Here is a 72,089-nt window from a genome sequence, read left to right as displayed (position 1 = left end):
ATAAGTAGCGATGCCCTAGGTAACACGATAGTTACCCTTGATGAGAATATTTATTGGCTAGATCTTAGTGTGGAGACTCGGTTCTCTTTGACAGATTAGCAATTATGTTGGAGGGCGCGTTACGCCTGAATTGTTGGAAATTGTCGAGCGTTGGTCTCGAATTATGTGGTGATATAATATATCTGCTTGCTCTGGGATTTTCTGAGTGCAGGGATATAATTGTTGATAAGATATAGTTGTGATATAATATATCTGCTTGCTCTGGGATTTTCTGAGTGCAGGGATATAATTGTTGATAAGAATTAGTTGCGATATAATATATCTGCTTGTTCTGGGATTTTCTGAGTGCAGGATTTTTATCTAGATATGAATTAATTTATCCTTGGTTATCAGGCATGACCATAAGTTTGCCAAGACGCTTTAGCGTTCTTGAAATTGATTGTGTAGGGTCCGGATGGGTCCGGATCCCTCTTTCTCTATCTGCTTTGTTTGAAAGTTGATCCTGCTAAGCGTTTTCGCTTACCTAGTTGTTTCATGTTGTAGGTAAGAGCAAAGGCAAAGTAGAGCAGTGAGCGCTGGAGTCTTCCTTGCAAATGTACATGTGGACCGACCTTTTGGGAAGCCTTTTTATTTTTGGAAATGTTGTGTAATTTTCCTAAACTAGGCTCACTCTAATCTTTATAAAACATGTTTGTAACTAAATGTTAAGTATGGTCATACGACTTTTCAAAAAGTTTTTTTTTCTATGGGTTTTTGAGACATTTTGTTAAATGAAAACATTTATAATTCCGCATTATCGAGTCTTGAAAATCCGGGTCGTAACACAACCCTTATTTCAACTTCTGAGAATCTGGCACACGACTATCCATTCAGACAAACTTTAGGTTTCTAAGTTACATCAGTCAAGGGTATGACAATCCCCGAAGATGCTCAAAGTAAAAGCAAAGGTGTCTTACCAATTCCTAGTGCTTCAAACCCCGAAGGCGTTCTTTACAAAATTCCTTATTATTTCTATCTTAATTTACTCATATGCAATCCCATCACTTCCCATAATGCGACTTGAACATACTCTGAAGAAATCGAAACTTATCTCTTCCGGAACCTTACTTGTAATCCTATTTCCTTAGCCTTGGTAATATTAATGAAGTTTTTATTCGCGTTCCGCTTCCAACTAGAAGTAGTCCAAAACATTCTCTATTGATTCAAATACGACTTGTCCAAATCATCTATGTACTCTCTTCTTGTTGGATTTACGTGGGCCGCTGGAGCATTATTCAGTTCAAGAGCCTTCACTAAAGATCCATCACAGCATACTTGATATTAGAGGTAATTATTGAAATGTCTCTTTCCTTGATCCTCAACTGATAATAACCAGATTGAGGGTCAATTCCTGAGGGCATTGTCCTACCCTGCAACCAGATAGATGAATCTTTCATTCTTGGCAGTGGATACCTATTCTTAACAATTACTTTACTTGGCTATCCATATGCGATACACATTCTCGCAGACTTGGTCTTCTCCTTAACAAATGGCATTACATATCCCATGGTGAGATGCTCCATCTAATCGCCCTTAAGTTAAAGAACTTCTTTGACTAAACCTTTTAATTCTTTCTGCTCAACTAGCATCATTCTTCATGATGTCTCTAGTGCGAGTTCTATTCTTGCCTTAATGTCGTAGCACACTCAATTTCCTAGTTGCGACAGCAATCCTAGCGAATCCTTATGTAACGACCCAAAATCACTAATATGGCTTAAGGGCCCTGATTAGTGTGCCGGGAAGGCATAATTGACTTATGAGTGAATTTATTGACTTAATGCATGCTTGTATGATTATATCAATATAAATGTAGTTAAATACTATATCTGTGAGAACCACATTATCATGTGGGTAGATTTGTAGTGAGTGACTTGAGGCGATCCTAAGAAGCTAGATAGCGGAAAAAGTCACAACGGGGCTTAGTATTTGACTTTGGATAAGTCAAGGGTATTTTAGGTATCGAGTAGTTATTTAGACTATCGGGTTATGGAAATAAATATATGGAGATATATTTGAGGATAGAATGCTTAGGCGGGAATGGGGAAAATTACCGTTTTGCCCTCGGGGACGTTTCCAGTACCCCGAGTCTCAGGATTGACTTAATAAACTAGGATTAGACTAAGTTGATGGAAAGCAGTAGAACAAAAACATAAACCGACCTATTCAGCTATTCTCTTCCTTCTCTCTTCTCTTTCAAGAAACCACAGAAAATCTAAGGGAAAATTCAACTGGAAATTTCTATGATTGAGCTGAAATCATGAAGGTTTAGCTTAGTACTCAGCTAAGGGACACCCAACCAAGATCAAGGTAAGAATTGAGTTTGTTTTTGGGAGTTAAAATTCTGAGTTTTGGCTGAATATTGAGGTGTTTATGGTTTTAATGTTTAAGGATTGAATTAAGCTGAGAAGCTTGGATTTTAGCTCAAGAATTTGTCAAGGAAGTGGTTCAGCAGAAGAGGTAAGCTTCAATTCATAATTTAGAGGTTTAAATTCTAGTTTTGCATGACTGGTTTTGGTGTTTTGAGCTGTTGGGTTTCAGAAATCAAAATTGGAATTTTAGTAGGTTTTTAGGCTGGATTTCTGTTGGGTTATGTTGTTAGAGTCATGTTAAAAGTCTTGTGATTAATGGGTTTTGAATTAGGGAGCTTTGGGATGGTTTTGGATGAGATTTAGATGCTAGAAATGGTGAATTTTCTGGGCACAAAGGGAAGGGTCGCGGCTTTGTTCTAGAGCGCTGCGGCCCTAGGATGCAAAGGAGCCAAGGAGGCTCGGCCAAAGGGAAGTGTCGCGGCGCCCAAGGGCCGGGCCGTGGCGCGTGTCTGCTCTCTGGGAGGGGGCTTGGCTCTGTTTTAGGGGCGGGCCACGGCTAGGCTTTAAGGGCCACAGCCCTTAGGTTCATTCTTGATCATTTGGCGATTTTAAGCACGGGAATCTAGTCTAGGGTGCTCAGGATCGATTTTGCCACCGTGCTTGGTGGAATTCAATGTCCCGGAAGCTAGTTTTGTACCCGGAAACCTTTGTTTGAATATTAATGGAATCCATTACATTGGTTGTGACTAGGTGATTAAGCTAGGGCTCGGGAAACGAATCGTGCTCGAGGGACGTCGCTCGTAATCAGTGAACGTAGAAATTAAAGGTAAGAAAACTGCACCCGGTTGTGTACTTGTAACGGGACTAAGGGTTCCCTAATATGTATGCTTGAAAGGATGGTATTATGCCATGTAAATAGTGAACCAACGGCCTAAGAATGCGAAGGGTTACACTAGCGCACAGGATGCGGTTTGGCCACTGGTAGCCGAGGACAGCTTATTATGCACTGAGCTCGGTTTAAGCGGGTCGTAGTCAGTGGGATAAACAAAGGGTGCGGCCTAAGTTGTCGGCCCTGACTATTATGTGACCTAATTATTAATTGTGATTAGTTGCAATATTGGTTATGTTTAAGTGCTGAGTGGTTAATGTAGAGTATTAAGTGTTTGAACATGCTTAAAGAGATTATTACCTGTTATTGTTGTTTGTGTTGCATATTATGTTTTCTTGCTGGGCATTGCCTCACGGGTGCTACGTGGTGCAGGTAAAGGCAAGGGCAAACTTGACCAGCCCTGACTTGGAGAGCTTTGTGAGCTGATTGTACATGACCAGCTGCTCAGCCACCACGATTGGGGTTTAGACAGGGACGTGAGAACCAGAATTGTCTATTTTGCCTTAGTATGGTTGATGGTTGTCTGTATTTTGGTGATTCTGTAAACCAACTTTTAAACTTTGTTTGTTTTTGGGATCCCAGGTATTAAACTGTTTAATTATATAAAGTGTAACATTTAAGACCAAAACCTTTTTAACCCTAGTTCATTCATGTTTAGTGACACGTTTTTAAATTAATGACTTGATTAGCAAGTCCTGCACCTTTATAAGTTCACAGTGTAGCAGTCTTGGCTATCCAAGGCGTTACACCTTATATACCTATCTGAAACCTCACTGACCGATCCAATTTTCCTCTGGTCTAACAGATATAATCCCCGGTGGTACCTACCACAATAGCTAGGCATCTCGTGAACGCAACCGGGTCCTTTCCTTTTAACCCAGAAGTCACCATCCTCTCTTATAGTCCATGGTTGTCCCTTATTTGGAAAACTAATCCATACTTAGGATCATACCAAGATCCTCATATAATCATCTCAATTAATTATTATTGCTAACTTTCTACCCATAATACTCTAACCCATTTCCTGAAAATTACCAACTTTCCCTAACAGACACAAGATCTCAAGCCTCATAGCGTAATAACCATACGGTATGTACCACATATCAATGTGTCCATTAAGAGATATGTAGTAGCAGACTCAATCAGTACAATATAAAAGAATGAGAACTAGAAAGCCAACCATCATCTCCGAGGGACTAGCCTCGATATCTGACTGGATTAAGGCGGACACTCGAGTCGGAGTCGGGCTATCCACACTCCTTGGTGCTCCCCTCTTCGATCTCAGGCAATCCCTCTTGAAGTGCCCAATTATTCCACATAGAAGACATTCCTTTTCTCGGCATCCTCCCAGATGGCATCTCCTACACTTGGCGCACACTGGATAACTTCTCCAAAGCTCGTTGCCGCCCTGGCGGCTGCCCTGAGTACTATGACCCCTCTTGTCAGGACCAAGAGTAGTAGAACTATCAGGGGTCTTTCTTTGCTGGTTAGGGCCTCCACACCTACCTGAACAGGGGTACCATTGTCTAAGCTTCCTGACTTACGACACTCCCGCTCCATATCTCATCTCCTACGTCCTCTGTAGCAAGGGCCCTCCCTACTGCCTGAGCGTAGGTAAAATTCTCATGTACTGGAGTGATCCTAACTCTCTTGGCTACCCTTGAGTTCAATCCTTGAATGAATCGTTCCTTCTGGGCCACATCCATTGGTACCAAATCAAAAGCAAATTTGGCCATCCCATCAAATTTCTTTGACATACTATGTCACTGTCTTACTACCTTGAGCCAAATTCTTAAACTCATTGGTCTTCGCAATTCGACCTGTGTCACGGTAGTACCTCTCATTAAACAATTTTCTGAATTCCTCCCAACCCATCATAACAACATTCCGGTTCTGGGATACAACTTCCCACCACGTTCGAGCATCCTCCTACACCATGTACGTGGCATAAGCCACTCTATCATTGCCTACCACTCCCATATAGTCAAGGATGAATCTATTCATGCCCATCCACTGTTTAGCTCTAAACGGATCCAAGCCTCCCTCGAAAACTGGAGGATAATGCTTCTGGAATCTTTCATACAGTAATTCCCATCTATTCCCACGCTTAAGATGAACCGAAATTGGTGGCATTATTGTTAAAACATACGAAGCAACGTTCCCTGATGGAAACCGATGTCTTAACCACCTAATCTCCTCCTCTTGCTTTTGCAATCTTGCTTGCATGCCAGCAAACATCTGCTGCCAATCCTAGGGGCAGATGCTAGCCCCGACTATCATTCGCAACCCTGGTATTAATAATGCATGGTGCAGTTAACTGCCTTGGATACATAGCTTCAGAATCTGTCTGCAGTCAATGACTTAACCTATCAGGCATGATGATCATATCTGAAACTACTCCACGAGCAGGGCCAAACAACACAATAGCCACAGACAATATGCATACCAAGAAACAAGTCTAAGACATTCATGAATCAATTATCAAGCTTTACTCCAACAAGATACATTTATATATATGTCATACTCTCTGTATCAACAACAGATAACGCGATTCAAATAAGCAATTAAACAAATATTTCATTTAATACCAACCAACCCCGAGTCGAGCTTGTCTTTGGCAACGAGCGTACATGTCCGCTTAATCTCTAGGAACCATAAACCTGGCTCTGATACCAAGTTGTAACGCCCTACTACCCAAGAGTCGTTACCACATGATTTTAAAATGTTCAATTAACTCGCTAATCGAGCTTTTAGCCCCAAAAGTGTGATTAAGTTAAAATAAAGATTCATTTAATAAAAATTTCATAAAAAGGTTTAAAAATTTATTAAAATTATAGAAAAGTTACATGAGATCCCAAAATGTTGTTTAAGACATATTTACAACTCAAAAGTCTTTATATAGTCGACCTAGGTGACAAAATTGGTCATTTACACAGCGTTCCTCAAAACTACCCCACTCGTGGTGGCCAGGTAGGCCAAACATGTACGCACCGCTCCATGTTCTCCAACTCATGGTTGATTGACATTTTCCTTGCCCTTACCTACATCATAGAGCATCTGTGAGCTGAGGCCCAGCAAGAAATCTTCACAACACAACATATAATAATTTATTTCAATAAATGCATAACTAATCAAACACAACAGACAAACTACAAGTTTCTACTAAAATTCACAACAACGGCCTAAGCTGGTCAAGGTGCGTTACCAAGCACCAAGTTCACAATCTTAACCGAGTGGGTGAGTACGGCACCCTTAGATGGCCTTGCCCAGGCGACCTGCATTCAAAATGCTTGACGTCGATCCCGACCTTTGCCACTCCCAACCTTTTCCATTCCCAGTCTTTCCCGCTCCCGACCTTTGTCGATCCCAACCTTTGCCGATCCCGGCCATTTTCGTTCCGTAACAAACACATGTATGACATAATAGTTACAAAAAATTACACATAAATCTAGGCACAATATAAGCACATATAATCGGGTCATGCCCTGCTCTATGGGCACAGACAGTTTTTTTACCTTAAGTCCCGAGCTGACAGCACAGGGCGATCCCGAGCACGATCCCTAATCTCGAGCCTTAGCAGTAAAACCTAGTCACAACGTAATAACGAATAACTATTAAAAGCTAAACCAATTAGAAGCTTCGAAATAATATACTAGCCTCCTAGACCTCGAATTCTACTAAACCGGGTAGCAGAATCCTTCCCAAGCCTTTAGATTTGAGTTCCCGAGCTTAAAACCCTTAATTGGCCAGTATTCTCTATTTGAGATGCGACCCTCCTCAGAGGCGCTACGGCCCTCTACAAGTTAGAGAGCTCGAGGCTCTCACTTGGGGGACACAGGCCGTGGCGCGCCCCAACCTGTGTTGTGGCGCCTGGGCGATTCAACAAACCCCCTAGGCCTTCTGGGTTCATGCGAGCCGCAGCGCGACCCTGTGAACCCAAAAAGATAGCGATTTTAGAAGTCGGAAACCTCTCCCAAACCATTCCAAACTCATTTTTTTACTCCAAATAGACCACCCAAATCATTCTAGCAATTCAGACACACGATAAATAACAACCTATAGCTCCAAAAATATTCCTAAACATCAAAATTCAAAACTCACCAAGAACACTTAAATGACTCAAGGTTAGACCTCCATACCTCTGAATCTCAGCAGAATTCGAATCCCTCCTTAGTTGCTGGTACTCCTAGCTGCCTCCAATCCTCAATCATAACCTCAAATCTAACTCAGATCATCACTACATCAAAAGCTCCCAGATTCCCCACATTTCCAACCTTTGAGAGGAAACTTAGAAGGAGAGAGAAAGAGAGAGAGAGAAACATGAGAGAGAGTTCTGAGAGGTTATAAGGTATTAAATCTATCCCCTAGCCAAATGACTATTGTACCCCTGCCTTACAAATCTCCCCTCAAATGCCCTCAAGGGCGAAACGATCTTTTGCCACATTTCTCGCTAATCCTCAAATCGCACTTTAAATCCTCGATTAATCCCGACATACCCAATTAGTCACCAAATAACTACCCATTATCAGATAAATCTCGAATACTCACTAGGTTTCCCAAAATGCCCCTAGGCTCACCCTAAGCCAGGTATTTGACCCTATTGTGACTATTTCGCTAATCCGCTCACTAGGATCGTCTTGAACCACACATCTCAATTATATACTCATAACACTGGGTCTCACTCACAACACATACATAATGCAAATATACTCTCAACGGGTCAAAAATTACAAATATGCCCCAATTTGCAGAAATGGGCCCACATGCATATTTAATATACATAAACATGCATATCTAGTCACATTACCACACAAATCATTTATACCGCATAATCACACATATATTAAACTAATTTCACATATAAACCCGATTATGCCCTCCTGGCACAATAACCAACGTACTCAGTCTTAATAGCAAATTTGGGACGTTATAAAAACTGCACGTGAAGGGTTCCAAACTTTAAATTGTGGTGCAGTGTGGGCAGTTTGTGCTGTGTGAGCAGTTTGATGAACACCCCTTATGGGGAGGGTGCACATTTTGTTATTTATACCCATGAATATTATTTAGGATATTAAAAAAATTATATATATACATATTAATAATTATTTTATGATTCTTTTTATTGAGTAGGCCAGATAGAACATTAGAGAGATGGAAATTATATTTTTCCTATCTTGTTTGGTATGAAGAAAGGAAAGAAAATAATATGAAAGTGAAATAACAATTTAATAATTTTGAAAAATTCTCTAGTGCAACCCTTAAAAAATGATGAACTGTTGAATCTTATTAAGTTTTAGCACATGAAGAAGTTATAACTCCAATATTTTTATATGATAGAGTTCGTTATATTTATTTAGGAAATATTTCAAAATTTTCGGGAAATTCTGAATTATTTAGTGTTTACCCAAAAAACGGCTCCTGATGACGTGGCAGGCACGTGACAACTTTAAGTGGATAAATCCTGTTCAACCATCGACCAGAAAGTTATTGATTCATCAAATATCACGCTTAGGCGCGACCAGTCTGGTCGTATACGTTCATTTATTTCCTTTTGGATATGCATTCTTGTAATATTTGCATTAATTGTATTTTCTTTTATTACCTTGATATGCAAGTCCTAACTGTAATAAAGGCCCATCGGCCCATGTAACCTTCTTGAGCCTATAAATAAGAAGGAGAGGACTCAAAGAATGGACTTTTTTAGGGACTTTTGAACTTGGGATCTTTGTACTCTGAGAGAAAAACATAGTGTGATTATTCAATGAAGTTGTAATCTTCCCAAGGTTTGTGAACCTCATGAACCCTAGTTCATTGATCATAGTGTTGGGATTCAATATCAATAAGAACACTAAGTGGATGTAGTTCATTACCATCCAACTGGGGCCGAACCACTATAAATCATTTGTGTCGTTAACTTTCCATTGAATTGTGCTTTTTGTTTTCATCTCATTTTCTATCGTTTATCTGACTCTGTGTCGTTGACCAATTTGAGGGTCAACATTTAGGGTATCGAAATTAGATTCTAACACTATGCTGCACACATGTACAAAAAAAAAAGCACGTGTGCAATATATTGTTTGAACTCTAACTTCGACGCTCCTAAATAATTTAGAATTTTTTGAAATTTTGCAAGATGTCCTAAATAACTACAATAAACATTGTCAATAAAAAAGTTTGAGTTATAACTTCTCCATTGCGAAAGAATTATCCAATAATTTTATATGATATATATTGAATTAAAAATAAGAATAAATAAGTAACTTAATTTAGATATATATTGTAAAAGATTTCTCTCCACTTTTCTCTCTAATTTGAAAGGAAAACAATATTTGTAAAACTCACTAATTTTTTTTTCTATCCATTTTTCTCATTCATTCCCTATTTTTTCCAACCAAACAAATTTCTAATCTTCCTCTACTTTTCACTCCAAACTTTTCCTTCACTTTCCTCTTCCATCATCATAGTAAAGTCTTCTAAACACCTCCCCTATAGATTGTGTCACATGGATGGGACCAATCAAATATTCTTGGTAATGATTTAATATTATTATTATTTTGATAAGGTTTGCTTTGGATTTTAGAGCCTTGACTATAATTAAAAAACATATATCAATTGTAGTTATTTTGTAGGAAAAAGTAGCTCAGCTGTGGGAAAAAGTTGTTTAATGTTTGGTAAATTATAGATTTTAAAGTACTGTGAAATAGAAAAGTTGTATCAGAATGTCATATTTATTTTATTTTATTTAAACTTAAATATATTACAAAAATAGTATATTATATAATATATATTAGGATAAATACCATTTTGGACCCTGTATTTTGCAAAAGTTACCGATCAGGCCCCATGTTTTGTTAAATGACAATTTGGACCCTGTGTTTTGCAAAATTGAACAAAAGAGTACCCTGGACAAGATTTCGGTCAAACTTTTTTTAAATATGACAAAAATGCCCTCATATATTTATTAATTAATGAATTATAAAAAATATATATATTTTAAAATAAAATATAAATTAAATTGTTTTTAAATAAAAATAATTAAAAAAACTATTTTAAATAAGAAAAATTAGCATAAATTTTTTTCTAAAATTTAACAAAAAACATTCAGATTTAATTAAAAATATTAAACATTATTTAATCCTAATCTATCAGTCTTAATTTTCACTAAACATAATTTAAAATAAACAAATAAAACTAAAGAATCAAAACTTAATCAACCTAAACCCTAGTCTCAATCTATCAACATCCATCTTCTTCTTTAAAAAGCCTCCATCATCATCAGCATCTTCTTTTTGCTAAAACAAGAAATCAAATGAAGACCCATGGTCATGAGGCTGAAATGTTTTCTTCTTCAGATTGCCTCCTCCATGCCTCCTTCATTTGGTTTTTTTTTTTTTTTTGTTAAATAAAGCTTAAACTATGTAAAAGATTGGGGTTGTTGTCGAGGACCTACTGGAGTAAGGGGAGAAGTGTTGAGGACATGCTGGAGCAAGGGGAGAAGGTCGGGGTTGTACCAGATCTGGGCGATGAAGTCACGGTGAAGTCCCTTTTCTTCTTCTTCTCCCTTTCTTCCCATTTAGTTGCTCTCCTTCTTGCTTTCTTTTTTGAAGGTGAAGTCATGAAGAACTCTGATGGTCCACCGACGTTGTCAAAATTATGGGTATTTGATTTTGTGCAACTTGGTATATTGCTTCGCTTTGTTGTGTGACTGGCTATATAAATTTGCGGGTCTTTATTCATGGGTATATGGTTCTATTATTTTCTGGGTTTTTGATTTTATGAAGTTGGGTATATTGCTTCGCTTTGTGGTGCGACTAGGTATATAGATTTGTGGGTTATATTCATGGGTATATGGTGCTATTACTTATTGATATAATAAATAATAAATGGTTCTTCACTTGTTTCCCTAGCATGTCTTCTTCTTTTGGTGCTTCAACGAATACATGAGATTTTGAATTATTTGGTGAAGAGGTGCTGAGGTATGTCATTGTTCTCTTTCTACAACAGCAAATGGGGTGTTGTCGAAGATGCTAGGGTCGAGACCGGTGGTTGGGTCTTGGGGTTAGGGCTGGTGGTTGAAACTGAAAGGGAACCAGATCTGAAGATGTTGAAGAAGAACATCAAGAAGAAGAAGAAGAGGATGAGGGAGAAGCAAAGATTTTAAAAAAAAATTCTAATTTCATTTTAGGAAAAGTTTTTATTAATATTAAGTTTGTTGGTTTAATTTTGGTATTTAATTTTTAATTTTATGTATACTGTTTTGATTATTTTTGTTAATTTTTAGAAAACTATTTATGTTCATTTTTTTTATTTAAATAGTTTTTTAATTATTTTTTATTTAAAAACAATTTAATTTATTTTTTATTTTAAAATATATTTTTCATTATATATTTAATTCATTAATTAATAAAATATGAAGGTATTTTGGTCATATTAAAAAAATAATTTGACCAAAATCTGGTCCAATGTACTTTTTTGTTCTATTTTGCAATACACAAGGTCCAAATTGTCATTTAACAAAATATAGAATCTAATTGGTAATTTTTACAAAATACATGGTCTAAAATGATATTTAGCATATATATTATTGTATATATATTTTATAATTAGTCCATATAACTAAAATTCGAATTATAGTGATGAAGTATTATAAAGCTAGACCAAGGCTATGCAGAGAAAAGAGCCCTAAATCCATACAACAATCTTAAAAAAAAAAAAAAAAAATCCACGTGTCAAAGTTGAATACGTGGCATGAAAATGTATCAATATTCCTATATGGTATTCTAGTCTTGGCCGCACTAGATAAAACTCGCCCTTGGAAGACGTGGACGAGAGTAGAAAACACGCGGTTGACGCGTCTTCGTCTTGTTGACCGCTTCCCACTCTTCTCTCTCTATCCGCCCTTTTATCGATAATTCTTATTACAAAGAACCCAATATTAGGTCTGAAATTCGGGCATTAGGTCTCAAATTCCTGTCCGAATTTCAACTTTGGGGAACTTTTTCTTCGATTTCTTGGATCATGGCGACCAACAACGATACCGACAACAATGGCGTTGACGAGTTGAGTCCATTTCTCGCCAAGCAAGTCGATGGAGCTGACGAGAAAAATACCGGAAAACCCTCGAAGGATTCTTCGCCGGAGAAGACTCCGGCACCGGGATATGTCAATTGCGGCGCCGAATATGGCTGGACCGCTGATGGATTGCCTTTAGGGCACGGCAGTGTCGTTGGTGAGCCAATTCGCCGGAATCAGTGGGATTCTAGCCTCTTCGCTTGTCTCGGGCGCAACGATGAATTCTGTAGCAGCGATCTTGAAGTTTGTAAGTTATTTACATTGGTAGAAATAGTAATCTGACCCTAAATTGCAAAAAGATTGTAGTTTTTGGAACAATTTTTTTAATTTTGCTGTCTTCAATTTTTCATTTCGGGGGTAAGTAAGGACCATTTGGGTGTGGAAATTATGATTCAATTGTGATTAGATACCTATTTTGATGGTTACTTTCAATTGGGTTGGTGTTAGTTGTATATAATAATGTTAAAATTCGTTGCTTTTCCTAGTAGAAATATGCTCTGTCTATAAATATATATTGAAATAAGTATAGTGGGTTTGGAATGGAACCATTGGATGTGGATATGATGCTTATCAATGTTTTCTCAAGTTAATGATTGTGATTGAATGATTTCTCATTTTGATCCTGATATGATACTTTCAATTGGGTTGGTGTTAGTTTTATACGATAAATGTTAAAATGCGTTGCTTTTCTTGATAAAAATGCACTATCTATCTATAAATGTTGATCTTTATACTGGTATAAGGAAGGAACAGTGAGACTGGAACATTTATTGAATCTGCATTTTTTTGCGTGGATATGATTGCTTGTCAATGTTTTCTCAAGTTGATGATTGTGATTGATTGGCTTCTAATTCTGGATAGGTCTTCTTGGAAGTGTGGCTCCTTGTGTGTTGTATGGAGCCAATGTTGAGAGACTTGGGTCCAGTCCTGGTACTTTTGCGAATCACTGTTTACCTTACTCTGGTCTATATCTTCTTGGAAATTTCTTTTTTGGTGGGAACTTTCTTGCTCCCTGGTTTTCATACCCCAGCCGTTCTGCAATCCGCAGGAAGTTTAACCTAGAGGCAAGTTATTTCTTTTTCTCACTTGAAACTATGTCCATTTAACTAGAGAATTTTAATCATTTGATGGATTTTGGCTGAATTATACTCGATTGACAAAATGTGCATCTTTGATTGTCCTTCTGATTAGTAACATAAAGCACTTCTATGAAATCATTGTTTACAAATATTGACATACAGCTTTATAATAGGTGTTTGAATCTGCTTCCTTGTTTCTGGTTTATTATGCGCCCCAAGTGTGCTAGCTATATAGAAAAACTGAAGGATGATGAATTTTGAGCTAAATTTAGAGTTTTTTATCATCGATTGCTTATAAGTTGTGAATACGTGTTGGTCTTCTTGAATGATGCTCCACTGTCTTGGCAGCACTTCTAAATCTCTTCTTACTTTATGAGCTTGATTTGATGTGTTTTTATGAGTGAAGATAAACATATCATAAAAAAATGAGAATGCCAAAGGAAAGTATATAACCCAAAAGGAGACAGAATAAGCTTCTGATTTACTTTTTTCTTTACTGATTTTTGGTAATGAGCAGGGTAGCTGTGAAGCACTCGATAGGTCCTGCGGGTGCTGTGGAAGCTTTGTGGAAGATGAGTTGCAGCGCGAACAGTGTGAGACTGCTTGTGACTTTGCTACTCACATCTTCTGCCACACGTGTGCCCTTTGTCAGGAAGGTCGTGAGCTCCGTCGCCGGCTTCCTCATCCTGGTTTCAATGCTCAACCAGTTTTGGTTATGATTCCCCCTACAGAGCAAACTATGGGCCGTGGAGCTTAAAAGCAACTGCCGTGACATGGATGATTGTGGTCTACCTACTATTGTGATATTATCATATGATACCTAAAATTGTTTTACTAGGTTCTTTTTGTTTAAACTTATCTAAGCAAAAATATACATGAAAATGTAGACTTGTGCACATGTTGTGTTTATTTCAATACTTTTATTTTAAAAATAATATATTTGTACGATTATTCCTGGTTTTGAAATAGAGTTGCAGAGTGTTCATATTATGATCAATTGTTCGTATAGGGAAAGGGGGAGTAGTACTTGATACTTGCCCCCACGTTGGGTGTCAAGCTAAAGATGATGTGTTTATTTTACCTAAAAGCTTAATCTAACTTTAGGGAGGGAAGAAAAGAAATTGGTGGGATTTCCTTCTTTAAACAATAAATTTGAAGAATTTTTAAACACTGTTTGGTAGAAAGGAAAGAAAACAAGAGATTTTTTTTTCCTATTTTGTTTGTAAAAAAAAAAGGGTAAGAAAATAATCTTGTATTAAATTTACTATTTTATTCATATATTTTTTTAATCATTAGTTAATTAGGTTAATTTAGTAATTTTGTTTTCTCAAACATTTGTAGAAGAATAATTTTTTTTGTTGGGTAGATAACGAAATTTTTTTGTTTTAACAGTTTTTTATTTTTTAATGTTAATTTTAACGGAATATTCTTATATTTAATATTAGTTTGTAAACACTTAAACTTAAATAAAATAAAATAAATTAAAATTTTATATTTTTTATATATTTTATAATGATAATTATTTAAAAATAATAAATAATTAAACAAATTAAAATATGATATTTTTCATATATTTTACAATAATAATTATTTTAAAATAATAAATAATTAAACAAATTAAAATATAATATTTTTGAGATATTTTACAATAATAATTATTTAAAAATAATAAAATCATGTTTTTTATACCTTAAATAAAATTTAATTAAACTTAAACTCACTTATTAGAATAATATCATAATAAACATATAATATAATCTACTGTGAATTAGCAACAAATTACTTTTTTTTTTAAAACTAGCAAGAAACTTAAATTTAAATTCTATTTATAATATTTAATATTACATTAAACATATAATATATAATCTCTTGTTGTCACTCCAAATTCAAAAACTAGAAAAAACATAAACTTAAACAAAAATAAATAAATTATTTAATTACAATAAGATATTTATTTCAAAATTTATATGACATTAATGTAAATTTAATTAAAATAATTAATAAATTGTATAAATAAAACTTGTTGACGCCGTTTTTCGTCAACTTAAATAGTAGAGTAATTAAACAATAAAATATTAGAGCAAATGAATAAAGAGGAAAACAACAGAGTTTATACGTGGTTCGGCAGTTAACTCTGCCTAGTCCACGAGTCTATATTATTTAGACTTGGGAGTTTTCTCGAAAATTTTCAGAGATAAGTTGCCTAGAGTGTTCTCTCCAGAAATCAGAAAAAATGTCATTTACATATGGTGTTTCCTTATCTATTTATAAGGAATGTTGTAGAATTCATTCCCACATATTTCGGGAAGATATTTTGTAAATCAATTAACATAATGCCATTAAATGCATTATCTCCTACATACACGGAAACGTTCCATGAAGATCGGGAATGGATAATAGATTAAATGATATCCCTTAAATATTGGGAGTGTACAACAATAAATATGTTCACACGTAATGGGTTATCCCAGATGATTCATCAAATCTTCGAGATCAACAATTGGCATTGAGTCTGTAGAGACTATGAGTCAATCACGAGCTCGCCACCCAACTTCACGCTATGCTCGGGACAAGTAGATGTCGACGAAGCTACTACATCCGAGCTTGTACTTCCCGAGCTCGAGCTATCTCGCCTGAAGGCAATCTGTGAAAAATGTATTTAAGTGTCATGTCGTTGCGAGCTCAGAACATATTGTTAGGAAAATATGTATTTTGCCTCAATGGAAATAATAATAAATTACAACTCTATACAATATATTACAAATAAATAATGATTGATTAAAAAGAGTTACAACTCTATAACTGAAAATTACAAATAAACAAAGAAAATGAAGAAGATGATGAAGAAGAAGAGAATAGTAAAATGCAACTCTAAGCAAAAGGTTACAAATAAAGTAAAGTGTTTGAAACAAAAGAAAAGAAAAGATTACAACTCTTGAACAAGAAATACAAGTAAATAGAGAAAAACAATATAAAGATGAAAAGCAATAGAATGAAAGAAAGGAACAAGAAACAAAAGATAAACAACTCTCACTCACACTACCAAAGTGAAGAGTGTTGGGGATCACCAACTTGAACAAGGTTTGAAACCTTTGTCCAAAAGCTTATTACCCCCTAACTCAAGTACTAAGGGATCTCTCACAGATTATAGGAAATGATTTATGGAATTATCAAGCCTCAAGGTGTTTCTAGCCAAGTGCTCTAATGGATAGAAATGTTGTGTCTTACAAGTGAGTTATAGGCTCCTATTTATAGAGTTTAGAGACATCATTTGAATTTAAAATTCCACCAACCCCCATGGTTGTTACCAATGTTTAATTGGATTAATATGGAATTAAAAATGAGATTTGGGAGTTATTTGGGTTTTTTGAGCCGTTCAACAAAGATTGAAAAAACTGAAGAAAAAAAATGGTCAGTTTTTAGCCTGTGGCCGCGGCCAGACACATTAGTGGCCACGGCCACTAGCCTCTATCCCACAGGCCGCGGCCACCAACATTCAGTGGCCACAGCCACCGACCATTTTTAGCACTAAAAAATGTGCTGTTTTTCCAAACGGTTCCAAACCCTCCCAAATGATTTTGTAACTCCCAAAACACATTATTGTGGTTAAAATCATATCTCTAACAGTCATATCACATATGGCTTTATGAAATTCATCTCAATATTGTGTAACAACAAATTTACACAATAAAGGGTAATATTTGGAAGTTACAAATTCGTAACACCAAATATGTTACATTATTTGGATATATCTCATATATCTAAATATTGTAACTCTCTATTATATGTTACAATATGTGACTCTTTGTCACATTTATTTAATCTAAAACATTATATTATAATATAATATAATATTACATTATATTATAAAATAATATAACATTCCCCCACTAGATTAAATAGTTATCTATTGTAACACTTATTTAATCAATCATTATATTTTAAAATATAACATATCCTCCACTTGATTAAATAAGAACTCTCTCTTATAGGAGTCATTGCATTAGTGCATAAAGCAAAGTGTTTTTCAAGTTGAACTTTACTATAGTGTAATTATCACAAAATTTGTCGAAAATTTGGTTGCACTAGGCATTGAACCATCTTTTCATGATAACAAATCGGCGATAACACACACAGATTTGCGATGTTCACTTGAGACCTCTATGTCTCGCTTTGCACCGTTAATGGCCATGTGCACTTACAATTCATGGACGTTCTTGAGAATACTCTCAATTCTCATGAGAGGCGGCACCACCCCTAGGTCCATATAGGTAGAATTCTTACAGTATTTTGTTACCAAAAATACTTGTCTTTACAAGACTAAATTCTATTAAAAAACCTATCGATTTTAACCCTTCACTTGGTAACACACAAGTACTCAATATCTCAGATGGGACTTGTTTTGAGTACAACTAATATTCACTTGATTGACTTGTTATTACCTATTGAACCTAACACTAGTTGAATAACTAGTGTTAAGATAGGTTACCATCAATCGTGAATCTCTTTAGGGATTTTAAGTCCCATCCCTCAAGATGATGCAGCCACTAAATCCCTCGTTAGTGGCTTAGTTAAAGAATCCACCAGATTTTCACTTGTTCTCACATAGGATATTGAGATGATTCTTCTTTGAATCAATTCTCTTACATATCCATGTCTTAGACTAATATGTCTATACTTCCCATTATACATTTCGTTGTATGCTCTAGCCAATGTCGCTTGGCTATCACAATGTATCGATATAGTAGATACATTCTTTTTTATTAGGGGAATCTCTATCAACATATCCCTTGACCATTCGGCCTCTTTACCGGTAGCAGCTAGAGCTATGAACTCTGCTTCCATAGTGGAATGAGATATACAGGTTTGTTTCTTGGAACCCCAAGAAATTTCACCTCCACCAAGTGTAAATACCCAACCAGTTGTGGACAAGTTGTCCCCAAGATTGGATATCCAACTTGCATCTGTATATCCTTCTAATATCGAAGGAAATTTGGAGTAGTTAAGGCTTAGTCCTTTGGTTTTCTTGAGATAACCTAGGACTCTTCCAATTGCCTTCCAGTGATCCACACTTGGATTACTTGTAAACCTACTAAGTTTACTTACCGCAAATGCTATATCGGGTCTAGTACACTGGGCAGCGTACATTAGACTCCCTATAGCACTAGCATACTCCAATTGAGCCACCACTCTTCCTTCATTCTTCTCTAGTTTTACACTATGATGGAATGGAGTATTGGCATCTTTAACCTTGAGATGGTTAAATTTGTTCAATACTTTCCCAACATAGTGGGCTTGCCCTAACACAAAACCCCTACTATGTTTCTTTACTTTGATACCAAGTATGGTATCAACTTCTCCAAGATCTTTCATCTTGAAGGTTGATGATATAAACCTCTTCGTTTCTTCTATCCCCTTCATGTTATTACTTAGAATAAGCATGTCATCCACATATAAGCAAACAATGATCACATATCCCTTACAAGTTTTGGAATACAAACACTTGTCTCCATTGTTATGTCTAAACCCATTAGACATGATGGCTTGCTCAAATTTCTCATGCCATTGCTTAGGAGCTTGTTTCAATCCATATAAGGATTTTACAAGTCTACAAACTTTATGTTCATACAAGTTGTGTATAGAAGCTAAAGCAAACAAAATTCTTATAGAAGTTGTTCTTGCAATAGGCGCATAGGTATTGAAATAATCGATACCCTCTTTTTGCCTAAACCCTTTAGCTACTAATCTAGCTTTAAATGTTTGGATAGTGCCGTCAGTGTGGTATTTTCTCCTAAATACCCACTTACACCCAATTAGCTTAGACCCCGGTGGGAGGTCTACCAATTCTCAAGTGTTATTGGAAAGAATGGAATCCATCTCATCATTGATGGCTTCTTTCCAAAATGCATTATCTCTCGATTGCATAGCTTCTCTATAAGTCTTAGGATCATCCTCAATGAGAAGTACAATAGGAATTTTCCTAATGACTTCCTCTCTATTTCCTTCTACCATGTAGAATGAAATTCGTTGAGAATCTATCTCATCCACTACTAGAATTTTATGATTTTTAAGCCTTTGACTTCTTCTAGGTTCAAAGGGTTGCTTTACATCCTTTTGAGAATTCTCCTCTTGAGAATCAACTTTGGATGTAGAAGCTTGAGAATTTTTCTCATATAACAAATTCTCCTTTAGAGATGTTGAAGCTTGAGAATTGTTGTCACATATCCATCATATCCATGAAAGCTGCTGGGGCATTGGTTAATCCAAAGGACATAACCAGAAATTCATAATGCCCGTACCTTGTCCGAAAAGCTGTCTTCGGTATGTCCACCTCTTTAATTCTCAACTGATGATAGCCTGACCGAAGATCGATCTTTGAAAACACCGTACTCCCCTGAAGCTGATCAAATAGATCATCAATCCTAGGCAGTGAATACTTATTCTTAATGGTCAGCTTATTCAACTCCCTGTAATCAATGCACATCCTAAGTGACCCATCCTTCTTCTTAACAAATAGCACTGGAGCCCCCATGGTGAGAAACTCGGTCTAATGAACCCCAAATCTAGTAGCTCTTGTAACTGAATCTTCAATTCTTTTAACTCTGCCGGAGCCATTCTATAGGGTGCCCTGGAAACTGGCTCCACCCCCGGTGCCAACTCTATGACGAACTCAATCTCTCGCTGTGGCGGTAACCCCGGCAAGTCCGCTGGAAATAAGTCTAGAAACTCACATACCAATCTGGTTTCATTCGGTCCCACTGTCACCACCTTAGAGGTATCTACAACACTCGCTAGGAATCCTATGCAACCTTCCTGCATCAGGTCTCTAGCCTTCAGTGCTGAGATCATAGGCACTCGCGGCCCATTCACTATCCCCACAAATACAAAAGGTACCTCGCCTTCTGGTTCAAAAATCACCATCCGCCGCTTGCAATCAATCGTTGCTCCATACCTCGTTAACCAATCCATCCCTAATATCATATCAAAGTCATCCATGTCTAATTCAACCAAATCAATAAACAATTCTCTACCATCTATCTATACTGGTAATGCTCTAACCCGCCTCCTAGAGACTACCAGTTCCCCTGTAGGCAACAAAGTCTGGAAACCCCTAGCATACACAATACTAGGTCTACAAAGCTGGTCTATCAACCTAGCAAATACAAACGAGTGGGTAGCCCCTGAATCAATCAATGCAGTATACAAGGAACCAGCGCTAGAGATCTGACCTGTCACAACTAAGGGACTAGCCTCTGCCTCAGTCTGAGTCAAAGCGAATACCATGGCAGGAGCGAGACCGTCTCCTTGCTTTGGCTCTTCTTTCTTAGCTTGTGGGCAGTGTTTCTTCAGATGGTTGGCACTCCCACAGATAAAACATGCTCTAATCCGGCACTCACCCTGATGTCGTCGCTTGCACCAAGGACACACTGGAAAACTCCTCCAGTTGTCACCTCCGCCCTGACGGCCACCAATAAAACCTCGTACCCTCCTATCAGAACCAGGAGGAGCAAATGAATCTGGAACCCTACTTTTCTGCTCACTGGGGCCACTGCCCCGACTAGACCCAACAAAAGGAGGCACCGTCCTCCTGGCATCGCGCCTAACAGCGCTGTCCTTCCATATCTGATCCTCAACCCTCTTCGCAGTAAGGGCCTTATCCACTGCTTGAGCATAAGTAGTAGTCTCTGGAATCAACGTGATATTCACATCACGGGCAATCATCACATTCAACCCCCGTATAAATCTATCTCTCCTGGCCGCATCCGTCGGCACTAAGTCTGGCGCAAACTTCGCCAGTCTGTCAAATCTCAGGGCATACTCAGTAACTGACAACCTGTTCTGAGTCAGGTTGATAAACTCATCAACCTTCGCAACTCGAACTGCTACGTTGTAGTATTTCTCATTAAAGATACTCTTAAATTCCTCCCATGTCATGACTGTAACCTTCCTCCGCTGACTCACTACATCCCACCAGATGCGGGCATCCTCTCTAAGCATGTAGCTAGCACAAGCCACCCTTTCATTTCCTTCAACCTTCATAAAGTCTAAGATCAAGGAAATCATATTCATCCACTGCTCTGCCCGTAGTGGGTCCGATCCACCCTCAAAGGTAAGAGGTTGCTGCTTTCTGAATCTTTCATACAAGGGTTCCCACCTGTTCTCAATCACAGGCTGAACCGGCACTGGCGCCACATTCTTCTGAATTAGTAACCCTGTGACCTGTGAAGGGGCCTGTTGCCTCATCTGACGAAGTTCTTCTTCTGTTCTCTGCAATCTAGCCTCCATTTCAGCTAATATCTGTTGCCAGTTCTGTGGGGCAGGTGGAGGGTCCTGACCCTGATTGTCATCCTCAGCCCGACTACCGCGGAGTCTGGATGATTGCCGAGGCATTACAACTATATGCCTGCAATCAATGACACCGCTCATCAGGCATGATAACAAGATCCAATTCCACCTCTCAATCTCAACAACCAACCAAGATCAACAATCCAAATAACATACAAATAGCATATAGCACACAACGGGCCTTGCCCTAACATCATGCATATGTTGTTTCATTCATCATGCTCTTTATAAACTAAGTAGGCAGACAAGGCATTCAAACACATATTCAAGTATATTAATCAACCATACCAATCAACCCTGAGTCGAGCTTTTCAATGGCAGCGTGCGTACATGTTCGGTCAATCTCCAAAACCAATAAACCTTGGCTCGCTCTGATACCAAGTTGTAACGCCCTACTACCTTAGAGTCATTACTAAGTGAGTTTAAAATGTGCAATTAACTCGCTAAGCGAGGTTTTTAGAACAAAGTGTGATTAAGAAAAAAGTCAAGGCTGTAATATTTGAAAGTACTCTATTCCATTAAAAGTTCCAAGAGTTAAACATTCGGGATCCCAAAACAAGGTTTGTAAAATATTTACAATTCAAAATAGGTTTTCAGATGACTAATTATCAAAAACATAGTTTAATACAGCCATTTCTCAAAATGCCCCCAACCAAAGCAGTCGGGCAGGCCAAGCATGTACGCGCCGCCCCCACGCTCTCCGTACTCATGGCTGGCTGACTTTCTCCTTGCCTTTACCTGCAACACAGAGCACCCGTGAGCCGAATCCCAGCAAGAAAACCCACACAGCACATAACAAACGCATAACATATAACCATTATGTCAGATAATCCACAGATAAACAGATAGTCTATAAGATTTAAACACATATACGGCCAAGCCGTCCCAGAAGCGTTACCAATGCCTGGGTTCTCGGTCCACACCGTAAGGATATCCCATGTATCCATTGGGGTCTCACCCTAACCATAAGAACTCCATGTGCTAAGTGATATTCCCAGCCCCACTGCCGTTCTCGGCCTTCGTCGTTCTCGGCCCTTCGCCGTTCCCGGCTCCTTTGCCGTTCATTCTGCTATAACCACATATAGCATTCTCAAACAACAATCAGACATATAATAATTCATTTAAAGCTACACCCTAACAATAATACAATCTAGGGCCGTGCCCTGCAACAACACTATGGGCCCATGCCCTGCTCTACGGGTGTTACAGTTTTCTTACCTGTATCCCGAGCTTTCCGATGCACCAAGGTCACAAGTACAGTCCTTTATCCCGAGCCTCTCCGAAATCCTAGTCACAACACATATAAATTTTTTTTAATACTAACCAATCCCAAAATCACTTCCCGGAACCAATCCCGTACTCTTGGGACCTCTAATTCCCTAAAACAATGTATTGGAACCATCCCCCGAGCCCCCGGGCAAAAGCCCTAAAAATGAAAAATTTGACTGTCAAAAATAGCCTAGGGCCGCGGTGCCCAAAAGCATTTCCCTGATCCTGATGCAAGCCTGCGCCGCGGCACCAAAGAACAGGGCCGCGACGCCCCTACGCGAACTCAGATTTCTGGGTTTTCTCCTGCATTTTTCCCGAGCCAAAATAGCTCCAATTCAACCCAAACAAGTACCTAAACCCCAACATCAATTTAAAACCCCAAATGAACCCTTTAACAACCTATAAACATCATAAACAAGCTCAATCACACTCAAAATCCATACTTGAGTTTCAAATTTCAGAAACTTAAATCATGGCTTCTAGAACATAACCCAGAGCTTGAAAACTATACACCATGCCTCTAAAATCTTAAACCACATCAGGTACGAAAATTTAAACATGTTAAAACTCTTACCTCAGTCAAGAACTCAGCTTGAATTCTCCTCAATCCTAGCTTCAAGTCACCTTCCTTTTGATTATCCAAACTGAATTTTCAAATAAAACCAGCCATCCTATCTTTAAATTTCCACCCTTAATCTCTGAAAATCAACCTTAAACTCAAGCAAAAACATAGCATAATCCTTACCTCTGAGTAGTCCTAGCTTAAATTTGACCTTGGTTGTCTCCAATCCCTCTTGAATTTCCTCCTAGGTCTCAAGTTTCAGCCCTCCTTCTTGCTTCCCTTTCTTCCTAGCCTTTTCTTCAATTTCAGCATAAACCAAAATAATAAAGTGTTAAACGTGAACCATCTTTCCTTCAGCTGAAACTTATCTACCCTTAGCCAAATGACCATTCTACCTTTCCATAAAATTCTTTCCTAACTAAACCTCAGGGGCACTTTTGTCATTTCATCTCTATTACTATTCTGTCATTTTCCCATCACAACTTGTTACTCTCAGCAGTTACTAATGGTTACTCAAGTTACTCAATCACCAATAACCACTAACCACTAATTCTTAACTCAACTTACGAGATTCCCAAAGTACCCCTAGGCTCCTCTCGAGCCGGGTATAAAATCCTGTTGTGACTTTTAAGTTAACTAGCTCCCTAGGACCGTCTCGGCACGTGCATCACATTAATATCACCACACTCACGTGGTACAAATCACATAATACAATTATCACATTTATGCCCTTAGCGAGCTAAAATTACCAATTTACCCATAACATACAAACGGGGCCCACATGCATATTTATACCACCTAAGCATGCATTATAATCACATATTCATTCAAATTCACATATAGTATCATGTTAATTCACTTATTGCCCTCCAGGCACGCTAATCAAGGTCCTAAACCTTATTAGCAACTTGGGGTGTTATAGCAAATGGCCATGGGGAGGTCATCATAGTTAGCTCGAAAGGTGGAGCTCGTAGGAATTTGGCGAACCGTTGACACTTATTGCATTTCTTGACGTAATCAAACGAGTCTGCTTTGATAGTGGACCAGAAGTATCCTTGGCGTATAATTTTGAGAAGAAAAGAGAAATTATGGCAGATTTATTAATTAAGATAAATTGGTATCTAAATTAATAAATAAGTTTAAATCAAGGTTCAAATTATAAATAATTAATTTGATAAATGATTTAAATAATTATTTAATTAATTAAATCAATAGAAAATAATACATGCCTTGATTTTAAGTCCAATGGGCTTATGATCAAATGGGAAATTTCACGGGCCTATAGCCCATGATAATTTCGACCTAGGGCTTCAAAATGGCTGTTATTTTATTGATTTTTTAATTAAATTAAATGGCCTAATTGAGTCTATAAAAGGAGTGCTTAGAGAGAAGTCAAAACAGAAGTTTGATAAGTCACAAGTTAGATTTTCTTATAGTTTTAGATTCGCTCTAAACACAAGTCATTTTCTAAGCCTCTTTGTTATTTTCTCTTCTTCTCTCTATATCTATCTCATGTGCTGAGAATTGCCCACACTAGTTTAGGTGGTTCTAAGGATACATTGGAAGATTATGAAGAAAATAGAAGATCGGTTCAGTTTCTTGATTATACTTTGCGACAGAGAGGATACAAGAGTTAGAGAAACTGAAGGAATGACTCTTTAATTCCGCTGCGTATACTGTAAGTATTCTATTCTTTGTTTCTCTTTGAATTCAATTTTAGAAACATGTTTTAGGCTATCTCGTATTAATTTGTTTAATATTATATATACATGAAAATAAATAAAGATCCTGTATAAGCTTAATCCAACAACTGGCCTCAGAGCCTTTGGTAATCTTTATTTTCATGCATGAACATGTTTAAAATTGGATTATTTGATATGTTTGAATAATTACATGGTTTTCATGTTTTTATGAAGCATATTGATTTTATGTAAATTTTAGCAATTTTTAGGTTATTTTGTTGTGTTTTCTATGCTATTAATTTTTATATGTGCTTTATTTTGTGTAAAACATGTTAAAAATTAATTAGAAAATGGTTTTGGTTTGAAAAATTGCTCTAAAAACTTTTTTGGAAAAATTTGCACTGGCTGCCATGCGCGCGCGCGCCCAGCGCCTCTCCGCGCGCGCGCCCTGCGCGCATCACGCGCACGTCTTCCTCGGCAGCCTCCTGTGCTGCGCGCACACACCACTGCAGCCCAGCCAATGAACAGTACCCGATACGGGTACTGTTCATCCTTTTTTTTAAAATTAAAGAAAATTAAAATTGTGGATATTTATTATTTATAATCAAAGCCAAAAATATCAGATTTATTTTGTATTTAAATTTTTTTTTTTTTTTAAAAGAAGATATTTTTGTTAGTTGAGATTTAAATAATTAGATATTTTCTACAAACATTCAAATTCAAATTTAAAAATAGACTAACAACTTAATTTTAAATCTTTTAATATATTAAAATATTCGAATTATAATATCAGATATTTAAGATATTTTCATTTAAACTCCTGATATTTTTATTAAATCTTTATTTGAAAATATAAATATCTTTTTATTCTATAGTTTTTAATATTTAAATTATTTGAAATTTGAACATTGTTAGTTAGATATTTTTATGGATATTTGAATTTGTTTAACTATTTTGAGATATTTTAGGGTTGTTATAACTATTTATATTTTATTTATTTTTTTAATGGTTAAAATATTAGCTAATAGTTATAACAACACAAAATATTTTGGAAAATAGTTAAGATATTGATTTTAAAATTGGTTAAATTTTGAAAAATATCAAATTTTTTTTCAGCCAATTAACAAAATATTTTTTTTAATAAATGGGATTTAAATTAACTTTGGTTAATTGTTGATAAATCCTATTTAAATTAAATTAATATTTTTTTATCAAATTAACCTAAAACCAAGTTGATTGTTGATAAATGAAATTTAAATTAACTATTGTTAATTGTTGATAAATTTAATTTAAATTGACTTATTTTTTGTAAAAAAATTAATTAATTTGAATATTTTTTTGATAAATTCTAGATAATTAATTGTGGTATTTTTGCAAATGAAATAAATTGTGGTATTTTTGCATAAATTCATAGAATTGCTCATATAGTAACATGATTAGGCCCATCCAATTATAACATGTCTATTTGCGCTATATGTGGTATTTTTGCAATTGGGCTTAGATGCATATAGTGGCCCATATGTTTGTTAGATATATGATATTTTGTCAAATAAAATATTCATAAAATGATAGGTTTTATTTGGGCCCATGAGAAAATGTAAAGTTTAAATTCCTCTCTTGTGGGTGATTCCACTTGTGAAGGCCCATTTGCTTTGCATGACTATAATGAGCTTAATCAATTAATAACAATTAATAAAACGAAGGTTTAAATTCCTGTCTTTTGGACCTTGTGTGGAAGATAGGGGGGCTTTGTAGTGGGAACGACATACTGGACCCAGCCCTCCTCCATACAAGCCTAATTGTTAAGGCCCATTTACCTGAGTTGGACTTAATTGTATAGGTTCATTATATTAGTTAAACCTAAATATTGATTAGCAACAAATTAATTCTAAATTAATTGAATTTGTTTCAATGTGACACTTTAGAATTAATAAGAAATTATAGGACTTTGGTTTTAAAAATTTTAATCTATTTAATTTTTTTTTAGGAAAACCATAGTCATTAATTTTCTAAAAATAAATAATAAAAATACTATTTTTAATTTTATAATGAGCTTATTTTAAGAATTTTATTCGATCTCCACCGTTGGTTTAACATAGTCAATAGCTCAATGGGGCCTCGAGGCGCTTTGATTCGTCCCCCTACGGAAGGTGTTCATTAGTTATTTTGACAAGGTTAGATTTCGAAAGATAGATAATTATAGGTCAAATTCTACTAGACTCACCCCTACAGTGACTACTAGGATTAAATCTATGATTATTGAAACCGTGGGTCTAGCTCATAAAATAAGAGATTTTGTTTTCTTATTTTGATCGAATAGTAGGTTGTTAATAGTGGTGTCCATTATTAAATGAGTTTACAACTCTATTTAACTAGTGGTATTTTTTACTCTCGCCAACCAGGACAAGGATATCATAGATTAGTTAAAAACCTAAAGAAATAGAGATATGATTTTTTTTGGTATTTTTTCTCATATCTTTCATATTTTTGTATATGTTGTGCTATTTCTTGAAATTTGTGTGAATAGAAGTTTTATTGAGAAAATGTGATTGATTTATATTTTATTGGTAATTTGTAGTTTTAAGTTAAGTAGTGTCTGTGTCTACTCCCATCATTTCTCAACTTTTGATGGAGAAACTCACTGGAGAAAACTTCCTTAATTGGAAGCAGAATATCAACATAGAGTTGATTGGTGACAACTCTAAATTCGTCATGATTGAGGAATCCCCAGAACGAGCACCGTGTCTGCACGTTAGTGATGGCACTGTCAATGCTCATGATGGTACCGTAAATGCTTGGATAGCACCGTCTCTGCACGTTCTTGATGGCACCGTAAATTCTCGGATGACACTGTGTCTGCACGTTCGTGCTCAACTCAACTATGGTCTGACGTAGCTCATGAACGAGCTTCAGATTATTGAACCTGTCACGGGTGGACCTAGTAAAGGAGGTGAAAATAAGACTACTGATGTTGCTGCACATCTAGCTAAGGCTGAAGCTAACCAAGCTTCGTCTTCGAAAGCTAGAAACAAGAGGAAATGTGAACAAATAAACAACCCCAAGCCTGCAAAGACGAGTGCACAACCAAGTGCACAGACGCCTAAGGGAAAGAACAAGAAAAACAAGAAAGGTAAAGATAAGTTCTTTCATTGCAAAGAGAAGGGGCATTGGAAACAAGATTGCCCTAAGTTTCTAGCAGCGAAAAACAAAGGTAATGATTATAGTTCATTTATCTTGGAAACATGTGTTTTAGAGAATGATAAATCTGTTTGGATTAATGATTTTGGAACTACTAACCATGTTTGTAACTCTTTACAGGTTCTTGAATAGTGGGAGGACGTGAACGAAGGCGGCTTAAAGCTTAGAGTTGGGAACAGAGCGTTCGTTAAGGTCCAAGCTAGAGGAATAGCTCGTCTGAAGTTCGGAAATAAATACTTAATTTTAAAAGTTGTATTTTTTATTCCGAATTTTAGTAGAAATTTAATTTCAGTTTCCATGTTGCAATCATAACGATTTGTTATGACTTTCACAAGTTTTAATATATCTATTTCTTTCAATGGATCACAATTGTGTATTGCATGTTTGGAAAACGGGCTTTATATTCTGCGACCTAATGAACCCCTCGCTCTTAACAATGATTTATTCAAAGTAGCTAAACCTAGGACCAATAAACGTCAAAAGACCGATAACAAAAATATGACGTATTTATGGCACTTAAGACTAGGTCACATTGGCTATGATAGGATTCAAAGACTTACAAAGGACGGACCTTTGAGGGAACTCACCTTAAGTGAATTACCTGTTTGTGAATCTTGTCTAGAAGGCAAACTGACCAAGCGTCCATTCTCTGCAAAGGGTGATAGAGCCAAAGAACCACTTGTTCTTGTGCATTCAGATGTTTGTGGACCTTTGAATGTACAAGCCAGGGGTGGTTTTGAGTATTTTGTCACTTTCATTGACGATTACTCTAGATACTCATGTCTTTACCTAATGCATAGGAAATCAGAAACAATTTCAAAGTTTCAGGAATTCCTAGCAATGGCTCAGAACCAATTAGGTAAAACGTTAAAGATCTTGCGATCTGATAGGGGTGGAGAATATTTTGATATGCAGTTCCAAGATCATTTAACTGAACTTGAGATTTTATTACAACTTACTGCCCCAGGTACTTCGCAACAAAATGGTGTAGCGGAACGCCGAAACAGAACTTTATTGGAAATGGTTAGATGCATGCTTAGTTACTCAACTCTACCAACTTCGTTTTGGGGACATGCAATTGAAACCGCGAATGACATTCTCAATGCTGTGCTGTCAAAATCAATCCCCAAAACACCTTTAGAACACTGGAATGGTCGTGAACCTAGTTTACACCATTATAGAATTTGGGGGTGTCCCGCTCACGTCCTGAGGAAAAAGGAGGGAAAGCTAGAACCGCGAACTGAAGTTTGCATGTTTGTTGGCTATCCTAAAGGTACTCGGGGTAGACTTTTCTATAGTCATTCAGAAAAGAAAGTGTTTACTTCTACAAATGCTACTTTTCTAGAAAATGACTATGTCCAGAACTTTAAACCTCGCAGCAAAGTAGTTTTAGAGGAGATGGTTAAAGAATTGACTCCAACCAATGTTCCATCGTCATCAACGCGAGTTGATGATGAAATTCCCACTCTTCATGTACAACCGATGCAAGTCGATTTAAATGAAGAAAATACCACTGTTCCTGAGCAAACAGTCACGGAGCCTCGTCGTAGTGGGAGGGTTTCTAGAAACCCAGCTCGCTATGGTTTGGATGGTGGAACCAATATGGTTGTTGGTGACACTAGTGATAATGATCCATTGTCTATCAAACAGGTAATGGCTAGCCCTGAAAAGGAACTATGGCTCGAAGCCATGAAACAGGAAATGGAGTCCATGTACTCAAATTCCGTCTGGGATCTTGTGGAAGCACCTAGTGACTTTAGGGCCATTGGGTGCAAGTGGATCTACAAGAAGAAACGAGGTGTTGATGGAAGTATCGAGACTTATAAAGCTCGATTAGTGGCAAAGGGTTATACCCAAAGAGAAGGCGTGGACTATGAGGAAACTTTTAGTCCGGTAGCCATGCTCAAATCCATTCGCATCCTCCTATCCATAGCAGCTGCTCTCATCTATGAGATCTAGCAAATGGACGTCAAGACAGCTTTTCTTAATGGAAAGCTTGACGAAGTCATTTATATGGATCAGCCAGAAGGATTTAAAGTATCTGGACAAGAAGGAAAAGTTTGCAAGTTGAATAGGTCCATCTCTGGACTTAAGCAAGCTTCTCGTTCTTGGAATCTTAGGTTTGATGAAATAATCAAAACCTATGGCTTTGAACAAAATATTGATGAGCCCTATGTTTACCAACTGAAGGCAAGTCAAATAGTGGTATTCCTGGTTCTTTATGTAGATGATATCTTACTCATTGGAAACAATGTTAAGAAATTATCAGATGTGAAGAATTGGCTGAGCACTCAATTCCAGATGAAGGATTTGGGTGAAGCAAGTTATGTTCTAGGTATCCAGATCAGCAGGGATAGAAAGAACAAACTTTTAGCTCTATCTCAAGCAGCTTACATTGATAAAGTGCTTGAACGTTTCTCAATGAAAAATTCCAAGAAAGGACGTCTACCGTCCCGCCATGGAATTCATCTTTCAAAGAAGCAGTCTCCCCAGACTCCTGAAGAGGAAGATGAAATGAGAAAAGTTCCTTACGCATCTGCAGTTGGAAGTCTGATGTATGCCATGTTGTGTACTAGACCAGACATCTACTATGCAGTGGGAGTAGTGAGCAGGTATCAGTCAAACCCAGGACCGGAACATTGGATAGTAGTTAAGCATATCCTGAAGTATTTGAGATGGACTAGGGATTATATGTTAGTCTACAAGGGTGGTGTTCTGAACCCTGCAGGCTACACCGATTCAGATTTTCAGACTAATGTCGATGACAGAAATTCTACTTCTGGAATGGTGTATACTCTTGGGGGTGGAGCTGTGATTTGGAGAAGCGTAAAGCAGTCTGCAATCTCAGATTCCACCATGGAGGCTGAGTACATAGCCGCGTCAGAAGCAGCTAAGGAAATAGTCTGGCTAAAGAAGTTCTATTCGGATCTTGGTGTTAATCCAGAAATGGATAAACCGCTTGTGTTGTTTTGTGACAATACAGGAGCGATAACCAACTCGAAAGAACCTCGAAGTCACAAGAGGAGTAAGCATATAGAAAGGAAGTATCACATTATTCGAGAATATGTGGCCAGGGGAGATGTGAAGGTTATGAAGATTGCAACTGAAGACAATCTTGCGGATCAATTTACAAAGACACTACCAGAAGCTACATTTGATAAGCATATCAAGGAAATGGGATTAGTAGAATTAAGGCATTAGTTTCAATTAGTGCAAGTGGGAGTTTGTTGGGGTTTTATGCCCTAATTAAAACCCAAATTCTTTGTAATCTCATTTTATTATCAATAAAAGAATAGAAATCATTTTTTGACTTGGTCAATCACTTTGCTCACATATTTTATTTTCATGATTATTTGTTTAATATAAACTTCTATTAAATCCCAAGCATATAGCTAATCTTATTTATAGTGACATAATCACAGTGGAATATAAATATGATTATATGTTCAAAATAAGTTAGTCCTAAGATTAATCAGTGCCCAGGATTTACACTGACTTGCCAATCTACGATATGATCTACTTACACATTATAGTGTTATGTTCTTTCCAGAACATTAGCAAAGTAGATAAGATCGGATGTATTTGTTACATCGAACTGGACCGATATTGACAGTTGATAAGATAAGTAAACATAACGTTATTATCTATTCTAGTCATATCATATAGTTGACCATAGGTCAATTCAATCTCAATTCTGAGTGGTTAGTATTCTAACTAATTGTATTATTTGAGTTCTTTGACTTGTTCGTTACCAGCTTACCCTACGGACTAGCCCATACTTACATCTTGGGAACTCGGTAGTATAATTGAGCGGGAGTGTTAATCATAGATATGAACATCTATAGCTTCTGATGAAGAAGTGAAACGATGGTTTCCTTTTAGTTTGGTTCAAGGTGTTAAATGATAGAAATCTCATTTTAGTAATTGAATTAGTTTACTGAAATATCATTTACAAGGAACTGAGTGTTTTAAGGATAAAATACAATGAGGGGTAAAATGGTATTTTAGTCCTATCTCATTGTAGACCATCTATAGAGGATTGAGTGACAATTATGGTTGTAACAATGGATAATTAATAGCGTATCTATATTTGTTATAGAGCGTTCTATGAATTCAAGAGTGCAGTTCCAAGTCTATAGTGGAGTCACGATGAATTAATAAGTTAGTAAATTTATTTGTTAGATTTATGATAACTTATTGGAGCTTGATTTCATAGGCCCATGGTCCCCATTGTACCTTGGATAAAATCATCTAGATAGTCTCAATTAATTGATTTAATCATCAATTAGAATTATCAAAGTTGACCAGGTCAATTTTGGATAGTTTCACAGAGTTGTGTAATTTTGAGAAGAAAAGAGAAATTATGGCAGATTTATTAATTAAGATAAATTGGTATCTAAATTAATAAATAAGTTTAAATCAAGGTTCAAATTATAAATAATTAATTTGATAAAGGATTTAAATAATTATTTAATTAATTAAATCAATAGAAAATAATACAGGTCTTGATTTTAAGTTTAATGGGCTTATGATCAAATGGGAAATTTCACGGGCCTATAGCCCATGATAATTTCGACCTAGGGCTTCAAAATGGCTGTTATTTTATTGATTTTTTAATTAAATTAAATGGCCTAATTGAGTCTATAAAAGGAGTGCTTAGAGAGAAGTCAAAACAGAAGTTTGATAAGTCACAAGTCAGATTTTCTGATAGTTTTAGATTCTCTCTAAACACAAGTCATTTTCTAAGCCTCTTTGTTATTTTCTCTTCTTCTCTCTATATCTATCTCATGTGCTGAGAATTGCCCACACTAGTCTAGGTGGTTCTAAGGATACATTGGAAGATTATGAAGAAAATAGAAGATCGATTCAGTTTCTTGATTATACTCTGCGACAGAGAGGATACAAGAGTTAGAGAAACTGAAGGAAGGACTCTTTAATTCCGCTGCGTATACTGTAAGTATTCTATTCATTGTTTCTCTTTGAATTCAATTTTAGAAACATGTTTTAGGCTATCTCGTATTAATTTGTTTAATATTAGATATACTTGAAAATAAATAAAGATCCTATATAAGCTTTTTCCTACAGTTGATCATGCAGACATCTTCCTGTTCCGGCTCGCTAATACTGGGTGTCGATAGACGCTCGATTGGAATAACATTCAGCTCGTCGACCTCGGCAGATGTGGCGAGCTTGGCTAGGGTGTCTGCATTCGAATTTTGCTCTCGGGGAACCTGCTCTATTGTGTAGAACTCAAAATGTTCGAGTGATGTTTTTGCTTTTTTCAAGTATGTAGCCATCTTTGTTCCGCGAGCCTGGTATTCCCCTAAAATTTTGTTGACCACCAACTGCGAGTCACTATAACAGTGTATCGCTTTAGCCTTGAGTTCTTTGGTTATTCGAAGTCCTGCCAATAGAGCTTTGTATGCAACCTCGTTGTTAGATGCTTCGTAGTCAAATCTCAAGGCGGAGTGAAATCGGCTTCCAGTTGGAGTGATCAATATGATTCCTGCCCCCGATCCATTTTTGTTGGAAGACCCATCGACATAAAGTTTCCACAGCTCACGAGCTGGGGTTATAACTTCGTCGTCAGTCATTCCCGTACATTCCACTATGAAGTCTACCAGGGCCTGTCCTCTTATGGTTGTCCTTGGATGATAAGTGATCTCGAATTCTCCGAGCTCAACAACCCATTTTAATAATCAGCTCGAGGCTTCTGCTTTGATAAGACTTGTTGTAGTGGTTGGTCAGTTAGCACATGGATGGGGTGTGCTTGAAAATAAGATCGGAGCTTTCGAGATGAGTGAATTAGGCTGAGGGACAATTTCTCCATTAAGGGGTATCTTGATTCTGCCCCCAGTAACCTTTTGCTGACATAGTATACTGGCTTTTGTACCTTCTAGTCTTCTCGGACGAGTACGATGCTGATGGCGTGCTCAGTCGTAGCGAGATATAGGTACAAAATTTCTCCTGTGATAGGTTTCAACAAGATAGGAGGCTCCACGAGGTGCTTCTTGAGCTCCTGAAATGCGAGCTCACATTCCTTTATCCACTCGAATTTGTTGCCCCCTCTAAACAGGTTGAAAAATGGAATACAACGGTCTGTAGATTTTGAGATAAACCTACTTAATGCCGCCATCCGTCCAGTCAAACTCTGGACATCTCTATGCTTTCGAGGTGAGGGCATGTCAATTAACGCCTGGATCTTGTCAGGATTAGCCTCTATTCCCCGTGCGTTCACAATGAAATCCAGGAACTTCCCCGACGATACTCCAAAAGAGCATTTTTGGGGGTTGAGCTTCATGTTATACTTTCGTAGCACGACAAAGAATTCTTCGAGGTCGTCCACATGGTTTTTGTTATGTTTAGATTTAACCAACATATCATCAACATAAACTTCCATGTTATTACCTATTTGCTCGTAGAACATCATGTTTACGAGCCGTTGGTACGTGGCTCCAGCATTCTTGAGCCCGAACGGCATGACGCTGTAGCAGTACAGCCCTTTATCTGTCACAAAACTCGTATGCTCTTGGTCCGGGGCATGCATGGAAATCTAGTTATATCTAGAATAAGCATCCATGAACGACATAAGTCCATGCCCGGCTATGGAATCTATGAGCTGGTCGATCCGAGGTAGGGGAAAGCAGTCCTTAGGACACGCTTTATTGAGGTTTGAGTAGTCAATACAAGTCCGCCATGTTTCGTTAGGTTTTGGAACTAGGACCGGGTTGGCGACCAAATCAGGGTAGAAGGCGTCTCGTATGAATCGATTCGCCCTTTAACCTATCGACCTCTTCCTTCAGGGCTTTCTTCCTGTCATCATCCAGGAGTCTTCGTTTTTGTTGCTTCAGGGGGAAGCTCTTGTCGATGTTAAGGGCATGGCTTATCACATTCGGGCTTATCCCCACCATGTCCGAATGTGACCATGCGAAGACGTCTTGGTTCTTCCTCAGGAAGCAGATTAATTGCTACTTTGTTTCCTCCGATAGGTTTTTCCCTACCTTCACAGTTTTCGGGGGGTCGATCTCTTCGAGCTTGATTTCTTCGAGTTCTTCTAGCGGCTCGAGGTCAACCCTTTCTTCTACTCTTGGATCAATCTCTTCGTCTATTTTGAAGACTGTCCCATCCTTATTCTGAATTATGACAAGTGTTTGTGCACTTGTCTGCTTCTTTCCTCTAATGGAAATGTTATAGCATTCCCTTCCTGCGAGCTGGTCTCCTTTCAGAGTCCCGATTCCACTAGAAGTCGGGAACTTGATGGCCAGATGCCTTACAGACATAACTGCCCCCAGCTCTACTAGGACGGGTCTCCCGAGCAATACGTTGTAGGCCAATGGAAGATCCATTACTACAAACTCCATCATCTTGGTTATCGAGACTAGGAAGTCACCCAAGGTTACGGGGAGTTCGATGGATCTCATACAGGCAATCCCTTCTCCTGAAAATCCATACAGCGTCGTTGCACAGGCCTTTAGGTCACAAAGCGCGAGTCCCATCTTTTCTAAGGTAGCCTTGTAGAGGATATTTACTGAGCTCCCGTTATCAACCAAGACTCGGTGTACCCTCTTGTTCGCGAGCTGAAGAGTAATGACCAACGGGTCGCTGTGAGGAAACTGTACATGAGACACATCGTCCTCAGTAAATGTTATGGGTTGAGATTCAACCCTTTGCTGTTTTGGAGCTCTGGGTTCGGGTTCGTAAGGAGACCCATCACCAGTTTTTAGTTCATTCACATATTGTTTTTGGGCGTTCCTGCGATATGTGGTCCCCCTGAATTGGTTATGGCATCTTCTCCATCAATCGGAGGGGGTCTTTCATCCTCCCTTGCTCGGGAGTTATTATTCTGAGTAGGTGGTGCTGCTGCTGCCCTCTGGCTAGTGGAAGCCTGATTGGGGTTTTGGTTCTTAACATATTGTCTGAAATATCCTCTCGAGATCAATCCTTCGATCTCATCTTTTAATTGCCTACATTCATCGGTTGTATGTCCGATATCTCTATGAAATTTGCAGTACTTGTTGGAGTCTCTTTTTGCCTTTTGGTTCCTCATGGGGTCGGGCTGATACTAGAAGAGCACACTTCGAGTCTGTGCCAAACTCCCCAACCTCAAATTGGCATTTGCTTTAACATAAAAATCCCAATTACAAACTATCTCCATTATATATGGGTTCCCAATAACAGAAAAAGAAAACAACAAACAACAATAACCAACTTGGCCCTTGATAGCCGTGAGTAACAAACATGGGTTAACGACTCTCTGCCATAACGAATTCCTTCAACCAACTTGGCTTCCACATTTTCTCATCCCACGCCCCATACTCCCTTGCTCGGCTTCGTGACCGGCTCCGTATACAGTCTCACTGGTTCTTGGGTTTTCCTGCGTTGAGTCCTCCTCTCCTGTCGGCTTGATATCGTGTTTGGTGTCATCTTGGGCTACTTCCAGAGTTGGGTCTTGGGCTTCCTTTATCCATTGTTTGGCCCTTGTACTAATGTGTTGTTGGTCTAGTACCACTGGGTCGTGGCTATCACTACCGTCCGGCTCGAAAAGGACCTTGTCCTCAAGGTCGGTAAGTTGATAAAGATCACAGAAGGCCGTAAAGTTTTCCCAAGTCGCATCTTCAGGAGTGCAGTGGGACCATTGAACGAGAACTTGTTTAATGAAGGAGTCGCGATGACGAATCACACGGCCAGCTAGAATCGCTGCGGGCAGTAGCAACGGTTGATTGACGTGGCTCAACTCAGGCAAAGGATAATTAGTGACTGGATGGGGCCCCACGAACGGCTTAAGCAGCGAGACATGAAAAACGGGGTAAATATGACTCGTTGGGGGTAAACCCAATTTGTAGGCCACCAAACCCGCATGACCAATGACCGGAAAAGGGCCAAAATATCGACGACATAGCTTAGAGTTCAAACGAGCAGCTACCGTGGATTGGCGATACGTATGGAGTTTGAGAAGAACCAAGTCCTCGATGGCAAAGCTGATATCTTGGCGCTTTTTATTAGCTTGCTGAGACATGCGGTTCTGTGCTTGCTGTAAATGGACTTTGAGGCGGCGTAGGAGGGCGTCCCGGGCGAGTAAATCATCGTCCACCGCTTGGATTGAAGAAGAGCTCCGGATATACGTCGGAATGCGAGGAGGAGAACGCCCGTAAACAGCCTGAAAAGGAGTCATAGCAATAGACGAGTGGTGGCTCGTGTTGTAGTGGTACTCGGCCCAAGAGAGGAAACGGCTCCACTACTTCGGATTGTCGGCTGTGAAGGTCCGCAGGTACTGTTCCAAGTAACGATTCGTCACCTCTGTCTGGCCGTCCGTTTGGGGGTGATAAGAGGAGCTCATTTAAGGGTGGTCCCCATGAACGCAAAGAGCTTCCGCCAAAAAGCACTAGTGAAAATAGGATCACGGTCGAAGACAATTGATTTAGGAAGCCCATGCAACTTAATGACCATGTTAGAGAACAAATCAGCCACCTTAGTTGCCGTGTAGTGGCGCGGTAGGGGACCAAAATGGGCGTACTTGGTGAGACGGTCGACAACCACGAGAATGCTGGAATATCCTTGCGAAGAAGGGAGCCCCACAATGAAATCCATGGCCAAATCTTCCCATATACGTTCAGGAATCGGCAAAGGCTGAAGCAAGCCATAAGGGGCTCGGGTGGAGTGCTTCATCGATTGACAGACTGGACAAGCAGCCACAAAAGTGCGCACATCGCGGCGCATCCCACACCAGAAAAAATTGGCACTCAGCTGCAAGTATGTGCGGTCAACTCCTGCATGACCCCCCACCGGAGAGGCGTGAAATTCGGTCAGAAGTGAACTTTTCAAAGCAGACTTGGTGCCCAGAAATAAGCGACCCTTGTAAAATAAAAGACCGTCGCGAAAGGAATACAGGGGTAGCGCAATCGGGTCCTGTAGTAATTGCTGGCGAACATGCAGGACATCCGCATGGGTATCATGTTCCACCTGTAATGCATCCAAGAAATCAAAAGAACAAGACGAGATTGCTATTGTCAGACGTGGAGAGTCAGAATCTGCGCAGCGGGACAAAGCATCAGCAGCGGTGTTGGTTTTGCCCGTTTTATATTCAATGGAGAAGTGAAAACCCAGCAGCTTCCGAAGGCAAAACTGTTGTTTCGGAGTCTGAATAACCTGCGAAAGCAAGTCACGGAGGCTGCGGTGGTCCGTGCGAATGATGAAGAAACGCCCCAAAAGGTACTAGCGCCATTTAGTCACAACTTCAACAACGGCACGGAGTTCGCGAACATAAGCCGGGGCCCCACGAAGTCACGGTCCCAATTTCTTACTAAAGAAGGCTAAGGGATGCCCATCCTGCATTAAGACACCGCCATCGATTTCAACAATAAATGGTTTGGTGAAATCAGGGAGTCTTAGCACCAGGGTCGAAGTCATGGCGCGTTTAAGGGCATCAAAAGCAGTATCGGCTTGGGCGGTCCATGTGAAGCTGTCACGTTTCAAAAGGGCAGTGAGAGGAGCGGCGAGAGTCGCATAGTGAGAAACAAAGCGACGGTAGTACCCGGTGAGCCCCAAGAAACCACGAAGCTGCTTAAGAGTGCAGGGCTGAGGCCACTCAACCATGGCAGCTATTTTGGTGGGGTTGGCCATCACACCATTGCTGGAAACCAAGTGACCCAAATAGTCAACTGAGCTACGGAAGAGGGAACATTTGCTGGCCTTAGCAAAAAATTGGTGCGAGGCTAGACAATGCAACACCGTACGGAGATGCTCAACATGGGCCGAAACAGAGGTGTTGTACACCAAGATATCGTAAAAAAAAACGATGACAAAGCGACGAAGGTACGGCCGAAAAACATGAGTCATGGCTGCCTGAAATGTGGATGGAGCATTAGAGAGGCCAAAGGGCATCACCAAGAATTCTTAATGGCCCTCGTGAGTGCGAAAAGCGGTCTTATGGACATCCCGCTTATCCATACGAATTTGGTGATAGCCGGAGCGAAGGTCAAGTTTCGAAAACACTGTCACACCACCCAACTCGTCAAGCAATTCGTCAATAGTAGGAATCGGAAACCGATCGGGAATGGTGAGAGCATTCAAAGCTCGGTAATCGACACAAAAATGCCAAGTGCCATCTTTTTTCTTCACCAAGAGAACCGGAGATGAGTAGGGGTTGCTACTGTGATGAATAAATCCATGTTCCAGCATCTCACGAACCAAAGTCTCCATGACATCCTTCTGGAAATAGGGGTAACGGTAGGGCCGGACATTAACCGGAGCAGACCCCTCACGTAAGTGTATACGGTGATCAATGGTACGCCACGGGGGAAGTGCGGTGGGTGTGGCAAAGACATGAGAAAAATCAGTGAGAAGGGTCGTGGCACACGGAGGCAGCTGGGCTTCCAGGGAGGATAAGTCGATGGAATGGTCAGAGGGCGGAGCAAGCAAGGACGAGAGACATAACAGCAAGGATTCATGACCAGTGCCAAGAAACGAGTGCAGTTGAGAGCAAGAAGCGGGTTCGGCCGAAACTGGGGTATTACCCGCAAGGCGCACGGTTTGACCCTGCCACTAGAATTCGATAGTGAGATCCTTATGGTTATGCAAACAAGGACCCAAGGTGCGCAGCCATTGCATGCCCAACACGATATCCAAACCCCAAATAGGCAGCACAAACAGATTAACAACAAATTGGTGGCCCTGTAATAGCAAGTCGACATTCTGGCATTTATACGAACAAGTGAGGTACTGCCCATTACCCATGTACACTTTGAATTGCTTGATAGGGACCATTGGCAACTGGAGCTTCGCAACCAGGTCTTCTTGAATAAAATTACTAGTGCTCCCGGTATCCACTAGAAACTCCAACCGGTTATCACGGTGAGTGGCGAGCATGCGAAAAATATGCGGGTGAGCGGAAGTGGACAGCGAATGAAGACTGACTTCCTCTGGAGGCATCTCATCTTCGACGGTCGTGGGCTCGATATCCTCGGCAAGGGCATCATTAGAACCACAAAGGATGAGGACCCGATTCTTGCATTGGTGGTTGAAACTAAACTTCTCATCACAAGAGAAACACAACCCTTTGTCGCGGCGTTCCTTGAGCTCAGTCGGGGACAAGCGCTTGACAGGAAGAGTCGAAGTCGTGGAAATTGAACGCTGGGGTAGCGAGGAGTGGGGCGGGGGCACGGTAGGTTTTGGGTAGGGTCGGACAGAACTATCATTCCTCCAGGGAGCAGGCGAATGGTGCGACCCAGCCTCGCGGGAACGACTCTTCAAATCGGTGTGCCGATCTTCAAATAACTGAGCCTTGGCCATGGCATCAGCCAAACTTGTCGGGGCAGCCAACAGCAGTTCACGGCGGATATCCAACTTCAGCCCCCAAACAAAGAAATTAAGAAACATAGGTTCCGTAACTCCAGAGATACGGGTCATCAAACGCTCAAATTCAGCACGGTAGGCAGGCACAGACCCAGTTTGAGTGAGCTTAGCAATCAGACCGAGCGGGTCTTCGTAGACCGAAGTACCAAAGCGTTTGTGCAATTCTTGCAGAAAGACGTCCCAGCTTGGAAGGGCGCCCGATTGCTCCATCCATTGAAACCACACAGCCGGAGCACCATCTAAATGGAATGCCACTATAGCCAGGCCCAAGGCCGGATCCACCTGATGAAGGGTAAAGAACTTGTTGATGCGGTAAGACCAAGTATCCACATCCACACCATCAAACCGGGGAACCTTCACCCGGAGAGTTTTCAGAAGCGTATTCAGATCACGCTCATGCCGAAACTCACTCGAAGCACGGGAAGACGAAGTGTCAGCGGCGGAGGGCGGCGGCGGGGCCACCGAAGCAGTAGCGGGGGAAGGAGAAAGGACTCGGGACAGCTTCTCCTCAGTCGAGACCCGATGCTGATCCAAAAGGGAAGTAAATTTTTCCAACTGTGAGTCAATGTGTTGTCACAGATTGAGCTCCAAAGACTGTAAGAGCTCAGTAATTTCTTCATTCCGCATGGTGGAAGTGAGGGCAATGAAAGCACCAATTAATACCAGAAGAGCACACTTCGAGTCTGTGCCAAACTCCCCAGCCTCAAATTGGCATTTGCTTTAACATAAAAATCCCAATTACAAACTATCTCCATTATATATGGGTTCCCAATAACAGAAAAAGAAAACAACAAACAAAAATAACCAACTTGGCCCTTGATAGCCGTGAGTAACAAACATGGGTTAACGACTCTCTGCCATAACGAATTCCTTCAACCAGCTTGGCTTCCCACGTTTTCTCATCCCACGCCCCATACTCCCTTGCTCAGCTTCGTGACCGACTCCGTATACAGTCTCACTGGTTCTTGGGTTTTCCTGCGTTGAGTCCTCCTCTCCTGTCGGCTTGATATCGTGTTTGGTGTCATCTTGGGCTACTTCCAGAGTTGGGTCTTGGGCTTCCTTTATCCATTGTTTGGCCCTTGTACTAATGTGTTATTGGTCTAGTACCACTGGGCCGTGGCTATCACGGGCCGTCTGAAAGGGACCTGGTTTTCATTAGCCAGGTAGATATTCTCCCGAGACTCATTGAGCTCGGTATACACCTTGTATACGGAGAAATATCTCTCTCCTTTCTTCTTCTTTCCCCCTTCCGTCTCAGGATTATTCCCTTCATTCTTCTTCCTTTTAGAAGGGTTGTCCCCAGGGGGTTTTGAGGTCGTAGGATCTGCCGAGGTTGAGGCAGAGTTTATGTTTGTAGTTGTATTTATGGGCTGAGAGGTCATATTCAATGCTGACCTTGCCTCTTCTACATTAACAAATCTCTGAGCTCGTCGATTGAACTCGGTTAGGGACCTTACGGGTTTCCTCTACATATCCTCCCAGAGAGGACTTCCAGGCATTACTCCGGCTTGGACAACCATTAAATTTCCATTGTCTTCGACGTCATGAACTTGGGCGACTTCCAAATTGAACCTTGTGAGGTAACTTTTTCAGTGATTCGTTCGGCTGTTGTCGAACATTGGTCAAGCCAGACGCCTCGGGCCTAATGCCAACCATGGCCTTGAACTGTTTCTTGAGATCTCTTGATAATTGATCCCAAGAAGTAATCGAATGTCTCTTATACTTCTCAAACCAGTTCTTTGCTGGTCCCGTGAGCGAGGCTGGGAACAACATGCATCTGAGCTCGTAGCCCACATTACTGGCTCGCATGATTGTGTTGAATGTGCTTAAATGACTGTGCGGATCCGAATTCCCATCAAATGGTGGGACATGAGGAATTCTGAATCCCTGAGGAAACGGGGTGCTAGAAATATGCGGGGCAAAGGGCTCGAGTTCTTCATCGAACTCTTCGTCCCGTTCCCTACCTCGTTCGTTTTGTAAGAGCTTGAAAGCTCTTTCCAATTGTTCAATCCTTTCTTGGACTTGATCTACGGGGGGTCTGGCTGGAAGCAGCAGGAACTGGTTATCGTTGATTACAACTCCAGTTTCGCGCCTCGGTACAGGGTTCTTGCGCCCATTGAGATGATCCCTCAGATCTGGGTTCGATGGATCATCATTCCCCCGGTTATGGTTCAGGTGTTCTCATAAATCTGGGTGATTTCTAGTATTTCTACATTCCTGGTCATACATACTGAATGATCTAGTGTCTCTTGAGCCTTCATTGACATGGATCGTTGCATGGTTGTTTCGAGACGGGTTTCTTGCTGGTTGCCTCGTCTCAATAGTGTGAGACCGAGACATTTGGCTTCTCGTGGGTTGAGGACACTTATGCTGTCTAGCAGTCTCCCCATTTCCACGCCTTCACCCAGCTCGCCTTTCCTTATCACCATGGGTCGGTTGTGTGTTCCTCCGAGTTGGTGAAGGATACCTTATTGGCGATGGTTGGTGCCTTATTGGTGATGGTGGCTGCCATCCATTACGGGGCCTAGAAGGTCCTGAGTTCTCCCAACTAGGTTCTGTAACGTTCTGCGCGGTACCAGGATTTTGGGTCCGAGCCTTCGATGGGGCTCGGTTATTCCCTACTCCGGCTGGTACCTCCGCAGTTGGGTTGGCAGGACCTCCAGCCCAGTTACTTCTCCGGGTTCTCGGCGGAGCAGGCTGTTCTGCTGGCGGCGAAGGTTGCTCCGTTCTTTGGGTGGCAGAATTTTTGCGTGGCCGCCCTCAAGGCCTACGTGGCGGAACATGAACGTCTCAGGAAGGCGGAGCCTGATCCTCTGGCAGAGGTGGGGCTCGAGTCGCCTGCGCCTCAGCTGCTAGTCTGGCTAACTCTTCATTGCGCTTCTTGGCCTCTGCCAACTGCTTTCGCAGTTGACGATTTTCGAGCTCCACTATCGGGACATATCGTTCAGGATTGTAGTACATGTCCTCGTCGTCCCTAGGGGCTGGTGGTCCCCGAGAGTCGGATGAACCACTCCTTTCATCAGGGTCTGAATTCACCATGGGCTACTTTCCAGGGCGTCAGGGGTAGTCAGCTTCATCTAAAATTTCCTTCTCAGGAACATTGGGATCATTTGCTGCCATTGTTGATTCGGGAGGTTCTTTGACTGAACAGACTCACACACGTACTGTTTAATAGCTCTCAATGAAAGCACCAAACTGTAGACTCCGTTTTTTGTCAACTTAAATAGTAGAGCAATTAAACAATAAAATATTGGAGCAAATGAATAAAAAGGAAAACAACAGAGTTTTTACGTGGTTCAGCAGTTAACTCTGCCTAGTCCACGAGTCTATATTATTTAGACTTGGGATTTTTCTTGAAACTTTTCAGAGATAAGTTGCCCAGAGTGTTCTCTCCATAAATAAGAAAAAAGGTCATTTACATATGGTGTTTCCTTCTCTATTTTTAGGGAAGGTTGCATAATTCATTCCCACATATTTCGGGAAGATATTTTGTAAATCAATTAACATAATGCCATTAAATGCATTATCTCTTACATACACGGAAATGTTCCATGAAGATCGGGAATGGATAACAGATTAAATGATATCCCTTAAATATTGGGATTGTACAACAATAAACATGTTCACAAGTGATGGGTTATCCCAAATGATTCATCAAATCTTCGAGATCAACAATTGACATTGAGTTTGTCGAGACTATGAGTCAATCACGAGCTCGCCACCCACTTCGCGCTATGCTCGGGACAAGTAGATGCCGACGAAGTTGCTACATCCGAGCTTGTACTTCCCGAGCTCGAGCTATCTCGCCTGAAGGCAATCGGTGAAAAATGTATTTAAGTGTCATGCCGTTGCGAGCTCAGAACATATTCGAGGCTACACACCCTCGAGCTTTTGAGGTCGGTAATTACAGCAAAGCAGTCTGACTGAAGGATCATATGACGACCATGCATATTTCGAGCTCACACCTGACGAGCCTAGCTTTCGGGGTCATAACTCCTTATCTCGAAATCTGGGTATAACAAAACTAACCAAACGTGCATATTGCACGTTGCTTGTATCTAGTATATAAATATATATATATCTTTTATATAATAAATGTGTAGATAACAGAAATTCTTAGTTTTAATAGTTTTTTTATTTTTTTAATGTTAACTTTAATGGAGTATTCTTATATTTAACATAATATTTTCATATTTAACGGTAGTGTGTAAATATTTAAACTTAAATAAAATAAAATATGATATTTTTTAGATATTTTACAATGATAATTATTTGAAAATAATAAATAATTAAACAAATTAAAATATGATATTTTTGAGATATTTTACAATGATAATTATTTAAAAATAATAAAATCATATGTTTTATAACTTAAATAAAATTTAATTAAACTTAAACTCACTTATTAGAATAATATCATATTAAACATATAATATAATTTACTGTCAATTAGCAAAAAAATGATTTTTTAAAAAAACTAGCAAAAAACTTAAATTTAAAATCCACTTATAATATTTAATATTACATTAAACACATAATATATAATCTTTTGTTGTCACTCCAAAATTCAAAAACTAGAACAAATATAAACTTAAAAAAAATAAATAAATAATTTAATTAAATAAGATATTTATTTGAAATTTATATGATATCAATATAAACTCAATAAAAATAATTAATACATTCTATAAATAAAACTAAATAAATGAGCATATTATACGTTGTTTGTATCTAGTATATATATATATATATATATATGATGTATTTTTTTTCTCTTTCATACTAAGCAATCATTTTTACTCTCTACTTTTCTCTCCTATTTTTTTTCCTCCGACCTTTCCACTATCAAACATAACCTAAGTGAAAGTAGTAAAAATAGATAACTTAGTAAATAATTTTTCAAAGCTCAATGTTAGTGTATAGATATCGAGTATTGTCACAAAGATTACACTGTAACTAATTTAATCAAACAAGGTATTTTTTATTGCATTTTAACAGAAGTATATGTGTTTTGGGTAAATTGACTACTCACCAACTTTGTTAGCTAATCAATTCCATGAAGTGTGGTGGTGGTGTACAATACAAGCTTTGCTTCTTCTATTACTTTCTTTTTCTCTTTTTAGCCTAAAAGAAAATAAATAAAAGCATTACTCTCATCAATGTCCACTCAATTTTTTCACATATTAACATAAAAGTTCTTGAATTATTTACTCGGTCATTGAATATAATTAAATTAGTAATTGATTTTGATAATTTTTTTAAAAAAGAAGCACTAATTATTGACAATTTCAAAAAATATATGATAAGTAACTATTTGGTACCTTGTGTTTTTCTAAAGTATCGTTTTGGTACTATATGTTTATAATAATGCTCATTTGGTATACCGTATTTTGAAATCATACATATTTGGTACCCTATATTTTGAAATTGTACATATTTAGTACATTGAATTTTGAAATCGTATATATTTGATACCATAAACTCAAAATTAATTAATAAAATTTTGCTAATTTAATCAAACTGCTATCAAATATATGAGTTTCAAATTCAAATTTAATTACTTAATTACATATAATTGATGACATTTTGTTATATTGAAAAAATTTTATTTATCAAATTTGAATCTATAGTATCAAATTGGTATGATTTTAAAATACAAAGTATCAAATGAGTATTGAAAAAAGGTATTAAAACGATACTTTACAAAAATACATGGTACAAATGAGTAAATTTCCAAAAATATAGTCAATTCCTAACAAATTTATTTTTGAAAGATTTATGAAATTTTTTATTTAGTTACAATATTACAAATATTTATTTTACAATACTTAATTTATTAATCGAATTAAAAAAATGTGGAAAGCTTAGAATTTTTTTTCTTTTTTATAATGCTTGATATTAGTAGAATTAAAAATATTAATAAAATTTAATTATAATTGTTGACACGGTTCTTCGGCAACAGATAATTAATAGAATAAAGAGTGGGATTAGTGCTAAATAATGAACCGTAACAGATGAATGATCTCTTAGTAAAATGATAACACCAATACTTTTTTAGGTGGTTCAAAGGTTAAAATCTTTTTAGTCCACCAGCCAATATTATTGATATCTCTCTGATGTTCCTTACAGGGTATTTCTTTACAAATTAGAATCCAACCCTTTGCAACTCCCAGGGTCTCCATATTTATAGGGAGATGGCACCTGGGGGGCAAGGGAGGTCATCCCGTGACCTTCTTACCCATCTTGTCACTTCTGTGACATTCATGATTAATTCCTAAAACCTGACAATGAAGTGTGGTCTAATCAATAGGTAAGGGGGATAATGGGCCGCACAGCCCAACCCAATCGTGGGTGCTTGAACACGCACGTTTATGCTGCGTGTCCGAGAATTCAGGGATGGATCAGACACGTGATGTCTGATATATGCACGTTTACATTGCGTGGTTGACTTTATAAGGGGTCAGAGGTGCCAACTAAAGCTCATATCTCGAGCTTGATGTAGTCTCAACCCGCGGCGTCCATACTTCTGAGTCGATTCCTTGGTAATCTCCATTAAGCCTTAGGTTACCTCGAGCTAAAGAGGTAGGACCTTGTAACAGCAGCTCCGGGTACATGATATCCACGTGGCTGATATAATTATGCCCTTTCTCAGCTCGCTAATAGCCCGTGGATATTTAGGGCGTACACTTGCCCCCCAAGCCCCTGCTCATGGCACATGACGTCACCTGGGGCCACAGTGGGGGCTTTTAGGCTTCTCTGTGGACTCCTCACATTTTTCCCATTACGCTGGTATCGAATACATGGAGCATCATGGTTGGTGACGATTCGTCTTCCGAGAACCACATTAAATGGCCTAGCCTATCTTTGGCCGTCGTTTCGTCTTTCGAGTAGTGATCCTTGTATCCTACATCAAGGTGATCCAACGGCCCTCCTCCTTTGGCCTTTTACGTATATAAAAGGGCTGGCCACCTTTCGCATGGGCTACCCGTTCATTTGAAAAATTTCTCATCTTCTTCTTTCTTCTTAGTCTCAAAATCCTTCCTTTCTTCCGGTCACTGTTCCCAGCGTTCCAGAAATTCAGACACGAGAGCTCCTTCGAGACTCCGGTACCAGCGATCCCAATAGGATTCCAACCCAGATGACCCTTTCAGTCTCATCACAGCAAAACATTTTTGTAAGTCCTCCGTTTGTGCATGTTTTAAATGTTTTCCTTCATTGTTGTTTAGGTAAACTCTCTCTTTAACCGCATGCAGTAGGTTGCTTGTTTTTTGCTGGTATTTTATGCGTAGGTTTTTATCCTAGGGGTATCGACCGTAAGAAAAATCATTTAGGAGCATGACTCATAGGATACACTTTCTGAGGTGATTTTCTGGGTAAAATTTTTTATGCCTGCTTGGAATAACCAGTTCTTAGGGTGCAAAAACTGGGTAGCTTAGGGGACACGCTTCACAGGCGGTTTTGCCTACTGTTGCCCACTAAAACTTTCCTTCCAAGGCAAACTTTTACTCTGACACACGGATTCCGAGTAATCGGGGACCCGTTGGGAGCACAGGCGCGTGTTCATAGAACTGCGTGGTCTCACTCGCCACGGGCTAAGATTACCTCAACCCGTGTAAAGGAAACACTTCGCGCTAAATTCTTTCTTATACTTAGGTCGCCTTTTATAAATTTTGTTCTTTGTTCGTTAGGCGATCAGATGGGACCTAAGAAGAGCGCACCCAAGAAGAGTGCGGGCAGCTCGTCTTCTCAGCAAAAAGGAAAGGAGGTGGTCATGGACTCCTCGATCCCCAACTTTGATCCAACCGTGGAGAAGGAGGTCGAGGTGGGACTCGACGCCTTTTTCGAGGCCGAGAGGATTGCCTCGAAGGTCACCACCCAAGGGAAAGTCAACAAAATCTTGCTTTCCCACAACATTGAGATAGGGAGGGGCGCCCTGGACGCCCGACCTCCCCTTGAAGGTGAGCGGAGATGCTCGCCGCTCGACGAGGAATACGCCACCTGGAGCGATGAGCATCTCAAGGCTGGGGCCTTCCTCCCATTGGACCAGTACTTCGCAGATTTTTTAAATTACATGAAGCTGGCTCCCTTCCAGCTCCCCCTAACTCATATCGCCTGTTAGCGGGGTTGAAGTATCTATTCCTGAAGTAGGAATGGGAGGTCCCCACGCTGGTGGACATCCTCTACTTCTTCTGCCTCAAAGCCAGCCCGGAGCAGCGGGGGCGAGGCGACGGGTTCTACTATCTGACCCGTTTTCCAAATTCAGATGCGGTCATTGAGCTGCCCAGCCACCCCAATGACTTTAAGGACCAGTGCTTTATGTCAACGGGGTTCCGCAACTGCGAACACCATTACTTCAACCGTCCTCGTAAGTACCTTCTACTCTCAGCTCATGAGTTGAGTGCTGATTAGCCTCTTTTTATTCATTCCTGACTTAGAAACTATCATGCAGCTATTTTCGCGAGGACGGCCAAGTTAGTGACCCTTGGGGGTCAATACGAGACCTTGGCGGGGCTCCCCCTAAGTGAAAAGGATTATCGCCAGCTCGTGTCCGAAGAGACGATGCTGGCGTGCAAGTTAATCTCTCCGGGCTAGACTTTGGCCTTGAGGAGACCACTGAATCTTCCCCCTGCTCGCGAGATGGCGCCCATCCCCAAGGAGGAGGCTGCGGACAAGGATGAGGACGAGGAGGACGAGGTCCCCCTTGTGCGGCAGAAGCGGGCTTTGGAGGTCGCCCAAGAAGTGAATGCGGAGAGGACCCAGTCCGGGGCAGCAGCCGGCCCCTCCGGCCAAGGTAATCCTTATTTGTTTAGGGATTTAGATAGGGCCACTGCCGACCTACGACTTGCTAGGTTTAACCCCAGCCAACCCGTTCATCGCCACCAAAATGACCCGGACCGCGACGTCACCCTACTCCAATGCATCGACCAGCTCATGCTGTGTTGTGACATGAGCCGTCCTAGGGGTACTATAGTTGTAGATAATACCTTGGCCTTTAGGTCGGCCTTCTTCGAGGAGTACGGGACCAATCTTAGGTCGTGGCCCTCTCTCCTGGAGGGTGTAGTAGCTCCGGGTCTTAGGCAGTACGTAGAAGAGTCCAGTCCCGAGGTGGATCCAGACCCAGAGCCTCTTCTAGCCCGTGAAGTCGTTATCTTAGACTCCCCCGCTGAAGCTCCGGGGCCGGAGGTCGTGACCATAGATTCCTCCTCTAGCTCGGAGGGTAGGACCCCTTTCAATACATACTTAAGATATACTTTATTTTCTTTTGTTGTTTTGCACAAATATTTTTACATGTATATTAATGTTTTGCTGTCTGTTTCAACAAAGGAGATGTCGCAGCCCGGGAACAATGATTTGCGAGCTATGTTCCCTGGAGGAAACCCTTCCTCTGGGGCTTCCGGGCCCATGGTGAAGAGGCTTTGGATGGCGAAGAAAGCCATTGGGACTACCTCCAAGTCTCCTGCGAAGGGGAAAAACCAAGCCCCGGTTGCTCAGGAGAAAGTGCCTCCACACCCTCCTGCCATGGAGAAGATGCCCCCGCCTCCTTCGCGAGCTCCCATTTCTGTCCGGGAACCGGAGGTGTCCACTGGGACCTTGGCTGCTTTGACCCCCGGAGTTCGCGTCCCGGTCAACCCCCAGGCCCTGGAGAAGGTCCCCGAGGTCTTCAGGGCGACGGTCTACGAGATCGCGACCTACATGGTGGACCATTGCTACAATGCCACCTCGAGGGATCTGTGAGAGATCGAGATAAGGAGCCCTGAGAACGTGATGGAGTCTTCGTTGGGGATGACCCTCGCAGTAAGTTGGCTTTGCCACTGGTACTCCCTGTTTGTTTGTGTCATATATTTTTTCCTAAGGCACTTGCCTTATTATCTTTTGGTTTTGCAGGCGGCTCTGGCCCTCCACCGGAGCATATCTCGGTCCAGGGCTAGGATCGAGGAGATCAGGGGCGAGCACCAAGCTGCTCAAGTCGCCCCTGCGATTGCTCAACAACAGGAAAGGGACGCCAAGGCAACCCTGGCAACCGCCCGGGAAAACGAGAGGGTCGCGCAGGCCGCCTTGGTCGCTGCGCAAACCGAGCTGGAGGCATCCCGGACCAAGCCGCAGGAGGCCGACGCCACCAAGGCCGCCCTAGCCGCTGCGAAGATCGAGCTCGAGGAGGCCAAGGCTGCCCGGGCCGCACTGGACGCAGCGAAGGTTGAGGCCGAAGAGGCTAAGGCTGCCCTGGCGGTGGAGAGGGTAGCTTCCAGCTCCTCCATGGAGGCTATGTTGTACCACTGCTGGGTCTTCAACCTGGAAGGTGACTTCTCCTTTCTGGGGCCGGACGCGTGGGAGTCCTTCTTGGAGAAGTTCAAGGCTTGCCTTCAACAAGAGGCGCCCTCCGAGACCGGGGAGACTTCCACTGCCACCGAGCAGGATGGTGAGGGGGCGACCTCATCAGAGCGGCCTGGCGGGGCGTAGGACTTTTCTCCTTTTCTTTTATCACTTTTTTTTGTAACTTTATATTATGAGGTTTTTCAACCTCGAGACAATTGACTTTTTCAACTTTATTTTAATATTTTTGCCTCTATCTTGTTTCTCTTCTATGCATTCGGTAATAATCTTAGTTTTTGTTGGTGTTGTGATTGGCATCTTATGTTCTTCTGGGAAAAAACATGCTAATCAACTCGAACCAACTTCTAAGACAAGTCCTGGTTGTATCTGGGACATTAATTTAAAAACTTAGTTCGGGCTAATCCTTTATTGATATTTCGTGCTTTTTAAGAAAAACATCGATCAATCAATTTGAATTAACTTCTACGTTTTTTAGGACCTGGTTAAATCCAGGACATTAATTTGAAAACTTAGTTCGCGTCAATCCTTTATCAATATCTCGTGCGTTTTAAGAAAGACATCGATCAATCGATTTGAATTAACTTCTAAGTTTTTTAGGACCTGGTTGAATCCAAGACATTAATTTGAAAACTTAGTTCGTGTCAATCCATTATCAATATCTCGTGCTTTTTAAAAAAAACATCGATCAATCGATTTGAATTAACTTCTAAGTTTTTTAGGACCTGGTTGAATCCAGGATATAACTTAGTTTGCGTTAATCCTTTATCGATATCTCGTGATTTTTAAGAAAAACATCGATCAATCGATTTGAATTAACTTCTAAGTTTTTTAGGACCTGGTTGAATCCAGGATATAACTTAGTTCGTGTTAATCCTTTATCGATATCTCGTGCTTTTTAAGAAAAACATCGATCAATCGATTTGAATTAACTTCTAAGTTTTTAGGACGACCTAGTTATATCCAGGATACATATGCCCCCCAAGTAATTAGGAAAGGGTCTTTCGTGGTTACTTGACATTACATCTACAAATATACACCATAATGTGAAAAGATTTAATTCTCATTACTTAATAAATAAAAGATGGCTTTTCTGATTAAGCCTTACAAAGGTATCATTGATGATATTTCTTCAAATGGATAGCGTTCCAAGTTCGTGGGACTGCTTCTCCGTTAAGCCGAGCCAACTTGTAGGTTCCTTCCTTTATGACCTCGGTTATTTGGTATGGCCCTTCCCAGTTCGGTCCCAATACTCCGTCTTTGGGATCCTTACTGGCTAAGAAGACTCTTCTAAGGACCAGGTCGCCAACGCCAAAGGCGCGTTTTCTGACCTTTGAGTTGAAATAACGAGTGATCTTTTGTTGATAGTGCGTGACCTGTAGCTGCGATCTTCTCGTCTTTCATCAATCAGGTCGAGGGACGCGCAGAGCAATTCGTGATTGTGGTTCTGGTCAAATGTCTGGACTCTATGCGAGGCTACCTTTACTTTGACAGGATTGGACTGCTTCACTCCCGAAAGCCAGGGAGAAAGGAGTATGACCCGTCGGCATTCGATGTGAGGTCCGGTATGCCCACAGAACCTGGGGGAGCTGTTCTGGCCAGACTCCCTTGGCTTCGTCCAGTCTTTTCTTAAGGCTTGCCTTTATCGTCTTATTGACGGCCTCGACCTGCCCATTTGCCTGGGGACAGGCCACGGAGGAGAAGATTTTTACAATGTCGTGCCTCTCACAGAATTCAGTGAAGAGGTCACTGTCGAACTGCGTTCCATTGTCTGATACGATCTTCTTTGGCAGCCCGAATCGGCAGATAATGATTTTGACCACGAAGACGAGGACTCTTTTTGAAGTGATTGTTGCCAGGGGCTCTGCTTCTGCCCACTTGGTGAAGTATTCAATAGCCACCATCGCATAACGGACTCCTCCCTTTCCAGTAGGGAGGGCGCCAACCATGTCAATTCCCCAGACCGCGAATGGCCATGGGGATAAGATCATCTTCAGCTCGACTGGGGGAGCTCGGGCAACTGTGGAAAATCGCTGGCACTTGTCACATTTTTTGACGTAGGAGATTGAGTCCTTTGACAGAGTGGGCCAGTAATATCCTTGCCTTAATATCTTCAAGGCCAAACTTTTCCCCCAGTATGATCCCCGCAAAAACCCTCGTGCACCTCCTGCAAAACGGTCTTCGCTTCGCTTGGCAGAACACATCGTAGGAGAGGTAGAGAGTGTCCACGCCAGTATAATATCCCATCTACCACTGTATACCTTGGAGCCTGGTAAAGTACCCGCCTTGCGTCATTTCGCTCTTCAGGTAACTTTCCTGCTGTGAGATATTCGAGGATGGGGGTCATCCAAGTCGGTCTGGCGTCGATCATCTCGACCTCCGCCCCGAATTTCTCTGTGATCGGTTTCTCCAAGAACTCCACTAGCACTAACCCCAGAGTCTCCGCCTCTCCGGAGGTAGCGAGCTTTGCAAGTGCGTCCGCATTGGCATTCTGCTCCCGAGGTATCTGCTCGATTGAGCCACGCTCGAATGCAGACAGCTCGCTCTTTACCTTGGCCAGGTAAGCATCCATCTTGGTTCCCCGTGCTTGGTATTCACCTAGCACTTGGTTTACCACGAGCTAGGAATCGCTGTAACATTGAACGGAGCTGGCCTTCAGCTCCTGGGCCACCCTTAGCCCGGCCAGTAAAGCTTCGTATTCAACCTCGTTGTTGGACGATTTGAATCTGAATCTCAACGCCGAGTGGAATCGATGTCCTTCTGGGGATATCAATATAATTCCAGCCCCAGAGCCGTTCTCGTTAGATGAGCCATCTACGAAGACCTTCCATGAGGCCCGGACTAAGGAGGGCTGGGCCAGGGAGGTCTAGGCTGTATCCTCCACAGGATCTTCTCGGAATCCTGTGCATTCTGCCACAAAATTAGCCAGGGCCTGGCTTTTTATTGCAGTTCGCGGTGTGTACAAAATCTCGAACTGGCTGAGCTCAATAGCCCACCTCAACAAATTTCCTGATGCTTCAGGTTTTTGCAAAACCTGCCTTAAAGGCTGATCAGTTATGACATGTATTGAGTGGGACTGGAAATACGGCCTGAGCTTTCGGGAGGCCGTAATGAGACAAAAAGCCATCTTTTCCATCAATGGATACCGGGACTCAACTCCGAGAAGCCTCTTGCTGATGTAATAGACTGGCATTTGAGATCGGTCTTCTTCTCGGACTAATACGACACTAGCTGCATCTTCCATGACAGCTAGGTAAAGGGAAAGAGGCTCTCCTGTCATTGGTTTGGACAATACGGGCGGCTCGGCTAAATGTGCTTTCAGGTCGCGGAAGGCACGTTCGCACTCCTCGCTCCATTCGAACTTCTTATTTCCCCGGAGCAGGTTGTAGAATGGCAGACACTTGTCGGTAGATTTAGAGATAAAACGATTAAGGGCTGCCACCCTTCCTGTCAGGCCTTGAACGTCCTTTCGCGACCGAGGCGAGGGCAGCTCGAGCAACGACCTGATCTTATCAGGGTTTGCCTCGATTCCTCTGGTATTGACAATGAAACCTAGGAATTTTCCAGACGCAACCCCGAAAGTACATTTCTGCGAGTTAAGCCTCATGCTGTATTCTCTCAGTATCTTGAAGCATTCCTCCAGATCGGAAACATGGTTATCAGCAATTTTTGACTTGACCAGCATGTCGTCAACATACACTTCCATGTTCTTCCCGATCTGGTTGGCAAACATTCTATTTACCAACCTTTGGTATGTAGCACCGACGTTCTTCAGCCGGAAGGGCATGACCTTGTAACAATAAACGTTAGTCGGGGTCATGAAGCTAGTGTGCTCCTGGTCCGCTGGGTTCATGGAAATCTGATTATAGCCCGAATATGCATCCATAAAAGATATGAGCTCGTGCCCCACCGTGGCGTCCACCAATTGGTCGATCCTCGGCAAGGGGAAGCAGTCTTTGGGGAAAGCTTTGTTTAGATCGGAGAAGTCGATGCAGGTCCGCCATTTCCCGTTGGGCTTTGGGACCAACACAGGATTGGCGACCCAGATCGGGAACTTAGCCTCACGGATAAAGCCGCACTTTAATAGCCGGGCTACTTCTTCTTCTAGGCCTTCAGCTTGGGTTGTTCCCAGGTGTCTTTGTTTATGGGATTTCGCAGGCACGCTCTTATCCAAGTGGAGGGTGTGCATGATGACGCTCGGATTGATCCCCACCATGTCCTCATGAGACCATGCGAACATGTCCAGGTTCTCCTGCAGAAACTTAATCAGCTCCGCCTTCCTTTCGTCACATAGATTTTTCCCGAGCTTTACCATCCGCGAGGGATTCTGTGGATCGATATTTACCTCCTCGAGCTCTTCGACAGCTTGGAGCTCGGATTTATCCTCGCCTATTCTGGGGTCGATATCATCACCTAAGATGATATTTTCCCCTTCGACATTCTAAGGTTTTTCAATCTCAGGATTAGGCACAAGTTCCTGAGATTCCTCATTTCCACCATGGACGGTCATCGTTAACTGCCCGGGTTTTAATTTTCCCTTCATAGAAATGTTGTAGCATTCCCTGGCAGCAAGTTGATCGCCATGGATCGTGCATATCCCCATGGAAGAGGGGAATTTTAGTGCGAGGTGGCGGATGGAGGTAACGGCTTCAAACGCTATTAGTGTAGGTCGACCCAAAATGGCATTGTACGCGGCGGGACAATCAATGACCACAAACTCGAGGAGTTTCGACACTGTCCGAGGTCCCTCTCCCAAGGTGATCACCAACTCGATCGTTCCTATTTCCACCGATCCTTCTCCAGAGAATCTGTAAAGCATCATGGAGGTGGCTTTCAGCTCGGTGACAGACAAACCCATCTTCTCCAGCGTAGACCGGAACAGTAGGTTTACCGAGCTCCCATTATCGACCAGCACTCTCCTAACCCTTTGATTAGCGAGCTGAACGGATATGACCAGAGGGTCGTTATGAGGGAACTGGACGTGGCTGACATCTTCTTCAGTAAATATGATTGGTTGCCTCTCCAATCGTTGCTGCTTTGGTAAATGCTGCTCAGGGACGAACTCCACTCCATTATGAGCCTTAAGTTCGTTGACGTATCTCTTTTGGGCACCTCTGCTCGTGCTGGCCAGATGGGGACCTCCAGAGATCGTGGAGATCTCCCCTCCTATTACGGGAGGAGGGACGTCCTGATCTACCCGAGACCCGGGCTGACTGATCGGGACGTTCGGAGCTGGATGGCCTGCGGGAACTCTATTCCGCGCATACTGAGCCAAGGGTCCGGCTCTGATGAGAGTGTCGATCTCATCCTTCAGGTGCCTACAATCATCGGTATTGTGGCCAATGTCATTGTGGAACCGAAAAAACTTGGAAGGGTCTCGCTTACCCTTCTGGTGCTTCAACGATTACGGCTTCTTCCAGGGGAGGCAAGCAGAATTTACTAGGAAGATGTTCTCCCTAGAGTGAGTGAGCTCGGTATAAGTCGCGTAGACCGACTTAAATTTTTCTACGGACTTGTTCTTCTTTGGGCCGTGCTGGTTGCCCTCGCTGCTCCCCTTTCTCTTGCCCCCACCAAACTAGTTATTCTGTGTAATGGTTTGGGTCGCTGTCACGACCTCTGTTCCCACTCCAGCGGGCTGTTCAGGGGCCTGGCTGGCTCCTGCGGCTGAGGCTCGCGCCTCCTCCAGGTTGATCCATCCCTAGGCCCTATTTAGGAATTCATTTACAGTGCTGACTCCCTTCCTCTGTATCTCCTCCCAGAGTCCTCCTCTGACGAGGATCCCGGTCGTCAAAGCCATGAGCTTGGAGTTGTCATCTGCGTCTCTGGCCCGAGCAGCGACGTTCACGAATCTTCTCAGGTAAGCCTTCAGAAGCTTGTCGGGTTACTGCCTTACATTTGCCAGGGTATCGACCTTGACGCAGGCAGCCTGAGAAGCTCGGAATGCTCTCTTGAAGTCAGCAGAGAAAGTTTTCCACGAGCTGATTGACTGCTTCTTACTTTGTTTGAACCATTGCCTGGCCGCCCCAGTCAAGGTGGAAGGGAAATTAGACATCTCAGCTTGGGACCAATGTTGTGGGCCATCATCAAGGTATTGAACATACCCAGATGATCTGACGAGTCCCCGTCTCCGTTGAACTTGGACAAGTGAGGCATTCGGAAACCAGGTGGATACGCCGTTGCTGCTATGCTGGGGGCGAAGAGCTCAAGTTCGTCCCCTGAATCATATTCATCTTTTTCTTTTTTTGATAGGAGCTTCCTCATCAGCTCCTCCATCCGAGCCAAACGCTCAAGGGTTTTGTCCTGACTTCCTTGGTTGTTCTGGGGCTGTTCAACAGCTCCAGATCCATTGTACGTGTTTGGCGAGTTATTGTCCCTCCTATCTTGAGAAAGGTTATATGGGACGTTCCCGCTGTCTCGTACTTCGGACAGGTCTTCCCTTTGGCGAGCGCGGCTTCCATTTCCAACTGGGTCTCCTCTCTGAGAGTTTAGGCGATCTCGGAGGTCGCCTCTCGGGGCAGCCTGAGGACTCTGCGCCGAGCTCAAGCGCTGGCGCAGGTCTTCACCAGATAGATGACTTCGACGGCTTCCGGTCCAATAGCTTCCATTTGAGAAGCTCGGGGCCCGCCGCTGAGGACGAGGGTCCGGGACTTCTCTTGGCGCCCAGCTACGATGGGAAGGCCCGGCAGAAGGAGGATTTCTCCTACTGCTCCCATGAGCCGGAATGTCTCGGACTGGCCGGGGAGGAGACGGGTATCTTATTGGTGAAGGAGGATGCCTGACCGGGGATGCGATCCTAGTCCCGTCAGGGCGGACCAAGTTAGGTCGCGGCCGCTCCGCTCTACCATCCTCCGCGTCCTATGCTCGGCGGTCTGAGCGGGGCGCAAGATGGCTGGCCGGGGCGGGCTGTCGCTGCGAGCCCTCCCCGGATCTCCTTTGCGAGCTCCCTCGAGCCCTCCTGGAAGCGCTTGAAGGCGGAAGTGAGCTAGGAGTTGAGGTCCGGACCGATCGGCTGTACTGCTGCTCGGCCCTAGGTAGTTCCTCAAAAGTGGTTTCCCGGTGGTGCGATGTGGGAGTGGAGTTTGATGTTGGGGGTCTGACCGATCGATTGGGCCTGGACCGATTACCCCAACGGGACTTATGAGTCTCGCCTTGCCTCTTTCCGACATTGGCGTCGGTTGTAAGAGGGAGTAGTCGGGCCAAAACCTCTTGAATCTGCTGGTTAGCTTTCGCCAGCTGACTCCTCAACTGCGCATTTTCCATTTCCACCGCCGTGTAAAAATCTGGGTTTGGATTGGGCAATCGGGGAGCCGAACTTCCAGTGTCATCTTGGCCTATTGGCTGCTTGCCCGGCCGCTGCTGAACCTCAGGGTTCTGATCATCGGACATGGCGGCATGATGGGCCTCCTACCCATCACGTTGGTCCGCCTCGTTACCATGTCTTGAGCGAGTGACTACCATGGTTGGGTATTTGTGATAGCACCAATCTAACAGCCTCTCAATGAAAGCACCAAACTGTTGACGCAGTTCTTCGGCAACAGATAATTAATAGAATAAAGAGTGAGATTAGTGTTAAATAATGAACCGTAACAGATGAATAATCTCTTAGTAAAATGATAACACCAATACTTTTTTAGGTGGTTCAAAGGTTAAAATCCTTCTAGTCCACCAGCCAATATTATTGATATCTCTCTGATGTTCCTTACAGGGTATTTCTTTACAAATTAGAATCCAACCATTTGCAACTCCCAGGGTCTCCATATTTATAGGGAGAGGGCACCTGGGGGTTGGCAAGGGAGGTCATCCCGTGACCTTCTTACCCATCATGTCACTTCTGTGACATTCATGATTAATTCCTAAAACCTGACAATGAAGTGTGGTCTAATCAATAGGTAAGGGGGATAATGAGCCGCACGACCCAACCCAGTCGTGGGTGCCTGAACACGCACGTTTATGCTGTGTGTCCGAGAATTCAGGGATGGATCAGACACGTGATGTCTGATATATGCACGTTTACATTGCGTGGTTGACTTTATAAGGGGTCAGAGGTGCCAACTCAAGCTCGTATTTCGAGCTTGATGTAGTCTTAGCCCACGGCGTCCATACTTCTGACTCGATTCCTTGGTAATCTCCATTAAGCCTTAGGTTACCTCGAGCTAAAGAGGTAGGACCTTGTAATAGTAGCTCCGGGTACATGATATCCACGTGGCTGATATAATTATGTCATTTCTCAGCTCGCTAATAGTCCGTGGATATTTAGGGCGTACAATAATATATTTATTAATTTTTTTTTACAATACAGTCATAACAATTTAATATATTTTATTTTGTTCATTTTTTTTTTGATATTTTAACTTTGTAATCTTTCTTTTCTCTCCTTGCCAAAGCAATGAATATGTTATCTTGTACAAACATTTATGGTGCAAGATAATGTGTAACCTGTATATCACCACATTAATAGATCTTTTTCTTTTCTCTTGTCTATTTAGGTTGAAATACATATTGTATTGTTATAATAATTAAGCTATTTAGAATTTTTGCCCTCAAACTATAACATATATATTATTGTACCATTAATTTTTTTGAGCCGTTAAAAATTCCCTTGAATTATTTAGTGTTGTAAAATATAACTTTGTTAAGTTTTATCCAATGTGCCTAAGAGATTGCTAACATGACTATTTAGTCACTGACTAATCATTATCACGTCAGCGCTATGTCTATAATTTAAAATAAAATATATATTTCTTATAAAAAATTAAAATTCAAAAATTAAAAATAAATTCTTAAAAGATTAATTAAATAAACCTCTTCTAATATTTCAAATATTAAATGAAACAAACCTCATCTAATATTTTTTTTCGACCAAAACTTAAGCTCATCTAATTTAAACTTTATTAATTCCATTATTAATAAAAATAAATAATTTAAATTTGCCACAAAAAAATTAGATGAGTTTGATTTAATTTTTTTTATTTGAAAATTTTATTTAATAAAACAAATTAATCTTTTTTAAGAATTAGGATAAATTAGTGACCAAATAATTATGCCAGCAATCCATTAGCCAAAATAAAACTTAACAAAAATCCCACTTTACATCATCAAGGGTAATTTTTAACATCTCAAAAAAATCAAGAGCACAATAACATATATGTCATAATTCAGGCAAAATCCTAAATGTATAGAAATGATAAAGGAGAGTCCACAACTTTAAATTCACGTTGCATGCCCTTTGACAAAATAATTTACAATCCAAGAACTCATTTAAAGTTGCATAACCTTTGAAGCTCGAATAGTCTGGTCTGTCCAGACATGCAATTTGCTCCCACAAAATCTAAAATTTTGAGTCCTTACTCAATACTTGTATAGAAATTGCTATTACTGGTTCCTAATATTATATAGCAGAATAGCATATGGTTATTAGAACACTAGCATTTTCAAGTAATACTTTCCATCAATGGAGATACAAGTTAGCAAAAATAAAATTAAAGGCAAGTCTACAAGAGGGATATTAATAGATGCAAAACATATGTCAAGAACAAACAGCATTCTAACTCAAAGGTCTAAACACATGCAGCAAGATCTTATGGTGATGATGAAGTTGATTTCCAATGGACTATAAATGTAAAAAAAAAAAAAGTTCGAAAATAGGTTGAGAACTCCTCTCTTGACACCATGAAATGGTGAAAACTTTCTCAACAAAATAATCAAGATGGAGTAATCAACAGAGAGAGTTAAAGTTTTCCATATCTCATCTATTCTCCTGGGGCGGAGACTCCTTGCTTCAGTCGCTCTTTCTTCATCTTCTTCTTGGAGACGGGCTTCTTCTTTTTCGGAGGAAGATTCTTCTGAGCGTAAGTGTAGAGTATGAAATTCCCAATGAGGAACACCAGTAGTAGTCCAAAAACAACAATCAACACTATCAATCCTCCATTAAGCCCTTTGGGTTTGGCATCCTTTTATCAATTATCCAAATAAATGATACAAGTAATCCATCAGTTCAATATGAAATACATTGAATCAAAATCAAGTAAATGAGCAAAACTTAATCCATTACTATCACAATCAACATTTGTCAAGTGAAAGCACATCAGTATAATGTATCTCTTATTAAGACATGTTTTGTTAAGTATAGTAATTTCATATGCAGAAGATGCAATATCAGTGAGTTAATGCCAGAACAACATTGAAAAATAGAGATCTTCTGTAAATGAATATGATGACTTTGGCATCACAGATCTTAAATCTGAAGGCTAAGACTAGCTAATAATATAAATAGGTATATAATATGTTTTAAATCAGACTAAATACAATACGAGCTACCTTAAGGATAGAGCTAGTTCACAAGAAAAGATAACAGAATCTCAAAATGTATTCTCTCTCTCTAATTAAAACGAATAAAGCAACACAATTGAATACAAATATAGCTTGAGAATTTATTAAATTCTATCCTTTGGTGAATTGAAAAGTAATTAAGAAAATTCAAATACAAAGTTTGTCTTTTTCATGAAAAGTATGGTACCAATGGAAAGTTGAGCACATTTTGTTGCCTAAACACTAGATCGACCATTCCATCAATTCAATCAACAAACAGAACTATAAATCATTAGGTTTTATATGAATTAAAAAACCCACCAAATAAAACAAATTGGCGAAATTCCCAAAGCCATGATGAGCTCAATTTTTCCAGAAAGTCACTTATTTTCAAGGAAAATTATATCTTTCTCGAAAGATCCAATAACCAAACATGCAAATGAGCCCAGATAATAATATATAAACATCATAGCTAATCAAACAGACCCAAAAACACAAACCCAAAACACCATCTTCAGCAAAATTGAAGAATAAATTGTCAGAACAGGATATCATATGAAATCATCAAATAGATCTTGAAAATAATAAATCTATATAAAAAAATTACGAGCAGATCTTGAAAATTTAGACGATAATAAATGTGTAAAAAAAGAGAGAGCGTACCACACCGGACTCGTCCATGGCCGAGACTCAACTCAAGTCGACAATTGAACGAAGAAAATTCCAGAAATGAAGCAGAATGAGACGAGTAACGAAATAAAAAGTAATGGAAATGGTTTGAGCTTCGTCAACGATGAGTTCGACTAGAACTTAAGCTTATTTCGTTTTGGATTGGGCTTTTACATTTTACCAAAATTAGGCCTTTTTACTTGTAATTTGGTAAATAACATAATATTTTTTTGGATTTTTGCAAAAATAACTTACTAATTTAAAAAAAAATCATTTTTAAGTTTTCTAATTAAAAAAAATATAATTGTCGATCTGATATCAAATATATTTCTGTATTGACCGTATACCCAAATATGCACCGAACATATAATTAATATATATGGAATTTATTTAATACTAATTATTTTTAGTCACTGCCTATAAGTGCTATAATACCCGTCGAAAGTTTAAACCAAAAAAGTTTTCATAAAAACTTTTAAAAAGGGAAAAAGGAAAGAGCAGTCTTAAATTAAAAAAAAATTATAGTATTTAGTATCATATATATTATTAATGAATTGATTTTACTAATTTTATTTTTAATAATATTAATATGAGTATGAATTTATATAAAATATATATTTAAATAAGAAATAAAAATAAAATAGACTATTAGCAGCAAAAGTCCAACATCTTTTGAGATAGTAGCATTTATGTCTATCAATTTTTTTTATAACAAAAGTTTATGTTCTTTTGATATAATAGCATTTAAGTCCCTAATCTGATTTATTAAGGCAAAAAGTCCATGTTCTTTTGATTAGGGGATGAACATTTGACCTGCAAAACCCGCCCGACCCGCAACCCGAAAACCCATTTTTTGGCAAAATCCATCGGATTTGTGTTAAATCCGGTCCGAACCCAATAGGAGTCGGGTCAAGTTCGGGTTTTGAAATTTTCTTGTCACGTGTTCGGGTTCAGGTTCAAACCTGAAACCCTTTAAAAAATTATTTTTAAATTTTTTTTTTTTACAATCATCATCTTCATTCAAACTTTAAAAAGAACCCTAAGACTCTAAGTCTAACCCCCCGACCCTCCTTTCTCTCTCTCGGCATGCAAGCCCAACCCTCTGCCACTGCACTTCTGCAGCTGAAGCCTACCGGCTACCACACAGCCCTTTGCTGCCCAAGCCCAGCCACTCAGCTCATCAGTGAGCCCGACCCCTCTCGGCTCTCAGGCTCCGCTCAGCACCACACACGGCCGTAGGCTCCCTCCACCCATCAGTGAACCAGTCAGCTCTGCCCCAACCTCGCCGATAGCCACGGGCCACCGAGTCCCCAACCTTGACCCCTATCGGCTCTCAGGCCTCGCTCAGTAGCAGTCTCCTCCGGTTACGGTTCGATTAGTGTTTTCCTTTTTTTTCTTAATATAGAATTATATATTATATAATATATAAGTTTATATATATTATACTATATGTATTATAATTATATATAATAGAATTATATTGTAACATCCGAAAAATACTAATAGGGTTTAGTGCCTTAATTAGCGTGCCAGGAGTGCATAATTGGATATATATGTGATTTATTGATTAAATGCGTGACTATGTGACATGCATGATTTATATGATAATATGAATATATTTATATGCATGTGTTATGGGTATTAAATATGCATGTGGGCTTGTTCTTGTTTATAAGAGCATATTTGTAATTTTGGCCCGTTGAGGGCATAAATGCGATTATATGTGTTAAATGATTGAGACCACATTATTATGTGGATATATTTGTAGTATACGACTCGAGGCGATCCTAGTGAGCAGATTAATGGAATAGTCACAACAGGGCTTAATACCTGGCTCGGGGTGAGCTTAGGGGTATTTTGGGATTTATTGAGTAATGGGTAAGTATTTGGTAGTTAGTTGGGCATGACGATATTAATTAGAAATTTGTAGGATGTCTTGAGGAATTAGCGGGAATTGAGGTTAACGACCATTTTACCCTTAAGGGAAATTAGGAGGCTGAGTTATTATAAGGGGCATTCTAGTCATTTTAATCAAGGGGTGTAGTTATAAGTATCAGACTTAATCTAGAACATATCAGAACACTTCTCAAACTCTCTCTCTCTCTCTTACACGTTCACTCTATCTCCCTCTCTTGTGCTTGAAAGCTTTGAAGTGTTGAAGGAGAAGTCTGGGAATTGAAGCTTAGGGATTGAAGAATTGAACTGGGAGTAGGCAAGGAAGAGTTTAGTATTTAGCTATCATTGAGGTAAGGTTTCAAGTTTTAAGTTGTTGAATTTCTGGTTGATTGTGATCATGTTGAGGGGTACTTGAGGGAACTCTGAATTTCAGCATTTATGGAAGATTGAACTAGTATTCTAGGCTTTAGGTGTTGTTTCTGAGGTGATATTTGGAATTCTAGACCTGGTTTGGATTGAATATATATATATATATATTTAGGTTGAATTCTAAGTTGTGAGTTGGGGAAAATGTAATGCTCTACTTCCTTAGAGCCGTTACCAAGTGAGTTTAAAACGTGCAATTAACTCGCTAATCGAGGTTTTAGATCAAAAGTGTAGTTAAACCATAACAGAAGTCACATAATTTGAAAATATATCCATTCATTGAAAATTATGAAGTGTTTAACATTTGTGATCCCAAAATACTGTTTTAGAAATATTTACAATTCGAAAATATAATTAAAGTCGACTAAACAACAAACTTAGGTTTAATACAAGTATCTCCCAAAAGTATTCTTGGCCGTGACAGCCAGGCAGGCCAAACATGTACACGTCACTTCACGCTCTCCGTACTCATGGTTAGTCGACTTTCCCCTTGCCTTTACCTGCACCATAGAGCACCCGTGAGTCAAAGCCCAACAAGAAAACTCCACACAAGCAAATAACATATGCATAACCATTAATTAATACATAACAAATCTACCAACAGGCTAAACACATAACGGCCACGCCGTCCCAGGTGATTTACCAGGCCCTGGGTTCGCGGTCTGCACCGTGAGGATATCCTAGGTATCCAATAGGGGTCCCACCCTGGCAACTCGCACTCCGCGTGCTTAATGCTGCTCCCGGCCCCTTGCCGTAACTCGACCTTCGTCGTTCTCGGCCCTCGCCGTTCTCGGCCTTCGCCATTCCCGACTCTTGCCATTCTTTCACAAATATGCACACATAGCATAATTTAACAAATACTTAAACATACATAAACATAATTAATGGGGCTACGCCCTGCATCACAATCACATAGGGCCATGCCCTGCAATACAAACTATAGGGCCACGCCCTGCTCTACGGGTACAACCGTTTTCTTACCTGTGTCTCGAGCTTCTTGAGCACCGAAATCCCGAGCACAGTCCTCTAACCCGAGCCTCGCTGAAAACCTAGTCACAACACATAAATAACACTCTCGTTACTAACCAATTCATAATTGTACCCCGAAACCAATCCCGTGCTCTCGGGACCTCCCGTTTCCCCACATAAGATAGCGAAAGAGTCCCCTGAGCCAAAACCCTGAAAACACAAAATCCCCATATCCTGAAAATGGCCTAGCGCCGCGGCACAACCCTATAAGGGTCGCGACGCCCAGCATGGCTCCCATGTCCTGTTTCAACCCAGCATTGCAGCACGGAAGAACAGGACCGTGTCGCTCATACGCGATCCCAGAAAACTGGGTTTTTTCCCCACATTTTTCCCGAGCCAAAACTCAACCAAATCACTACCAAGGTACACTTAAGTCCCAATTCAGCCTAAAACCTCAAATAGACAGTATAACAACTCAGAAATAACAACAACAAACTCAAACACTCAATCAAACCCAAAAATCACCTAGTGGTTTAAAACTTTATAAAACTTAAACAACCCTTCACAAAGCTTAACCCGCACCAGCAAATAAACTTCAGAAATGCATGGAACTCTCACCTCAAGTATAAATTTGACCCTGAGCTGCTTTCAAATTCAATTCCAAGCTCAAATCCACAAATCCCCAAGCTTAACCTTGCCAAACTTCATCCCAAGAATCCACAAAGCAAAGCACAATTTAACTCACTAATTCAACACTTCCAGCAAAAATTCATCAAAGAATTGAATTAAAGACTTACCCATGATCCTATCTAAGCCTCTGAATTCTTGAGTTTCTAACTTAAGGTCCTTCAAAAATCAAACACCTTAGAGAGGGAGAGAGAACCGAATGGGAGAGAGCTGAGAGAAGTTTTGGTTCCTTTTTCCTTCCTTTCCTCTGTTTTGTCTAAGTGTCTAGAGTCTCCTAGCTCCCACTTAGTATATCTACTTGCCAAAATGATTGAATTGCCCCCCTTAAGCTAACCTAAGTCCTCAAATATCACTAAAGGTAGTTTAGTCATTTGACATATCCCGCTAAGTCCTCGAGTACACCTAAAAATCCCCGTTAATCTCGGCATTCTCAAATCATTACTAAAATACTACCTAATACTTAATAAATCCCAAGCTCATATTATATCCCCAAAATACCCATAAGCTCCTCCCGAGCCGGGTATTTGACCCTGTTGTGACTTTCCAGCTAAAATGCTCCCTAGGACCGTCTCGGTTCGTGCATCACAATTATATCACCATTCACATGTGGTGTCAATCACAATATACACAAATATTACATTTATGCCCTCAACGGGCTAAAATTACTAACATGCTCCTAATAACCAAACGGGGCCCACATGCATATTTAATTCACCTAACATATGCATTTCTAATCACATACTCATCAAATTAATACAATTAATCAATTATTGCCCTGCAGTCATGCTAATCAATGCCCTAAGCCTTATTAGCAAATTTGGGACACTACAGAAAACGTAGAGAAACCTAGGGATTTTTGGGTTCACAGGGGCGCGTCGCGACCCAGTTCATGGGCGCTACGGCCAGCGTGCCCTAGAAGGCCCTTGGAGGGCTTGCTGACTTGTGGGCGCGCCGCGGCCTTAGAGGGCAAGTCGCGGCCTGCCTCCCCCCTAGAACAAGAGGTTAGCACCTCTGACTTGGGGCACGCCATGACCTTTAGGGCCAGGTCGCGGCCCGCCTAGGCAGCCATAGCCAAGTTTGGTTTTTAGGCTCGGGGACTTAAACCTAAGTGCTCGGGATAAATTTTACTAACTGGTTTAGTAGAATTTGAGATCTCAAAGGCTAGTATTTGTTTCCAAATCATTTAATTGGAATTGATTTTGATAGTTATCAATTGTCGTTTATGACTAGGGTTACCGTTAAGGCTTGGGATTAAGGATCGTGTTTGGGACCGCTCTACATCCTTCGCTCGGGACTCAAGGTAAGAAAATTGCACCCAAGTTGTGATTGGGACTGAGATTCCCTGTAAATGAACATATGTTTTCTGTAACTTGTATATCTGTTATGTGTGATGTGAAAATACGACCTAAGGGAGTCGGGGCTGATGTTGAGTGTACTGAATGCAACTCGACCTAAGCGAGCAGGGATCAGCTAAATAACCAGAGGGCTCCGACACCTAAATATTTGTATTAAAGATTGAATTATATGTTTGGAGGTATATGTTTATCGTTGCCTAAACTATTGCTTGTACTTTGTTGTTGGTTGAACTAGTTGATCTAAAGTTTACTATGCACTTTCTGTTGTTATCTATGCTTGTTGATTATGATTTTCTTGATGGGCCTTGGCTCACGAGTGCTACGTGGTGTAGGTAAAGGCAAAGAAAAGTTGGACCAGCCATGAGTTGGAGAGCTTTGGGGGCGGTGTGTACATCGGTAGCTGCTCAACCACCACGACCGAGGGGATTACAGGGACTAGATCTCAAACTTGTATTTTTCCATTTAGACTGGCTATTGCTGTGTTAACTTTTGAGGGTTGTATCTACCATGTAAACACTATTTTTGGGATCCAATGTATCAAACTCTTATTTTAATGAAAATTAACCATTTTACGATCAAAATCTCTTAACCCTAACCGATCACTTGACTTTAGAAAGACATTTATGTTCAAACGACTTGATTAGCAAGTCTTGCACTATTCTAAACACTCAGTGTAATGGTCTTGGTTATCCGGGGCGTTACATATATAGTATACTATATATATAACAGAATTATATATGTGGTTTATTATACAATTGTGAATTGTATTAGTATGTGTTGAGGACATAACTTTTTTTTATGTGTTTTCCTAATATTTTTTATGTGATTTATTATACAATTGTATTAATATGTTATTCTTTGAAATGTTGATCAACATTACATAATTGATCATACTAATATTATTTTTTGTGATATCCAATTCATGTCTATTTTTTTGTTAATATTAAATTAGGTTGACAATTCATGTCTATTTTTTAGAGTTTGATCTTAATTTTGTTAGAAATTTGCCTAAAAGTTATTGAGAAATTGACAATTTTTTTTGTTGATTTACAAATTGGAGCGAAATCATACTAGTATAAAGTAAAGTCAGTGTTTCTACTTTGAAACTTGATGTAAATCTATTATCTTTGTTATATTGGATGAAGAAGAAGCACTTCAAACATCAGAATATCTTGAGTCAGGTAATTCATTAGATTTTATTTGGATTTTAATGGTCTAACTTGCAACTTATAACTTATAAATATTTATTTTAAGTGTGTGAATGTTTTATAATCTAATATTTTTCTTTTATATTAATAATATTTGTAGAGATGACCGATGATCCTACAAGTGTTGGGTCAGCTTTATCCTCTATCAATTTTCAGTCTTCAGCCTCATCAACTGCACAACAATCTACAAATTGAAAGAATTGCTTGTAAGAATTTATTCGTGCCTTATTTTTCTTAGTGTGTTGTTATTTATTATCCTTGATTTCTTTTCTTTAATATTTTTTGTTATTTGAACATTTGAATTTTGAAAGAAAGGAATGAAATGAAGGAAGTAGTGGTCATGGACTTTCTTTGTATTTTGAATTTTCATGGACTTTATGTTTATGGTTGTAGAGTTATGGACTTTATGGACTTTATTATAGTTGTTGTTAAGTTAATTAGTTATGTACTTTATAGACTTTATGTTTGTTTATTGTTGTATTTTGGAACTTTTGACATTTTTATGTTTGTAATTTGTAATTTGTAATTTGGAATTTGGACATTAGATAATAGATAATATGTAAGTGACTGGACTTTGGACTTTATGTTTAAGTGTTTTAGTATATTACTTTTGTAGTTTGTTTATTGAAATGCATTAAAATCACATTTATTTTCTAATTTCTAATTTTCTATAAACTTATGTTTCATGATTATATTTTTTTCAAAATTTTTACCAAGGCCCAATTTGTAAAAAACTCAATTTTTAACAACAAACTTTAAAAATTAAAAAAGTGTAAAAATGGTATTTTTGAAAAAATTGTACTTTTTGGCCCAAAGCTCAACTGGCCCAGCCCAACCCGAAACCTGACCTGACCAAACTCGCCCAAACCCGAAGCTTGAAATCGAACAAAAACCCACAAAACTCGAGCCCACACCTGAAACCCGAAAATCCGACCCGTGTGCACCCTTACTTTTGATATAGTAGCGCTTATAGCTCGAGGTTGAGGAGGTACTTTGCCTCCATGATATAGCGACTCTTTGAGCCTATTTCCTTTCAAGCCTAGTGATGGTCTTAAGTTGGTATTCCAAATTTGTTGATGCCCTCCAAATTATCTCTTAGCTTCTAGGGAGTCTTGCGCATATTTTATGGTCCGGGGAGGGGTCGAACCTGTGCTTAGGCTTCAGGGGGGCCTTGAGCTCGCTCCTCTGCTGAACTTTCCCTTGAGGTCATCCCCCAAGCTTTGGGGAGGATTCAGCTCGCCCCCCCCCCCCCCCCCCCCCAAGCTCTACGGAGGCTTGAGCTCGCCCCTCAAGCTTCAGGGAGTTGCAAGTTTGATCCCCGAGGCTTTTCCTATCTCTTGAGACTCCTCTAGGGTGCTTGTTCCATGCTTGACATCTCTTATCATTTTTCCTCATCTACACCTCACATTTCTCTTGAGTGACATGGAGGCCTCCAATGTGAGACCATGAGGCCTAGGTGTGCGAGGCAGATGCCTCACTTCTGAGGTGAGGCTTCGTGACCCTTAGGTTGCGCTTAGACCTTTGCCTTGGTGAATTTTTCTGCATTTACAATTAGGGACTTAAATGCTACTATATCAAAAGATCAGAGACTTTTGCCGCTAATAACCCAAATAAAATATCTTTCTCTAATTTTTTTTTGATACATTGGGGACTTGATCACGCACCCAACTACATGAGTTAGCCCCAAGTGGCTTCTCTATATGTTATTTACTATCCAAAAATTAAAGGATGGTTCTTTTTATTTTATTTTATTTTGACTTCAGAAAGATTGAAAAATAAATAGAAAAATAAAGTTATTTTTAAGAGATAAATGAATAAATAAATAATTTAGAAATTATTATTGTAATAGAATATTTTATTTCACACTATATATGGTATTAATTATTTTTCCTGTCTTGTGTTTATTTTATTAGTAATTTTTAAGTTGTAGTGGTCTGAAGCCTTGTTGGTTTGGCAAAGCCTCATGCGAGGCAGAGAAGTCATTTTAAAAGGTTTTCATTGGAGATGAGAATAATGTGACGATGTTAGAGAATCCTTGGCTTCCTCTAGACCATCATGTCTTAAAAAATTTGATAAGCTTTACTTGCCTAACGACCTTTATGTTATTGATTTGAAGCATAGGAATGGCCATGGTGGACATTTATTTTATTCTCAAAGTGTTCAATGAAGAAGATGCCAATTTGATTTTGTCTATTCTTATTGAAGATGGTGAGATGAATGATAAGGTGCTTTTGCATTATTCTAGGAATGGAAAGTATAGTGTGAAAAGTGGCTATAAAATTGCCATGAGGTTGAATGAGAACAATGAAGTTTCTAATATGAGAAGAACCGAGTTATGGTGGAACTTTCTTTGGAGATCAAGTGTCCCCAAAATGTAAATACTTTCTTTAGAAACTTAGCTATTCATGGCTACTCACTAACCATTTTTTATCTTGCAAGAATGTTCCATGTTTGGTTTCTAGGAAAGTAAAGATAATCACAAAGGAAATATGCAGAGCAATGAAAAATGGAAAGAATGAGCTCAGCCAACCAACTGAGCTTAGCCTCTGATCATATATATATAAGACACGTACAATAGAATTGGTTGCAATGTTATAATTGATTCTATAACAGACTAACAACTTAGCTAAAAGTAAATGCAGCTAATAGACTCTGAGTTGGGTCTTTAACAACCCCCCTCAAGTTACACAGTGGTACACCAAGTGTTAACTTGTCCCGTAAAAATGAGAACTGATGAATGGTTAGAGGCTTAGTAAAGAGATCAGCTGTTTGATGCTCATTCGGAACATGCCGAATGTCAAGCTGATCGGCTAGAATTCTATCTCGAACAAGGTGAAGGTCTATTTCGATATGCTTTGTCCGAGCATGATAAACAGGATTGGAGGCTAATGAAGCAGCACCAAGATTGTCACACCATAAAATAGGTTTGTGAAAAATTGCTATACCAAGCTCATCAAGAAGAGATTGAAGCCAAATAATCTCAAATGTTGTGAGAGCAAGTGAGCGATACTTGGATTCAGTGATTGACCGAGCCACAACATTCTATTTTCGTGAGCACCAAGTGAGTAGGTTGCCACCAAGAAATACACAGTACCCAGAGGTAGACCGTTGATCATCAAGGGATTCCGCCCAATCTGCATCAGAATAACCCTCCAAGGTTAAGTGCTGTGAACGTTTGAAGTGTAAACCAAGGTTGATGGAACCAACTAGGTATCAAAGAACCCTTTTACAAGATGACCAATGCTCTATAGTTGGTGCTTTAAGAAATTGAGCCAGCTTGTTCACAGCAAAGGAAATATCTGGGCATGTTATGGTTAAGTACTGCAGTGCTCCAATAATACTACGATAGTTATTTGGAACGGCAAGAAGAGAGCCATTAGCTGCAATGAGTTTGGTGTTTTGACACATTGGTGTGGGCGTGGGAGTGGCTGCATCCATGTGAGTTT

General features: G+C 40.1%; 3 protein-coding genes across 3 annotated transcripts; 1 reads left to right on the top strand and 2 right to left on the bottom strand.

The window, feature by feature from the left end:
* Positions 1–12,095: 12,095 nt before the first annotated feature.
* On the top strand, positions 12,096–14,378 carry LOC133831036 (cell number regulator 8). Its single transcript, XM_062261196.1, has 3 exons — positions 12,096–12,556; positions 13,171–13,373; positions 13,906–14,378. The coding sequence occupies exons 1-3, from the start codon at positions 12,256–12,258 to the stop codon at positions 14,143–14,145; spliced, it is 744 nt and encodes a 247-aa protein (XP_062117180.1). The 5' UTR covers positions 12,096–12,255; the 3' UTR covers positions 14,146–14,378.
* A 22,339-nt stretch (positions 14,379–36,717) lies between these two features.
* On the bottom strand, positions 36,718–37,617 carry LOC133832733 (uncharacterized). The gene has a single exon (XM_062263041.1). It carries the CDS (start codon positions 37,615–37,617, stop codon positions 36,718–36,720), a length of 900 nt encoding a protein of 299 aa, XP_062119025.1.
* Positions 37,618–60,604: 22,987 nt separating this feature from the next.
* On the bottom strand, positions 60,605–62,274 carry LOC133831035 (DNA-binding protein S1FA-like). The gene is made up of 2 exons (XM_062261195.1): positions 62,097–62,274; positions 60,605–61,075 (listed from the first exon to the last, which is right to left on the bottom strand). Exons 1-2 carry the CDS (start codon positions 62,112–62,114, stop codon positions 60,875–60,877), a joined length of 219 nt encoding a protein of 72 aa, XP_062117179.1. The 5' UTR covers positions 62,115–62,274; the 3' UTR covers positions 60,605–60,874.
* Positions 62,275–72,089: the final 9,815 nt, after the last annotated feature.

This window comes from Humulus lupulus, chromosome 4 (assembly GCF_963169125.1).
Source record: "Humulus lupulus chromosome 4, drHumLupu1.1, whole genome shotgun sequence".
In the NCBI taxonomy this organism is placed as follows: domain Eukaryota; kingdom Viridiplantae; phylum Streptophyta; class Magnoliopsida; order Rosales; family Cannabaceae; genus Humulus; species Humulus lupulus.
The sequence above is the reverse complement of the archived record's forward strand: the minus strand, read 5'-3'. Positions and strand labels throughout refer to the sequence as shown.

Excerpts from the sequence above, each read along its gene's own strand:
- LOC133831036 (XM_062261196.1), top strand. The coding sequence starts at position 12,256 with ATGGCGACCAACAACGATACCGACAACAATGGCGTTGACGAGTTGAGT. Across the intron at positions 12,557-13,170 it reads TAGCAGCGATCTTGAAGTTT|GTCTTCTTGGAAGTGTGGCT; the intron begins GTAAGTTATTTA and ends AATTCTGGATAG. Across the intron at positions 13,374-13,905 it reads GCAGGAAGTTTAACCTAGAG|GGTAGCTGTGAAGCACTCGA; the intron begins GCAAGTTATTTC and ends GGTAATGAGCAG.
- LOC133832733 (XM_062263041.1), bottom strand. The coding sequence starts at position 37,617 with ATGACTCCTTTTCAGGCTGTTTACGGGCGTTCTCCTCCTCGCATTCCG.